The sequence below is a fragment of the Amblyomma maculatum genome, chromosome 5 (assembly GCF_055883805.1).
Source record: "Amblyomma maculatum isolate TAMU_Amacu chromosome 5, ASM5588380v1, whole genome shotgun sequence".
Taxonomy (NCBI): Eukaryota; Metazoa; Arthropoda; class Arachnida; order Ixodida; family Ixodidae; genus Amblyomma; species Amblyomma maculatum.
The window spans coordinates 138,100,701-138,171,323 of NC_139348.1; the positions used below are offsets into that span (position 1 = coordinate 138,100,701).

The 70,623-nt window shown below is 42.3% G+C and overlaps 1 protein-coding gene and 1 long non-coding RNA gene across 4 annotated transcripts; one reads left to right on the top strand and one right to left on the bottom strand.

Annotated features, from left to right (window-relative positions):
- The first annotated feature begins 11,612 nt into the window (after positions 1-11,612).
- Positions 11,613-51,793, top strand: LOC146189712 (uncharacterized). Of its 3 annotated transcripts, XR_014707681.1 has the most exons (4): positions 11,946-12,161; positions 29,695-29,763; positions 44,545-44,732; positions 51,463-51,793. It is a non-coding gene; the product is annotated as an uncharacterized LOC146189712 (long non-coding RNA). The 3 variants fall into 3 exon arrangements; XR_014707680.1 differs by lacking the exons at positions 11,946-12,161; positions 44,545-44,732 and adding an exon at positions 11,613-11,691; XR_014707682.1 differs by lacking the exons at positions 44,545-44,732; positions 51,463-51,793 and adding an exon at positions 32,967-33,141 and having other exon boundaries at positions 11,917-12,161.
- LOC146189713 (uncharacterized) lies at positions 14,219-26,285 on the bottom strand. The gene is made up of 6 exons (XM_084603421.1): positions 26,238-26,285; positions 25,692-25,760; positions 22,968-23,059; positions 18,100-18,141; positions 16,615-16,723; positions 14,219-14,378 (listed from the first exon to the last, which is right to left on the bottom strand). Exons 1-6 carry the CDS (start codon positions 26,283-26,285, stop codon positions 14,373-14,375), a joined length of 366 nt encoding a protein of 121 aa, XP_084459547.1. The 3' UTR covers positions 14,219-14,372.
- Positions 51,794-70,623: the final 18,830 nt, after the last annotated feature.

Sequence of the window (70,623 nt, forward strand, 5' to 3'; positions counted from 1 at the left end):
TTCCTCTTCTTAAAGCATCTAGACATGCCCATCATCATGCCATGAAATCATCATCATCGGTTAACTTCCTCGTCTACGATCGGGACGATCGCTCGGTGGCCCCGGGTCATGTTACGGACGAAGGAGGAAGAAGAGGGCAGTGGCATGGGCAGGAGCGCACGCGCTAGACCCGCTCACAGATTCATTAAACGTCATCTCACGACCATCGAGCATCTCCTCTCTGTCCTCTGTTCTCCTGCTGTCATCGCTTGCCGCCACGTAACAATATGAACAGCAATTTATTCAATACTCGTTTTTGAGCAAAAAAGGAAGTGCTTGCGCAAAATAATAAGCGACAAATTCATGACATCTCTCTTGCCTGGATGGAAGTTTAAGGATGAATCTGCTCCTGCAAAGTCTACAATATTCCGATTATTTTTCTTTGTTTTAATTGGTAGGAACATTCTTATGTTCTTGTCGTCATCTACTTCTTGTATATATACTCTAATTGCAAAAACTAGTTGCAGATTACGTAGATTTCGTTCATTTATGTCCATAACGCTTTAATTGTACGATGTACATATTGACCTATACACCACCTTTTCTTGCAGGTGTGAGTACCACCCTACTATCAAGTGCAAAAACATAGCGACGGAAAATATCCGAATTGTTGTCCAAACCTCCCACTATGTGCAGCGTAGGCACAGGGTGCCAAAAATTCTAGCCTGTCTTCACTCGAACAAGCCAAAAATTCTAGCCTGTCTTCACTCGAACAAGATTAAATGCGGTCATTTGAAGGCAGCTTTCTTGTCCGTGGGTTGTATTCATTTTACTTTCTGAAGAGAAAATTCACGTTGCACCCGGCCATTTCGTCTGTGTGATCTGAGAATAAAAGCTTCAAAACGAAAAGAGTATTATCAAAAAGAAAGATTTGATTACTGAGCCTAGGGTTGAATTTCAGGACACTGCAAGGACAGCATATCCTTCGCATTCTACAGATATTCTCCTCTTCCGCGGTTTCTTGGAATCACACACGATTTCTTTCTGTACAATATTTTCCTCTTTGCGCGTCACATGTTTTTTATGTCTACAACTGAATTCCCCATTCTGTTTTCATTAGCACCTAGTTTCTGTCCCTCGCTTTGTTGTTTACTCTTGCTATCTACTAAACTGACTTCAGTTTTGGGTTCCCATGCCTTGACATGATGAATTAGTAATTAGTAATTAGTCAAATTGATGTTTGTGTTATATTCCTTCTCATTGATTAAACTGTACTGATGGTTCATTTCTACATTTATTCTTCGCTTCTTGTTTTCGCAATTGCTTTGTTACAAGAGCGAGTGATCTTTTTACCCATTTTGTTCTTGCAGCTGGCAGGCTGCATTGGTAATGTGTACACTCAATTTGGTCCTTTTTTCTTACGTCTGCTAATGTAATTACTCTGTACTTTGTATGCCCCTCCTGCCTGGGCCGCAACGAGGCCTGCAGTATTGTATAAATAATAATAATAAATAAAATAACACCGCAGTCCTCAAATGGAGGACTACACGTATCAAGTCCCCGTTACAGCTCTTATTGCATAAAACGAATGAGACATAAGAACGTATACTTCCAAAAATGGCAGCTATATACGATGGTCTGGGGTTTTGTATTACACTCAAGAAGATAGTAAAAATTACGATGGACACTCAAGCTCCGCCTTTCAAAGGCATGATGGAAGAGCGTAAGCTACCAGCCAACATGTAAAGCCCCGCTTTAACCGAACCGTATGAACGTGCCTGCGTGGTCTAAGGATAACCCGAATGCAAGGGTTTTGGCAGGCTGATTGTGATACCACCCTCCCAAATGAAAGGTGACGTCCGAGCTAACATAAGGTCAGCCAATCCTACGGCCACTCAGTGTGCTGCCATGCCAGTTGCTCTGCTAACGTTGTGCTCGTGATGTTTTGCTCGCAAAGTCATCGCCGTCACCAGATTTTTGGCGAACGGGGCCTTTAACGTTATCGAGTTAATAAGCGTTACACGTCGTTTCATAAAAAGTCCTGTTAAGCAAGTATTTGCGTTGACAAAAAAAAAAAAAAAAAAAAAAAAAACTCTCGTCTCTATTAACAAAAGCTATAATGGGAAAAACAAGAATTCTAGTTACTCAGAAAAGTTGGATCAACTTTCTTGATGTCTTCACGTTTCCTACATAGGTGGATCCCCTTAAAGATTGTAACAGAAATACCTGGGAGTATACATAAACTGAAGCTTGAAAAACGTATATACATAATGGTACATGGTGCACAGTGTTACATGCATACATGCATGCTTATAACAATAAAAAAACTTGTTTCATAAATTGATTACGTGATTACGGAAAGTAACATCTAATACAAAATGCATATTACAAGAGTAATCGCAGTTACAGAATCAGAAACGGAATCTGTATTAAAGTTCTAATTAACAGTCAAGCTAAAATAAATGTTATAAAAATAGAAGAACAAAACTTCACTGCAATGAATTTAACTGAAATCAAGCCACGAACAGATGAGAAAAAAATAACATAAGTGTTACGTTTATTGGAGACACACTGAGAAGATACGCATGGCTTGTTAACAGGAGAGGAGGCCTGGCTCTCGGCGCATGCGCTGCTGCACGGAGCTTTGGTGGGCTCGTGGTTTGCCGAAACTGAAAATCGCGCACACCATTTTTGGACTCCTCTCCATCATTGCTGTGGGAAGAGGCAGGGATAGAGAGCAAAGCCTATCTCCTGTGCTACTGGCCAAGGTCCGCAACTTTCTATCACTACGAAACGTTCTACGGCTAATGGCATTCACTTTGCGCTGATTATTGAGCTAAGCCGACAAGCTTCGCACTGCCATTTCTTTTTAAATATGCGGCTATGTTCAGACATGCGCCCTCCAGGTGGTGCATGAAAAAGACTCTGGTGCGTGACGCTCTGGTTTGAGCAATAATGGAGTCGAACGATGAGCTAGTTGATCACACATCTCTTGGAAGAAGGCAGCAGAGTAGGTAACAACACAAAGCGCAAGGGGCACACACATGCACACAAGGACAACGCGGCATCAAGAAGAATGTCTTGGCGGATGAGTTGATGGCCCTCTTCGGAATGATGTCACCTTCTCGGGGCAATGGACGGAAGGTGATGAAGATTTTATGCTCAGAATTATGGAGACAGATTTGCCTGTTGAACGAATTTCTGAAGGTGAGAGCCGCGGACGACTTATCATATAGAAGATATTATTATTCCACACGATTTTGCACTGAGAATATGTGGAATGTGTGGTTTCTTCCTCTGGTAAGGAATTGCACCAAAAAGCAGCAGTCCGTTCCAGTGCGAAAAAATCCTGTAGTTACTGTAGGTAACGTACAGTTATCTGCCAATGCAACGGAAGTGTTAGAACATGGGCCTAAGTTTGCTCTTCCCCCTAAGATTGATGCCGCAGGGAAGCTTGCCATTGTAAGACATGTCGCAGAAAAAGCTGATGAAGAAGAGGCCAGCCGAATTGTAGCTGAAGGGATTGACCTTTTGAACCGCACAAAAGGACGCAGAAGATGCAAGTTGCGATTTGAAACAGTAATTGAAGAATTGAAGAGCAAGGAATTCAAGCTGTGCCTTTCGGATAAAGAAGGTGGTTTTGTTGTATTGGATTCTATCAATTACGGAGTAAAGGCTCTGGCGGCCATGAATAAGAACTTTCGAAAAGTACAACCTAAGGAATTAAAAGCTGCTAAGAGGTAGGTTGTACGGATTCTCGCGGAAACTGAACTGAGGCAGCTTTGCCGCAAGGTTAAGAACACTAGACATGATACCTTGTCGGTATTCTTCAGTGCAAAAACACACAAACCTGACATACCTTTCCGCGCAATATTGTCAGAGGCACACACGTGAGCAGCGTTGTCCTTGTGTGCGTGTGTGTGCCTCTTGCGCTTTGTGTTGTTGTTACCTGCTCTGCTGCCTTCTTCCAAGAGCTCTGGCTTGTTTTACGAAGTTCTCCTTTTGCTCCCCCATTGTTGGCTACCATGCATTTCTATCAAGGTTATGCGCCGCCTGCCTCTACTTAAACCAATGCTCGTTCAGACTGCCGGAGGCTTAGCTTGACACGACTGGACACAAAGAGCGAAAAGCTTCTTCGAAACGTTCCAGTGAAAAGCGACAAAGAACTCCTGCGACGGCATGGCTCATTAGACGCATTCTGATATGGGCTCATCACCATCAACAACAACATCATCATCATCATCATCATCATCATAATCATCATCATCAGCCTGACTATACCCACTGCAGGGCGAAGGCCTCTCTCATATTTCTCCACTTAACCCGGTTCTGTGCTAGCTGCATCCACTTGACCCCTGCGAACTTCTTAATCTCATCCGCCCACCTAACTTTCTGCCGCCCCCTGCTACGCTTTCCTTCCCTTGGAATCCAGTTTGTTACCCTCCAGTTTGTTGTTTGATATGGGCTACTGCACGATAGATCGAGCTTGGCTAGATTGATCCGTGTGTCATCGTATTCGCGTATAGCCAGCTTTTCAGCTTTATCTTCCCCAAAGTGCCCTACAAGGTTCAGAAGAAAAAGCCAGCGAAGACTACTGGTGTGTGTGTCTCCTACTGGTCCTGCATCTTCTAGTTGGTTTTTTCTTTTGAACATGTACCAACTCACCCTGCATTTAACGCTTCTGCCCTACAAGGTACTTGGGGATCTTTGCGTAAAGTGTTGAGTGCCTGTCATTCTTGAAGCTTTTACCCTTATGCTGAAGCTGCCCTCAAGTACCTATTTATGTTGGCAGCTTCTGCTAAACATAACATCAGGCAATCTTACATCCAGTCTGTTCGCGGCCATGTTGGCTGTCAGGTATTTCTTGCAAGCGCCATGCTTGTGATTTTTAGCTCACAAAGCCAATGCCGGCGGACGATCGCAGTCACCGGATTTTCGATGAATGGGATGTTTAACACTATCGCATTAAAATGCACTACCCCGACGACTGACGTGGTCGGGTAATGATAGGTTAGCGGATTGTGGGTCATCATGAGACTGGATGACATGCCAGGCGCTACCACTCTGAGGTTCACCATAGAATTAAAAGATGAAAGTCGAACCTTCGAGGCGTAAGACACTATGGTTGTCAGCGATATAGGGACGTCCGCACGGCTCAGTTAAAGCGAATGTTTGTGGCATATCTGTTAGAAACTGTTTGATCATATTTGTACCTGATTGATTTCTTCTAATTATTTACATTTTAGAGTAATTTGTAATACCGTGGTTAATTGTTACAAACAGGAGTTCTTCGAGTAATTCAAGTATTTTTTCAGTAATTGATTACCAGTTAGGAATTACTTCTGTGCAGAAAAAGCTATACAAAGAAGCGTCTGCGATGATATGACTGCGTCAAATGTTTTGGGTGGCACGATAGTTAGGATGGCTGCCTGGAATGTTGCGCTCTCCGCGATTTTTGTGCTTGGTGTAGCTTCGGCTGGCATCTGTTAAAACAACTCGATTTAAGACCAAATTGGTGCCTAGAAAAGGATGCCGTCAGAAGCGCCAGCATCGTTTGGTCGACGAATTCAACCGGATTTTGTTCGTTTCTATACGAGAAGCCGCCTCAGTTGTTCCAAACAAGACACCTACGCGATGTTTTCACTTTTTTATCGACCTTACCTACAGTGATTCTTTCACAGCGCCAACAACTAGTCGTGGCGCTTCATAGAGATTTTCTGGTTTGTAGGGTTTGACACCCAATTCAACTTAGGCGACGAAAGGCATCGAAGTGGAGGGCTCCGAAAATTTTGGCCTCCTTTGATTTTTATGGTGCATTGATATTGCACAGTACACGTACGCCTTGGGTTTCACCTCCATCGAAAAGGGAAAATTGCTGTGGCTGCGATTCAACCCCGCTTCCTTAGGTTCAGTATTCGAGCGCTCTAACTAACCACTGAGCCACTGCTGCGGGTCATAGAGGACGTAAAGACTGTCATTGAAACACTTCCCACCTACGATGGAGTATGCATTGGGTTCTAACGGTATAACACCACTCTGCTATTTAGGGCTTATGGCAGATTAGTGCTCAGTGTAGCGTCTTCACAATGAAACGTTGCGAAGCCAGTGACAACAGCATTGAAAACCAACTGCTGTTGAAAATTGACAGAGTGTAAACGGACTTCGAAAAAGCCGCTCTAGGTTTATCCCAGTTTTAGGGAAGGAGTGTGTATTATGACAGTAACATTGGTTGAATAGTAACACAATTGTAATTGAATTGTGTTCTGTAATTATCAGTTTCTTTTCTAGAGGGTACATGAGCGCAGTAGTCAGTTGCATTTTGAGTTGGAGCATTATATTGGAATTGGTTACGTATTTTCTGTAACGTTCACACTCTACTCTGATATGATGACAGCCAAGATTAGCTTTAGGAAGGTGTTAACGTAGAACCGATCATTAGAAATACTCACTTCACGACAAGTACACAGGCGACATCATTTCAGAAAGAATACATAATCTTTCTATATTCTGGGAAAATGCACAACCTCACGCTTTATTCGTGAATTACGAAACCTCTCAACGTTGACAGTTACCATGATGACGAAAACCACAATTTGAATAAAAAGACTACATGAAGAAAGCCAACTTGCCTGTAGATTTTATCAGTACACTTCGAGAAGTCACGGCCTGTGGAATTGTCGAAGGGTTCGACTTTGGGGTTTTTGGCGGTTGGCGCGGCCGCAAAGTGTCATTTTCGGTAGTGGACTAATGGTCCTGTGGGGTCCGCTGCGAACAGGTGACCTTACCCGCGTTCCAAAAACCCTGTGTTTGAGTCCCATTGCGATAGCTCCAGTATAGCCCAAATTTGAATTGTCCTTGCTCTCTATAATATATTCTGTGTCTGAGGAACCAGATTACCCGTCCGATAACAAATGAGCCTTGCAGTTAGCCCAATAAAGAGGCTGGTGCTGCTAAATCTGACGCAAAATTAGCGCGCAAAGATCTACAAATTCAAAAAACGAAAATGCTGAATTTCATCCACAAAAAAAGCCTCACGCGACAAGTAAAAGCAGCCTCCTGCAACACAATATAGTTGGCGAAGCATAGCGTTATAAGACAGCTCTGGCCATCCTGTGGTGAAGAAATTAGTAGAAGTGGCGGGTCGAGTTGCGCTCACGGACACGGTCACCTGATTGTGGCAGGGGTACGCCGGGGGGGGGGGGGGGGGGGTCGCTACTGGTGAGTGATGGGTCCATGAGCTTTACAAACCGCTGCAATGAACAATTGGCTTCGACCTGAGATGGGAGTGACATTTTTTACCTGCCGCAGCGTGGTTTTATTGATTCCAGCAAACACACGTGCATATATTTGTCGCCTTTTGATTACCTCTTGAATGCTCAAGAGCAGGCCGCGCGCATAGCTAAAGGTAACCTAAAGCGACTGAGTATGGGAGCGAACGCTGCTCCACCAGCGGTGCGCCTCGTCGGCTGCCACTACAGACTACCCTAGTCGAGCTGAGACAAGCTGTCGTCAGGGTCATCATCATCATAATCAGCATCATCAGCCTGACTATACCCATTGCAGAGCGAAGGCCTCTCCCATATTTCTCCACTTAACCCGGTTCTGTGCAAGCTGCATCCACTTGACCCCTGCGAACTTCTTAACCTCATCCGCCCACCTAACCGTCAGGGTACTGTCTCTAGATTACCGCGCAAGTGTCTCGGCCGATCTGACCCCGAGGATATCTAAATCGCATACGGAATGCAAATAAATGCTGTGGCTGCTCAGACGACTAACACGCCATAGACAAAGATAGCAGTCGAGGCTGTTTAACAAAGTAAATAAAGCGCTGACAGGACAATCGACTGCTAGGAAATGGCAATTACTACGGCGATATGTTTGCCGACTTGAACCAGCAACAAGGAATGAATTCAAAAGCCAGCCTCCCAACCTTTTCCGCTTCTGGCTGCAAGGTCGTCCTGCTTACTCGAGACAACCTCAAATGTGGAAAACAACAAACCCACCACGGCTCGCGGGAACTCGTCTAGTCGCCATGCCTCACAACAACGAAACTTCATTTGCGCTGCAAATCTGTGCCGGTGACAACTTGCTGTGCCAAGCACGCGGAGTGAAGATCAAATGGAACGCATCCAACGGAACACGCTGCTACAGCTAGGCGGGAGCATTATCAAGTGCTACGAGTGAGGACGCCTCCGACATGTCGCTCAAGAGAGTCATCACCGGAAGCGAAAGCGGAAAAAAGACGGACGAAATGGTGAACAGTCCACGCTCCTTGCACGCAACCGTACATTGCGATGGCGTGCTTGGAATGTGGACAATCGCTTTCTTTATCTTCGGTGGACTGGAAGTTCTCAAACGATATATTTCTATGATTGATAACTTTTTGGGGGTATTACCGGGAGCTGTAATAGACAGTCTCGGTATAACAAAGCGGAAGGGGGGGGGGGGGGGCAAACTGCGGGTCATTTGAAGCTGAGGACATGACCATTCACTGGAGGGCCACCAAGAGCTCCCATGATGTGTGCTATGTGGTGACGCAAATCCGCCAGATTGCCCCAGCTGCCCGTACGGGCTCCGCAAAATGTACAACCACTCAACCTCTTGCAAAACTCTAAAGTACCATTGACCCCAATACCATCGCATATACCAACGACTAACAGGGGCAACCTCAGGGTCAAATAGTACAGACAGCAGGGCGGTCACCACAGAATTAGGCGGACTGCATCGGAGGTGAGCGCAGGGACCTCAGTCACCGGGTACCGGAATGCACCACAGACGAACTTGGTAGATCGGCACTTCTTCTATCGTACCCAAAACCAACGCATTCCGGAAACGCAAAGCAGGTCCCCCCCCCCCCCCCCCCCCCAATGTCGACCAGTTTTCGAGTAGAGTAGGTTCAGATAACTGACGACATAGACCATACTTTCGGGCAAGAGACGACTTTAGCAAATGAATTGATCACAATCGGAAAAGGTCTAAGAACAGTTTGAGGGGACTATTTTCTTAGGATTCGACTAAGTTAATGAGTCCCATTAATTTTGCGGGCTGCCATTACTTTCCTTTCTTTGTACATGTACAGTCTTTGCATATATCCATTGTTTGTACATTCCTTTGTGTACACGCAGTTCTCAACTTGGTTAATCACTATACATTTGTTCGTGTATCTGTTGTCCAACACATACTCATTACCATACAGTTGTAAGCTGCCACAACATGTGCAGCGCCACCCGGCATACATATTAAGTCCCGATTCAATCAAGCCTCAGGAACGTGGCTTAGAAGCAGTGAGTCTGTAGTCATACAAAGGTGTAGACCGGTTACATTTACATCTCACTCTCTCCTCTCTCTCTCTGAACAGAAGTCCGAGTCGGTATGTTAATGCGTCCACGGACATGCTGACAGATCTCTACCCGGCCACATCGCCAGAAAAACTCCATCCCCTAGAATCATGCTGGCTATTTTTCGCCAGGAACGCAGACGCCGGTGCAAAAAAACCTGGCGCCAAGTTCTGAAAAATGGGGAATTTAACACCATCACGTTAAGAAACACACCTACGATGGAATGTTCGGTGATGCAAGATTTCAGTGAAGGTCCCTAATTCGCCGAAACCCTGGTCTTTCATCGTCAGGGGTGGAAACGAGAATTATGCATCCGTTCTGTTAAAAATAATTTCCTACAGTGCGCTTTGATTGATAGATAATTATTAAGAAAATATTTTTATTGTGATGTTTAGAATTGTAATCTAGCTATTATTAACACGTGTTTTCAGAATTATAAGATTAACTTTTCCAAATGTAAACCTGCGCTCTTGATTTTTTCCACCAGTAGTCTGGTCGCTGCTGACAATGTTTCACAATGTGATTTTTAGCATGTCATGACTGTCACGAAGCTCCAATGTTTATAGAATATCCGCATTGACATCGTCCTTTAAGGGTTGAAATGCCGTGCATTGGGTAATAACACGTTCAGTCGTTTTCTGCTTTGCATGCTGCAGACAAAAATGTCATCCGCATTGTGAAATGTCTGCACGCACCCTTTAATCTGCACGAACCAAGCTCTAGCCTTTAAAACTAAACCACAACCTTTTGAATTGCAAAATAATGATTCTTTGAATTCAGAGTTTAGACGCCCTATAATGCCGGACCGTCCATTTCTACAGCATTCACTTTTGGCAAGGAGTATTTTCTGACGATCGTACATTCAAAGTGTTTTTTATATCATTTTCTTCCCTCCAATCATGTTATCTATTGTAAGCTTTCAATTTATTTTCCTCCATGATGCATTAGTACTGCTCTGATTTAAGGGCCTTACTGTGACTGCCAGCCAGTGTTTCTAGTTCATTTGCTTGAACTGTTTTTTCTACTGCCCCTTGACGTTCGTGTAACGCGCTTTCAACATCAACCACTCCACATTAACTTAGTCTGTCTCAGTAGTATTGTCTCCAAGTGCCCCAAACCAAGTGTACTGACTGTCCTTATTGTTGATTTAAGTGCCTAAATTGTGGAAGACAAGCACAGCACAGTTTGCAAACGTAAAGCCTAGCCATTTTTAGGCAATAGAACATCATCTTTTTTATTTATGAAAGCTGCATTTATTTTTCGTTTCTTCATAATGTCCCCCATATGCCCCTGAAAGTAGCCTTTACCATCATTTATACAAGTACCAATGTGCAAGTACGCTTTACCTAAACATAACTCAGTTTTAAAGTGATTAGTTCAGACTCGGCAAAACTTAGCGATCATTACAGAAACTACTTTGGGAAAATGCGAAAGTATTTACGCCGTTGCGACGTTTTTGACAAAGACCTTGATATAAAAAGTTGCACCGATGGGTCAGTGGTTCGTTGGGCCATCGGACAGCCTAAGTCGACCTCGTGTGGCAGAACAACATATGTGGGGCCTTTTCTCATTCCCAAGTATTTCACCCCAGAAGAGAGGAGCAACAGGCCGGCGGAAAAATTGTGACCACTAAAAAACAGGCTGGTGCCCGCCAGCACCAGGAATGGAACCATGTACCTTCCGAATGCAGGCGGATGCTCTACAACAAGGCTGGTGCATTTGAAATTTAGAGTGTACGCGACAATTTAGTTCAGAGCTCGAACCATTTTTGCACGCGGAATTAAGAGTTTGAAACTGGTTTTGCCGCGAAGGGTCGGAGGTGGTTTGGCAGAGCCTCTTCCAAGGGCACATCCCTATAAGAGCCAGGAGCCGGGCCGGGTGACTCTTGTACTCATTTTACTGGTGGGCATCCGATGGTAGACTTCGAACCAACAACTTCCCGCAGCTGAGACGGGCGCCGAAACCACTAGGCCACGACTGCCATCGGACTAGGGCATCGGACAACCTAAGTCCGCCTAGTGGGGCATACGGTCTTTTTTTATTTCTTGAATGGTTTACCCAGCATGCACCAAGAATAGCCGATCATCACGTCGGCGGAAATCTTGTACCTATTGAAAACCGGCGGGTACCCGGCGGCACCGGAGATCGAACCTAGTATGTCCCGAATGCGAAGCGGATGCTCTAACGCAAGGTAACCAATTTGGTGTTCATCCGCATGGCAACTATGTAAGGAAGACGAGGACCACGCAGCGCCATTGCATTTCTCTTTTTTATTTTTTCCAAATTCGAGTTAAACATTCATATTTATTCGAATACTGCAGTCCTTGAACATATATATTTACAATCTACAATGCACCCTGGCCAATCCTCCGCCGTGGGTATGTGCCATTTTGTCTGAGGTCATCATCATCATCACCACCACCATCATCATCATCATCATCATCATCATCATCATCATCATCATCATCATCACCGCCATCGCTTGTCTCCAGTGCCATGCTATTTTTTCGTTATTGCCTGGCTTTGACCCATCACATTTCACCAAAACGAAATCAACAAAAAAAAAAAATCACACAAAACGCGATTTACATACGCTATTTACATATGACACTTCGTGATCAGGCAGCATGGAATGGGCTTCATCACACTAAAATTCACGCATACGCAACAAAAGCTGTAGTCTTGAGAGCCACTCGGGAGGTTCCACAGCAGCTTTCTGAATTGCCAAAAACCTGTTCACGCTTTCCCGACACGCCGTTCTACCTCGCTTTGAAGTTGCGGCGTGCGGCTGGTGATTCTACCCTGCGTCATCTGATGTACTGCCAACGTTAGCCGTCGCACCAAGTGAGTAAATCATCTCGTAACTAAGAAAACACACAAATGCACAAAATTAACGAAAGAAAACAGGGAGAAAAAGTAAAACTACGTTGCCAAGTCCTATCGAAGTTTTTCAGGGCTAATATTGAAAATAAGTGCTAAATTAATCGTTTCTGTCAGAACGGTTTTCCTGCTAGGGACCCCTCGAACACGCACACCGCAGCTTTAAGGGATACAGACGCAAGCAGGCCTTGGTGTATTGGTCTTAGTAGAAGATCACGTGACTCCTCGATGAGACTGCGTCGCGTGGCGCGGGGGACGACCTCAAGCAGGGATTCACGGAGGTAGATGGAGATATTATTTGACTACTATGTTTCTAAGAAAGCTGTTTAGTTTATTTTGCAGTGGTAGGGCTGCGCTTGCTTAAATGCTAAGGAGTGTAAGTACTCCCTTTACAACCATAAAAACCATACAAACATGCTCAATTATATAGGATTCTCATGACCATTACTCTAACGTCACATTCCATTCAGCATCCTGTATCAGATGCCATCTGGTAGCTACGTACGTTTCTGCTAAACTGTATAGGCATAGCGCTTTGAGATTCTCACTGGCACTCCAGCATGTTTATTTTTATTAGCGCGAGAGCAGTGATATGGACACCAGAAATAAGCAAGGATCTTCTCAACCATCCTTGTGCCTTAGGCCTGATTGGCTCACCAGACCTTGACGTAACAGTCCTGGCGTCTTGGCGCGCGTAATGAAAACGTACTTTTGTCCAATATAATCAGTCTCCGCAGGTCAAACCGCGGAAACACTTGGTATTACTGATTACCACTGTCTAACCGAACCTCGTTTTACTCAGTGGCACGGGCAGAGGCACATTATTTTTCTTTACTTTTGGCCTGCCTCACCATAGCATATGTTAAATCGAACCAATAATGTGGTTTGCATATGCCAAGCTCGGACGACAAAACATTAAGGCGACGCTGACCGCCGTTTACAGTGCTTGTACATTCCGCGAATTTCTTTTCTAATGACACAGCCGCTGACTAACATAAAGTTGAAAGGCAAAAGCCGTTTTGGCTCTTCTATGACACGGAACCCTTAACTCTGTCGCGTTAGAAACCTTCGCAACTGAGGTGATTCCAGCCCACACATTTCTTGTGGGAAGAAAGTACCGAACGTCATATGGACCATGCCGATCGCGCGCCTGCAGCGCACAACACACTGTCTCGATATTTTTTGCTCGTCGTGTCGTCTCTATTAATATACATCTGCGCGGAAAAGGTTGTCATTTTTCAAAAGCGATTTCGATTTTCTCTTATTCACTTTCTACGCCAATGCCCTCTCTCGTCAGATTGTTTCGCCCCAAAACTGGTGCGGTTGCATCCCTCCCTTCTTCACGGAGGCGAGAGACGGCCAGAATTTGACAAAGACTTCAGTGTGAAAGCAATCATCCGCTGCCAACCACTGACTCACCTTGTGCGATTTTGTTCGTGTCGTCCCTCTGAATGGCTAAGCTGTTTCGTGAGGTCACATTCAGATAGGTGGCCTCGCTCGGGTAACTCAATAAAGATTTATGGAGCCTATGATGAACAATCACTGACAATGAACGTTTGTTTTGCTTTAACACTAAACTCACAAAAAATTAGAACCGGCCGCATTCGAGGACGAATTATATCGGGTTCCGTAGCCGAGCTTCTTAACCGCTCAGCCACTGCGGCGTAACCTATCGCTTCATAAAGCCAGGTCTAAGTAGAGTAAAAATTACGCTTTTTGGCACTACAAACCCGCAGCTTCCATGATCAAGCGCGCCGTTGCTCAAGGGCTGATCTCCGAGGCCACAGTTAAAGCTCTGCCATATGACGAGGTGGATCCTAGATGCTGCCACATGCTCAGCTGAAACTGCAGCTTTCTGTGTATTCGCACTATAATCGCTTTAACTGAGATAACCCTTGCCAATATTTTTCTACCATGACCTCAACTACAACTGCCAGTTTCGTGGTATTACATATAAAATTCTAACTTTAAATCGCTTTTGTGAAGTTGAAAGTTTCAGTATTTTCCCCACGCATGCAACATCTGTTTCAATACTTTATTATGAGAGATCATCTTATATAGTTCTCTTATTTGGTTAAAAATGCCTCCTAACCGCTCTTTTCTATATTGCATTGGGGCAGCTCTGAGCAACATCTTGGGAAACGTCCTTGAGTACCGTTCCGGCATTTCGCATGCTTACACCTGCAAAACAGATATTTTCAAATGAGTCTTCATATCATCAAAAGTTTTTGACTATGAAGTCTTATTTGTCATACATTGAGGAAGTGCCTTTCGTTGTGCTATTTATTCGCAAAGAGCAAAATGCAACCACAAATAACCGCAGAAAATTCTTGGTTTTGTTTCAGAACGCGTACTGTAACGATTGTAATTTTGGCATCGTCTCTTTTTGTATGCCGTCCAGCACTGCACGTGTAGGAAATTTATTATGACCATAGCTGTTACGCATATCGATGGGAATACGCACAGATTACATACAATCCCCGCTCTTTCCGGCAACAACAAAATCATTGAGGGCATCGTCGAGATCTGCATCACAGAAATGCGAAAGCATACGCTTTGGCTGCTCTTGACTTGTTCCTAGAGTGTCATGACTGAGCACTTTTGAGGGTCATGATTACAAACTAGTCTTGGTCATTTATGAATTTGACTTACACAAATCAAGGGCTCTATAGTCATGCCCATTGAATCTCTGATCTGACTGACGCATCACAAGTGGCTGTTACTCACGACTCAACTCTAATGACTCACATGACATGACATTTATATACCACTTGTCAATATATACACATTCATGACTGCCAGTTTCATCTTAATGTGACATCATATCGCAGGTTACATTTTGCGTTCCCCTTTTGCTTCCATGTTTCGTGGACACGTTTTCACAAACATAGCCAAGTAAGGGTTTCGCCTTAATAAGCGAAAGAATTGGACAAGGCAAACAGTGGAAGCCTGTGGCTGAGCAGCACCACCTCTCTGCTACAACAGCTGTCAAAACATGTCCTTTTCAGGGGACGCCACCCACGCGTCGTATTTACTTGCCGCCGCTGAAACAAGAACTCTGAACAAGGACTCGCCATTTTCCTCGGTGGCAGCACACACCTTACGTGACGTTGCACAATCTGCGGCTACCTGTGAGGTCATCCGCTGTCCAACGACACGAGTTTTGACAATTTTTTCGACTGCTACTTGCAACTGGAACTCTTCGACTAGGGCCCGCAGTACGTCACCTGGCTTAATGGCACTGCTTGGCACCTGCCCCATCACCGGTGATTCGTGGCAGTCCTAAGTGGCGGTGATAGATTATTACCTGGGATATTCAGAAAACATAGTCTAGGAGGAGGCGGGTACAGCCAGAAATTGGTTTATTGGGGAATATGTTCGTCTTCCTCATCGCTATCATTCTGACCCTGCCTTACAGCTTCGATATTTTCTATAAATTAACGAAGCCATTTGACGATTTCACTTGCCTGATTGCTGCGCTCAACCACTCACCTAATTTCCTGCGGTTTCCTGCTGCCATCGCCACCCCTTATAATCCAGAGACCACTGAATATCTTGCCTTCGCATTACATACACCGAACATTCTCATCTCGTTTTGATTTTCAGTATATATTCATGAATGCCAGTTTGTTCGTGCACATTTTCCTCCTTCCTTCTTCTCTAATAAGTTTAGGCGCCCTTTTTTTCTTCCCGTTGCTTGATACACTCTCCTCAATATTAATCCAGATTTTTTCATAACCTGCATGCTTCTGCCTAGTAGGTAAGTACCGGTGAGATAGAGTAATTTTGCAATTTTCCGGTAGGAATACATATAGACTGCCATTCACGGTCTGAGAGCATATCAAAAAGCGTTGTATTTATTTCACTATCTTGGCATGCATCTGTTGCCGCCGCGTACCACAAGTGGGTATAAAGTATCTGCACTTCCAGCGCATCGCTCCTTATCACAAAATTCTGCTCCCTTTCGAAGCTTAAAACATCTTTCGAGTTATGCACCCCTCGATTAAGGCATTTGGTCATTTGAAGTCAAGGGAAATCTCTAAATGTCTTTGCGGTTATGTTGAGTTATGGTTACCTTGTTAGTTGAGTGACAATCACCTAAAGAAAGACCAGTTTTACTTTGTACGTTATGTTTGAGGTTATTAGTATTTGAGGCACGTGAGCACAGTTATATTCGTTAACATAACAAGGATGCCAGTATTGCTAATTCTACTAAATTTGGTAAGCCTGGTTTGATCAACACAAGGGGCACTGCCTCCATTGGCTTCTTGACTGATGTGAATGCCGCAGATGCTAGTTTTCCTGCAGGCTTCACTTTCTAGGACGCGTTGTAGAATATAAGTCAAGGTTCAATACTCACAGGCAATTGTGCCAACCTCAAAATCTATGTGAAAGCGGCTGTTATTTTATCACTCACGTGCGCGTTGCGATAGTTAAATTCCTTCTGCAGATCCATAGCTGACAAGGCTGCTGTGTCGGGCTTACTGTTCCAGCTTTTAATGGATATTTCCCAGCAATGAGGCACACTGAAATGACAAACGATGAATTGAGGCAAAACAGAGTGAGAACGAGGAAACTCATTGACGGAAAAGTAGAATTTGAGTATTGAATTTTCAGTTACGTTGACAAATTTACTGAACAAAAAAGTGTCTTGGCTCAACAACCCTTATTGGTAAAGCCTTCCGCCACAGTAGCATGCAGCGTTTGACACTAAGACCGTGGACAGGGCTTCATGAAGCTTATACACGTCGACCCTGTGCTCTGTATGACGTCACAGAACATTTAAGGCCAGTACGGCGACGCCCATATCTCTTGTCACAATGATGCGTTATTCGCATATTGAGTATTTTTTAGCAAACCTTATTTTGTATGTTTTTTTCATTCCTTGTATCAATATGCCAGCTTGTGTAGAGTTAATTGTCGCTTACTGGCAATATGTAGCTAACGTGCATAGCGACAACGAATATAGTCAGGTAACCAGCGTAACCAGACTAAAGCATTCATGTTTTAAGACGATTATAACCTGTGTTAGAGTTTCTACCATTTTTATTCTTTGCGACATTTTGCCTTGAGTAGTCTATCTGTTCTCCTTTTGAAGTCAGGTAAAAAATTTTTAGTCCGAATTTTATGCCGACTACGTAAATTCGCAAAGGTCTTCAGTCAATTTCACGAACTTCTCTTTTCGGAATTCCAATTGTTTTTTTCGGAAGTCGCATCGGTACTTAAAATTTGATTTGTTTTAATTAACACTCACTAGTAATCAGCAGCATCGTCAGTAACCGTCGTTTACGAGCGTCCGGAGCGCCGCCTATCGCGGACGTCATTAGTGACGTTGAAAATATGCTTTTTGTACACCCAGCGTTGTTGTCGGCTTTCCTCTTCATACTTGACGTCTCGGTAAGAAGCTTGCTAAGTTTCGCGAACAATTTCACTCTGCAATTTTATTTCAACATTCGCCAAGTTTCTCCCTCGACGCAGTGATGAAACAGCTAGTCTCTTTTAAACAAATCCACTCGCTTCACCTGCTCGAAGCTACTGATTGTCACGCCGTAAGCAGAAGTTTTCCCATTCCCTTTCTAATAAATAGGTTCTCAATAAAATGCACAAGCGCTCAAGGCCGCTACCTGCCTTGTTACTTTTAGTGCTAACTCTGGGGATATGCGTATCCTGGCCGGACATTTCAAGAGACGAATTGGTAGCATTTGTGATAGAGTTTATACGTGAAAACAATAGCTAACACTGGTGCTGAGTACCTTTTTTGCCACGCAAATAGTATTTTCTGAAGAAATGACTGTCGAATTATTTGCCATCTAAGAACCAAAGTGAAAATTTTCCGTCGATCTCCTGGCAGAGGCTAACGTAAAAACTGGCAGCTAACGCTTTGTAATAAGGACCCACGTACCTTGCCCCTTGCCTTCCGTGGCGGCAGTTCTCGTCAAAAGAGCTGCGAATAATTTAAAACGAGAATTAGATAATATGCGGAAACACAAAATATAAAATCTTTTAATGACATCTTTGTTCGGCTTGACACGGCCGTGGGTTTGATAACAACCAGAATTGGCACCATACTTTTATTTTCAATGAATATTTGACATAATAACCGAAAACCTATCACTATCGTACTTCTGTTCATCCGCTTTGAAAAAAAAAAAAAAAAAAAAAAAACTGACTGGTGTAAATGACGCTGATTCCTGCTGTACTAACGCTTCCTAGACATCTGGTTCATTCTGTCTGCTGTGTGCTACGGCGTTCGAGGAAGCGCCAAAAGAAAAGCGTCGCACGGACACTGGATCGGACGCCCGGTGGGGTCAGCTTCGTCTATGCATGGATCGCCTGGTGACGTCATGACCAGTCGTGGCGGTACATGGCGCGCTCCTTGTCGAACACAACCAGCATTCCACTGAACGCATCAAAATTAACCGGCGTTCTATAATTTGTTTATAGGAAATTAAAGGCGCAGTATTTGTCACTCGCAGAATCCCGCTATCATCCTTAAGGTAGACAAGGGGGATTACGATGAACGTTTCACGATCCGGGGCGTGGCGCAGTTGCTAAAGCGCTCGGCTGGGGATCCAAGGAACGGAGGAGGAGGAAGGAATTTTTTTATTTTGTATTTTCTTATCTTCCTGAGTGGAGCCCTCAGTCCAGGGCTCCATGTGCAGCCTCGATTCTGCAGGCCCGCCAGAACAGCTGTCGCTGGTCTCGCGGGTTGGTGCTAATGAAACGGTCTCAGGAAGGAATAAATGCGTGTCAGTCCATAATTCCATTGGCCACTGCAATTCTCTCGGCCCGCTCGATTAGCTGGCATTGTTTGGTCGGCTCCTTGCGGGACAAGACATCTTCCCTAGAGGAGAGGGTGATGTGAGTTACAGGTGGAACGCCGCCGGTTAGTTTTCGGCAGGCCAAACAGAATGATATACTGTAGGTCGATGTTGTTGACAGGTAAGGCATTGTTCTGAGTAGTGGGTGGGGAAGAACAAATGTTTGTGGTACATATTTTTATACGTGCGAGTCTGCAGTTGTCGCCATGCCACAGCTTTGGCCTTGGTGAGTGTTGGTCTCGGCGATGGCAGTGTTGTTTGTGTACCGTAATATGAGGTAATCTAATGTGGACTGAGGTTCGATTCCCGGTGGAGACAAAGTTTATTTACGTATTTTTAACTACCTCCCTCGCAAGTGTGACACGCTCTGCTGACAGCTCCAGCTGACAATGATGAAGCATTAAAGGCTTTTGCCTTATTACAAAAATTTCTCTATCAAACCTCATCAGTCATGCAGACATTGCAACACGGACTGTAAACCACATGTATAATTATTGGAATTATACTCTACAACGACCGTATCGCCTCCATGGTCATTCATGCAGAAAGCAAGGAATTACTAATAAGGGCGTTCGGCAGCTGCATGTTCTCTTCGATGCCGTTCACAGCATATTTATAGGAACGATTTGGCCAGCTAAGGATAAGTGCTGACGGCGAATTCCGCACTTATGCAAGCCGCTGCTACTCTAACCTTGCATAGTGACTGAGAATGCGGATTGCAAAGCTTGAAGAATAACCGAGACGGACAAAGAAGAACGGTGAGCATAACTTCTGCAGAAAGCAGAAGTAGTGGGTAACAATTCCAGAATGGAACTCTAGTTACAAGTAAGCAGCGAGGAGCACAAAGTATGAATGTAACAGATGAATATAGGGCAAGTAGAGATCGTAGATCAGGACCCGGAAAGAATGATCATTACAATTGAATAGGGTTGGGGTAGAATGAATGAGAGGTTCACTTAATTATAGGTTGAAACCTCGGCAGTCATAGAGGTATTGCGAAATAAGGGTGTAGACGAGCCGTATGTGAAAGTACTGAGAGGTGTATATAGGGGCTGCACAGCGACCGTAGTTCTACAGAGAGAAAGTAACAAAATTCTCATGAAGAAAGTGTTAGGCAAGCAGACATGATCTCCCTAGTACGATTCACAGCTTGCTTAAAGTAAGTATTCAGAGACTTGGAATGGGAGCAGTTAGGGATAAGGGTAGATGGAGAATACCTCAGTAATCTGCGAATCACTGATGGCATCGCCTTTCTTAGTAATTAAGTGAACGAAGTACAAAGAAGGACTGATGACTTAGGAATAGTAGAAAGGTAGTTCAGTTCAGTCGTTCAGTCATGTCCGACTCTTCGTGACCCTATGGACCATGTCACGCCAGCTTTCCGGTCTCTCACTATCTTCATAACATCACATAATTTCATCTGCAGTGCCTCGAGGATGCCATCTAACCATCGCGTTCGCTGCCTACCCCTTCTCCGGCGACCCTCAACCTTTCCCAACATCAAATCTTTCTCCAGCGACTCCTATCTTCTCATCAGATAACCAAAGTAGCTGAGCTTTAACTTTAGAATTTGACCCTCCAATGAGCAGTCAGGGTTTATGGTCGACAATATCGACTATGGCAATATGGACCCTGTGGCCAGTCACAATACCATTAAAGAAAGGTAGGCTTGACAATTAATATGCAGAAGACTAAGGTAACGTTCTACAGCCTTGGGAAGAAACAGCACTTCACAATATTTAGCGAAGCACTGGTAGTGGTATGCGAATATGTCTACTTATGACTGGTAATTACCGCAGATCCAGACCATGAAAGGGAAATAACTAGGAAAATAAGATTGGGATGGAGCACAATTGGCAAGTAGTCGCAGATTATGACTAGCAGCTTACTGGTATCGCTCAAGAGGAAAGTGTACAACAGTTTCATCTTACCTGTACTCATTTATGGGGCTGAAATGTGGAGGCTAATGAGAAGGATTGTTTAGTTGAGGACAACGCAGAGAGCTATGGAACGAAAAGTGGTAGGGGTAACATTAAGAGATAGGAAGCGCGCAGAATGGGTAAGAGAAATAGCTCGCGGTAATGACATTCTAGTGGAATTCAAGAAGAAGAAATGGGCATGGGCAGAACATGTAGTGCGTAGAAAGGACAACTGATGGTCGCTTCGGATAACAAATTGGATTCCAACGGAGGGAAAGGGTAGCGGAGGGCGGGAAAGGTAGGTGGGCGGATGAGGTTAAGTTCACAGGGGTCAAATGAATGCAGCTAGCACAAGACCGGGTTAATTGGATGAGTATGGGAGATTCTTTAGCCCTGAAGTGGGTATATAGTGTGGCTGATGATGATGATATAACAAGTGCATTTTATCCCTATTCATGTGAAGTTCTTACTACGTAAACTCAGGTAGTGCAGTGAGCCATATCAATCTGAATGACGGCAATGACGTGTACAGGCAGGATGGTAGCAGTGTGAGACAAGGAGGCGACGGGAGCAAGTTATATTAGACTTGAAACCCAGAGGAAATACCCGTGGGCACGACATATAATGCGAAGGCAGTATAGGCACTTCATCGTTAAGGGCACATGAGCGGCTGTCAAGAAAAGACAACCGTAGCAGGGGCAGCAAATGTTAGTGGTCAGGTTCACGTTAGGATGTGTATGGGGATATAATGACATTCACGTCGCAGCATTAATTGCTGAGATATGAGAGACGCATTACCCTGTTGTGGGCGCCGTCAGATAGATTACTGTTTTGATCATGATGACGCGCGTGGAATGCTTCCTAGCTGCTGTAACCTTTTTTGTGTTGCAGCTGAGTAATATACTCTTTTGCAACATGTTATCTTTGAGCAGATGACTCGTATTTGTCAGCTTTGGTACTAGAGGGCCGTTCATGAAAATTCTTGAAACCACAAGTTAGATTTCATACTTTGGTGAAGCTGTAACGTAAATTCTGAAGAATGGCTATCAGCTCTGGTATTCTAACAGTTACAAAATGAACCAATATATTCGACATCTGGTATTTCGAATAAATGAAGTTATTTCAGCTGTACCCTTTATTCTGGTATTGACTCCATGCAATGGTTCTTATAACGGCTAAGAAACGACTTGTGAGGTCAGGTATAATATACTCGCTTCATATAAGGTATAAAAATACTGAGACTTAATGCCACGTAGAGGCCCTTAAAATCCGGCATATAATTTAATACATTTGCAAAACGTCGAGCTTTTAAGCTGTGCGGCTATCTCTCGTTCTTAGATTTTGGCCAGAATCATCCCACACGGCATCTTATAGTGCACGTATCGCCGTTACTTCTGGGTTATTATTGGTTCCCCGCCGCTATTATCGGAAGATTTCGTTAATCAAGTTAACAAATTTCTATCGATAGTTCGCCGTCGTCGACGTTTTCAACGTATTCAACGCCATGCTTTCAGAACACCTGTTCTTCAAAGCTTTAAGCCGATCTTGTGCATATTTACACAAGACGCTTTTCATGTTCTGGATAAGCGAGGCAACGAAGACTGCTAATCGTGTGGGCATAGAAAAAATGTTGTAGGCGGGAATGTAAACGAAGTTTGGGTAGCGAGGAAGTAAGCGAGCGCGATATAGATCATTTCGCAAATATGCAGGTTTATATCTGTGTGAATGGATCTTCGACCCAACTTGTATTTTCATAAATTTATGGCAACAATTTATAAAATTATTTTAAAGAGAAATGGATAAAAGTGTTATTGATTTCTTGATAGATTAGGTTTTGGACAAACTAGTCCGAAATATTTGGATGAAATGATAATGGAGTGTGCACTCTTACCCTACTCATCGATTTCTGGTTCCCTTTAAAATAGGACGTCTGACGTCGGCATATTCAGGTTTTTCTTTCCTTGTGCGTGCACCGCTGCAGTTCTAGCATTTCTGAACTAGTGCTTTAAGCTTCATTTATTGAATCTTACCTGCATCTATATAGCACATAGCCACCATAATGACTACCACGAACAATAATGTCCTTTTCATAGCTGATATATCCTTGACTTCGCTGCTTTACCTGAAATGAGATTAAAACATTTGATGTGAAATAACAAAAACACTACAAACTACCAGAGAGCTCACTTGCGCAGTGCACTGCTGGCACAAGCACATGCACGCAGTGGTGTATTATAAATAAGCCTCCAAGCTTTGTGCACGCTTATCCTCCCCACCCTACTGCACGAAGCTTTATAATGCCTTAATTTATGGACTTAGTCATTTTAAATCCAAGAAATTCACAAAGAGGGGAAGTGGCGCAGACGGAGGGACAACGTCATGTAGGCGGATGAGATTAGCAAGCTTGCTTAGTTAATAGGAACGCAGCTTGTAGAAATGGTATGTAGGAAACGTATAGAAGACATATTCGTCCTGCATAAGACGTGATAGGCAACTCGCAGCTTCTTTGGCATTTAACAGATTTAAATAATAACCAAATAATTCAACAAATATCGCTTTCTACTTTTACTCCAGTTGTGCTTCCTATTCATAGCTCACATTAATATTTCTGTCGCGTCACTTTAAGAAACTCTCTTGTACACGGTATAAGCAATATGTAACCGATTACTAATACAATTACTGCATTTAAAACTGGACTGATTACAGTATCAACTCCACACAGCCCCAGAAAAGACATTTAATGTTTACTGAATAGTAATCGAGCATATGTCGTTAATTTCCTTCAACCTTTATTACAATAAAAAAAAAAAAAACACACGTTCGGCTTGCCGTAAGTATTGCGGCTCTACTCGAATTTTCGCACGTTAATTTTCACATGCGTTGTTTTTCAAAGTTCGATCGCCACTGATTTTGCAACGTTTCCTCATAAGGACATCAGCGTCTACACTAAACAGTGTCAGTGTAAGCGCTGGTGCGTAGGGTGGTGTAGGGTTTAGGGTGTGTACAGCCGCTCGTATTTGCGCAATGCTTCGAAGCCAGTTTCTACTTCCTCTGTGAAGTGCAGCGTTTCCTTACGGGCATTGTGAAACGGCACTGGAGGTGGGACTACTGTAAAGCTGAAAACCGTGTCTGTAGGCGCTTTTTATAGATGTCAGATGTGGCTTCTGGTGCAGAACCGTAACAAGGCCGCTTCACTTCTTTGATCAAAATCTGGCAAAGCTGCCATGAAGTCAGGCCGCCATGCAAAGTCTTCACATTGTCACACACTCTTCATCTTGGCAGATTTTTTTTTTTAAAAGGAAGCAACTGATTTCTAGTAAATAATTACTCAAATGTATTTAAATCACAGAAAACTTTACGCCTTCAATAAGTAATCATCTCATTATAAATTACAAAAAGTGCAAATAATTACAAATCGCCACTCAGTACAACTGGGGACAACAAACGCAAAAATAAAATGAACAAAAGGACAGACTGGACGGCACTTCAATTCTATGTTAGTGAATTCCTTATCCTCAATCGCAGAAAATTTAGACACGTGTTCTGTGTTGCATTTTGAATCCTTAAATGACAGCAAAGAAGGCTTCTTCATTTGGCAGTTTCTCATTGCATCGCAGTTTTAGGCGCTACAGTCAGTTAGATAAAATGTTTTCACTATACCAAATAAAGCTTTTTCGAAGAACAACAAGACAGACAGCGAAATTTTGTTCGAACAAAATTATGCCTTGTTGGCAGTCCACGCAGCCAATGGCGTTACGGATGCCTTGGTAACAGGCACCTCCGGCATGGTAATTGCCTGACCTGGCAAATATAACACTCAGCTTGAGTCATTGTGCCTTTTAAATCGCACGGAAGAAGCAAATAAATTTCTCCTTCAACAAAAGCAGAGCAAATAATAAGGTGCAGGTAAACTGTGAGATGAAGTACGAAACAGTGCCTGCAGAAGTCATGCCTTTTTGGTCAAGAAATGAAAAACTCTATAATATTTTCAACTTCAAGAAACCACCGGGCAGCTTCGGAGTTTGCCATAAGAGAGAGTACGCGGAAAGTACTATAAAAATTTAAGGCATATATCTGAACGTAGAAATGCTAGTTATTCTTAAAGGGACTCATATAGCTCAGAAATGGCAACGAAGTTAAGTGTTTTGGGTGAAAATGTGAGGGGCATGTAGTCAAGAAGTGCTTCGCGAAGGCGCGTGATGTTCTAAGACAGAGTACCGGATTTCTATATTCGTACACTTGGCGACACAAAAATGAAGCTTTCTCATTATAATCAATGTAATACCTCCACCTTTGCACACTCTGTGAAAAATAACACAGGTGGCTAGATTGCTGTAATTAATGGCTGCATGCTTCAAACACAGTATCTTTTATATCTGTCTAAGTAGCACTTGTGGTCAGGTTGCATGTAATATACCGACCATGTTCTTAGACTAAAGCGTTAAAACAATGAAAGGCCTTAAGCCCAGTGAGCCAATGTGTTCTTATCTATCAAATGGTGTCTGATGATCTAAGAAAATTAATATTATATGAATCACAATCAAACAAATATGCGACAATAACAGTATTAGGCAAAATGCGGGTTGAAGATAACGTTCAGAGAAGGACTGCATAATAAGCACACCGTACAACAAAGTGATTCCCTAAATGCAGAAATATCAAACGTGTCCCTTACAAAACAAGAACTTCGCGATTCTCTGGTCCGCATTTTAAAAATGTTTCTATGGAGAAAAAATAGTACAAAATGAACTCACCGATAAAGGTGGCGTACTTTCGCTATGGAGCGTTGAACTGTACCGTGGGCTCTCAGGAAGTGGACACTGCTTTTATAATAAAACGAGAGCCTCTCAGTCAATTATAACTAACTCAATTAGGGCCTTGAATATGCTACGAAAATAGAAAACACAAATCTTCTTAGCAATAATAACTTAAAAGAAAACATTCTAAAGTAACGGGAGGCATTACTGATTAAAAGGTCGTTGTCAAGTCACAACGCAAAGAATGAGTGCCGTGGACCAGAAAAGGGAAATATAGAAATAACAAAATGCGTAGTTTTCTTTGTCTTGTGTTGACCTTTTTGCATGTGGTAGTAGCTCCAGCTTTCGATGGATTCAAACTGTATTTCTCGGAATGAGAGTTGAGCCTTTCGTTCTCCATCAGAAACGGGCGCTGAGAATTGACACAGTGTTATCCACAGCTTCTTAGCAAATATTTCATCCGGCGTACACGACCAGTTACGTTTCGAGTTACCCGCCAGATTGGGAATAGCTACAGATGATCATCAATTACGTACTGCGTACGCTGCCAATATCGATTTCACCATCAAAATCAGCATTAACAGAGAACATTGTATGCACACACGAAACCTTCAAAGCATTCCAAGTAAATATCAGACAGAGAATTTCTAACTGTCACGTTTCAGAAGAGGGGAAACCTTACGTGAAAGGACAAATACAGTTAATGGGGAAGCTACTGCTGAGAGAATTCTCGCCAAAGCAGGAAAACTGTATGAAAGGTGTGAAGTCATACATTATTCTAGCTTTATCGCCAAATTCTCAATCCAATTATTCCAGGTAACTATCTTCTGCATTACCTGTACAATAAAAGGTTGCATACTTTCTTATTTCCAAGAATAACGCTGTAGTATCTTTTTCAACGGGCCGGCACAGCCTCTAGGCGGCCATAAAAATGTATATCTTTGTCCATGTCCCACCTCGGTTATAGAAAAGGGTTTGTTAAAAATTATACGACTATTCCAACTTGTTTTCAATCAAAATCAATATTCGATGCAATATAATTGGCGTCTCAATCTCTGTTGGCGTTCTATAAACAGTTAAAGAGCAAAGTATGTTGACGAATTGTTTCATGGCATAGATACTGTTCTTTTGTACTATTTCACGGTACTGTAAAATAATTAAATCTTCCACAAATAAGATGTAAAGGCACGCATGGGGCAAAGAATACTTGGAACTGCAAGGTACAAGATTTTCGACAATAGCTATTATAAATCCTCACTTTGTTTAAAATATTTTGGTATGTATGACTACATATGCTTAAAAGATACTCTTATAAAGCTCGTTAATATACAACCCGATCTTGTCACTAACATGTTTTCAAGGAATGGACATAATCCGCGAAATGTTGGTATGTTTCTTTCAAAACATCATTGAAGCACCTAAGGTCCCACACAAATTTGATGCTGCGTGAATGATTTACTTCTAGTTAAGTTTAGAATCTATAACTGATTCCAATTTAAAACATAGGGATATGCTGCATTGAAGCTTATTTTCATGTTTTGTTTATTTCATATATATTGTTTTATTTTGTGACATATTTCTGCAATTATCTATTACATCTTTTTTGTGCGAAAATATTTTGAATTTGTTATAAGCGAACATATCTTTATTCACGTTGCAGTTTGAAAATAAATTTCCCGTGCTTAAACTTCACAACTATTCAATGCTGGGTATGAGTGCTGAAAAACTTTCTTAACTCCGCGGCCTATTAGGGTACCAATTCACGCCTATTGATTGGAAATTTCCTATATATCCCGAAGTCTCACAAACGACTTTTCCGATTCGTTTAAGGCACTAAAATTGTTTGCAGCTCTAAAATAAATATTTATTCTCGCGTCATTCATATGATTTGCCACAGCTGTGGACACGAAATCCAGATCATACCGAAGGCAGCTACAGCATTGTTTTCGTTCAGAAAGTCAAGGAGGATGATCGTTCAACCACTTAACATTGGCGACCTGGCATAAGCACGAAAATGATACATTGTGGAGTTTGTGTGAAGTTTGAGGACACATGGGCAGTTAAGTTGGTTGGTTGGTTTGTGGGGTTTAACGTCCCAATGCGACTCAGGCTATGAGAGACGCCGTAGTGGAGGACTCCGGAAATTTCGACCACCTGGGGTTCTTTAACGTGCACTGACATCGCACAGCACACGGGCGCCTTGCTTTTCACCTCCATCGAAAAGCTGCCGCCGAGGCCGGGATTCGATCCCGCGTCCTTGGGAACAGTAGTCGAGCGCCGTAACCACTGCGCCACCCCGGCGGGGTACATGGGCAGTTAAGTGGATCCTATCCACAACGTAAGGTTTTATATAGGTGCCCCGTGGGAGGAAGAAAAAATTGTTTATAAAACAGAATTACTTTTTAGATTGTGTGAATCTTTTAGCAACTATCATAAATATAGTCAAAAGAATTTTAGCCTAGGTGTAAGATACATTTGAATGGAATGTGCGCCTTGCTTTTCACCTCCATCGAAAAGCTGCCGCCGAGGCCGGGATTCGATCCCGCGTCCTTGGGAACAGTAGTCGAGCGCCGTAACCACTGCGCCACCCCGGCGGGGTACATGGGCAGTTAAGTGGATCCTATCCACAACGTAAGGTTTTATATAGGTGCCCCGTGGGAGGAAGAAAAAATTGTTTATAAAACAGAATTACTTTTTAGATTGTGTGAATCTTTTAGCAACTATCATAAATATAGTCAAAAGAATTTTAGCCTAGGTGTAAGATACATTTGAATGGAATGTGCTGATTGAAAATCTGAGATGTAATACAGTGTTCATCATAATATTGTGTAAAGCATTTTCGACGAATTTTTGATCTTTTTTATGAACCTACAATCGAGCTTGCGGTCTTTTATTTTTTTTTTTCAACCTATAAATTGCATGGTGGTCTGTGTAGGTTTGGAATAATACTGCGTGTAAGATGGATGTGTCCAGTGCTAAACCTGCCATTCACCTGCTACTCGATTTGCTAGGAGTCACGTAATATGCATTCTAGTATTTCATTGTAAGGTCATATTGTCCGAGGGAGGGCTCAGAATCCAGAAAACATCAAACAGCGTTCGAGCTCAGTCTTGTAGCTAGCGCGCTTCTTCTTTCTCCTACACTGCTGTGTGTCTTCGTCGCCACATAGTTATAGTTATTATATTATAATATAAGTTATGTTTGAAGCACAAAGGGGGTGGTTTATTACGGCAGTTGACTAGGAAAAACAATTGGAGGACGTTTATAAGCTTCGCCTTAACGGTTGACGTGATATAGCGCGTTCGTTTCCTTCACCTTGTTTTTAGTTGCGACGGACTGAGATCACCGCAATGACTCAGCACATTCAGTAGAATGGACTCCAATACAATGACTGATCGTCTTCAATTCTTTTTAATTATAACGAACTAAGACACGATGATTACCATTCATTCTTTAGTTGGGACGGGCTATGCAGCAATTAATCAGGCCTTTTTATTTCCTGCTCTCGATAACTTTATTTTAAATTCTTTTCTGTATTCGAATTTCTTTGTGAATTATTAAATATTTTGTATTATTGAAGTTTATCAATTATTGAAGGATATAGTATTAGGCACCAATCACCCATCACACTAACCATCCATTACCTTGCACACAACGAGCAACTACAGGCCTCCGTTTTTCATGCAACGTTCCGACCACTTCCGACAACTCTCGAAAACACCCGAGCCAGAACTGAGATTCGGCGACTGCGTTTGGACTGAATGAGCTTTACATTCTTTGCGCATTGCAGGTGGGGTTTATTCGGGAAGAACAAAAGTTGAATTAATCGGCGAATCATGAACAGTTTCTCAACAAACGAAAAAAAAAAAAAAAAAAAAAACTGGAGGTGGACATGAAATGGTACAAATAAGAACACTAAAGTGAAATGGATTGTATTGTGCATGATGTAGAAGTAATCAGAACAACAACTTTCTTTCTGTCTTTATTTAATTCTAAAAAGACATGCGAGGTTACGGAAGCGTACTCAAGGATCTTTACCCAGAGGCTAGTCGTGGATCCCGAATACAAGGTGAGTATCTCTACTGACAATTCACAGCAGTGAGAAAAAAATACAGTTCAACGATGCGGACAGAAAATCTGCAATGCATAACAACATTGTACAAACTGGGATACCAACATAGGTAAACAATATACGCAAGCAAAAAGTCATTTCGCATTATTATTGCACTGTTCCCCAGAATAACATAAAATGTTGTGTCACACCCCAGGTAGAGATGCAAGCAAAGTCGGTGAGTTAAGACACCTCAATACCTACAAAAATTTCTGCATTGCTCTAAATGCTTTAGGCGAACATTTACTGATGTAGGGATATAATTCTGTGCCTTAACCCTAAAAAACCAAAGCTGCCAATGGCTATAAGGATTGTTAGATGTTAGAATTAAGTACACTCCATGCATATAGAATGAATAGGCGGTGTCATTGGAAATTATATTGGTTATATAAATTTTTGTTAGTATTTTAGATTATATAGTGGCATAACGCCGATTTGTATCGATAAATGCCGCAATGAAGTCGTAAATGCTTCAAAATATATCTGTCTAAAAGCACTTTTTTTGCAAACTTACAAGAGAACGAACGCACAAAAGGTATGTAAAGCCCCAGGCGTGAACGTAGTATGTAAAATTTGAACGTCGACGCCGTATTTGTTTGGCCAACGCGACTTCGCACTATCATGACAAAAAAAAAAAAAAAAAAAAAAAATAGACAGCGAGTGGTTCTTGATGTTAGGTGAAAAAAAAACCGCTTATCATGAAAAGTTTGGTCATCACGAATAAATAAATTAATCGTGTAGGCTACAAAGCTGAAGTAGAAACCAATCGAAAAAATCTGCATTGACATTTGTTCCAGAGAGGTTAATAACCCTTAAACTCTAATTATTGCTGTTTTTCTATATTTTTAAATTCGGCGCCTGGTCACTGTCCGTGTCGTCAAATTTAAACTAAATATACTGCTATTTTGTGCTTCAATTAAAATTCGAAAAGAAAAATGAAACTTGGCACCATAAAATCTTCGGAGGTTGTGGAGTCACCAGAGGTTGAGAAGAGGTTCCTGAACAAAACCTCAGTAGTTAGTCTGATACATTCCTGTCCAAGATTTATCAGAAAGGTCGTTCCGTTAAAGGTTAATACGAGGACATACAAGCAGCTGTGGGTGGCGGGGAATCTAGCAACATAAATATCGAAAGGAGCGGGGTGAAGTCTGAGTAGAAACGGATCAATGTAGAGATTACAGTCGGGTTTGAGTATGGGAAGGTCAATTAAAACGTGAAAAGTCAAAGAATTTGAAGCACAAACGATAAGTCAGTGACAGCTTAGGACAATGAATGCCGCATTCCACAAGGAAATCATTGACATTTTCGGTATATTAGTAATTGTAGAATATTCAATACCATGTCTACAGTTTCGTTCCGCTCACACGATAATCATTGGTAATGTCTGTTAATAGCTACATGTCTTCGCTTCCTCTCTCTGTTGCCTGCCGTTAGGGCAATTCGAACATATTGTTACAAAGCGGCAAGCCGATGAAGAAAGGAAACAGACCATGGCCGACGGCGATGATAGGTGACGTTTAATGAATGCTGGCGGGACTAGCGCGAGCATGCCTGCCCATGCCAGTGCCCACTTCTTACTCGTCCGTAATAATATTGTCACATTAGGCGGTGCATACGCATAACGAAAGAAGAAGAAGACTCTCGTGAGTTTGAGAGAAGACGACGTTCAACAGCGTCGGCTGGTGCCTGCAGAGAACGTCTGTTTGAAAGCCTTGTCTTCGGTGTCCGCCCTCTGCTACAAGCTGAACTACCCCGTAGCTACCCCGTAATAAACGGCACTTGGGAGAACCTTGCTTAATAAAGCCACCAAACGTTCTTTTAACTCGCGCGCTTGAGCATTTTGCCTTTTAATAGGGCCTATTTATCAAAACGGCTTGGCGAGTCAAGCGACTCGCATCGCATTAAATATTTCACAACTTTCTTTTCAATTATGCATCATGATCTGAACGCTCCGTGGAGCTCTATATTTCTTTAACGTAAACGACGAGGTACGCACTAGGAACCTTAATCTGAAGTGAAGGAGCCATTGCAATCTTTCTTCCCTCTTGACGGTTGCGAACACCTCAAACAACCTCTTGAAAAGCCTTCCATGTCTTTAGGACAAATTCATTGTTTTCATTACAGGTACGAATGGCCCCATGCAATGGCCTCATGTTATTTTTCCAATTCCTATCCTCTATTCCTTTCTCCAACATAACCTTCTGTTTCGGAATAATCCTCGTAAATCTATCTAGTTAGTGTTTTTTGTGGTAGATATTTGTGTTTTACGGTTCCTCGCGTAGTTAGTTCTTTCGATGTGAACTTGAGCCAGAGAGTTATGGAGGAGGGCAGGAAACTGTAGCATGGAGGCGGTTAGTTGCGGCGTTCAGCAACATCGAGTGTTTAGTTCATTATGCCGAGTCGGTGAATAATATATTCAACCTGCAAGAGGAGGGGTTTGTTCGCTTGATGCGAGCTGGTGATTAATATTCAGGAGAGAGAAGTTGTAACAACTGGACAGCAACGATGTTTTATTTCTGATCTTATTCTTAAGAAATATGCACAGTTCAGTGAAGTTCATCTGTCCTCTAGTGAAGGTTCATTTGCTTTCGCATAAACGCTTGATACAGGGCTTACACGAGAAACGTGTACCAACGATACGTACATATTTTCACGTATGGTGGCCACGCTGTGCTATAGAAAAAACATCGTCAACCTAGAGAAGAGCTTACCAGCGAGTAATAATGTCTAAAAGTCATGTTCTATTTAATCTCCAATGTTTCCGTAAAGGAATCCTGAATATATTAAGGCGAAAGCCCTTCTAGGCTCATGGTGAATATCTTGCACCTGCGAGATTTGTCAGCGAGACGCCGCAATAGGTTCTGGCGTCAACATAGTTTCCCTAGTAAGGACGTCGCAATACGTTCTGACGATGAAGCCAAAGAAAATAAATTAATGAAAGTATAATGAGTACACAAACACGCAAGATAGAGGAAGAAAAGGTAGACAGAAGAGGAAGAAGAAAAGGAGGAAAGGCTTTTGCCATTAGGCTCTTAAGTGAAGCTAAGTGCAATCATGTATTTTTTTTTAGGATGGAGGTGCCCTAGTTCCTTTTGCTTATGAGGCAGTAACGTGAAACGTTTATCGATACGTAAACTAAACATTTGTGCTCCTGTTTACAGGCAACGTACCTTTACTCAAACAGATGGTTCATTCAGCTGCGAAGCTGGCGCTTTGTATTAATGCATTAAGAAGATGACTGCCTTCGGCTCCCTCTAGACGTCCAAAGCCTTTCATCTGCTATATAAGCACTGCAAAGTTACCAGTGAAACATTGGATAATAAATGCCAAACTCATTGCAGAAATAATGCATATGTTTTAGATCCAGGCGAGGATACCTTTTCTCTGCAAAGTTATCAACCAGATCCTCTCACTGAACGTCAACACCCTTACCAAGTTCTTTTTCCACATGTACCGTGTGCGTTTATCGCATCAGCCATCGGTTATCTTGCCTTCGCATATCAAGCATGCCCCTGCTCCTTTCTTCTAAGTTTCACCAGTGATATCGTCTGCGGTGAAGGCCTCCCAGGCACTGCTCCGCTTTATGAGAACCACAGGCCTAATCGAAAGACTATGAGTTTGCTGTTATGTTAAGTGATATGACTATGACGTGATGTGATGTGGCGTGTTTGTTATGTGACTGTACTAACTTCAACTATCCCTCTCTCACAACTTTTATATCCACTCATCCCCTTCCCCCAGTGCAGGGTAGCAAACCGGTTGCTTTTACTGGTTAACCTCCCTGCCTTTCCTCCTCATCTTCCTCTTCCTTCCTTCACCAGTGATGGCGTTAACCACGATTTTCTCCCTGGCTCGTTTTGTTGTCCTCAGGCATCATCAACCTAAGCTCATCATTCGCCTTTTAGGCTCGCTGCATTCTCGGACACTTTTGTTTATTTATTTGTTTATTCTTACCTCCCAGGACTGTACACGTATATCACAGGGGAGTGGGCAGAAAGAAATACAGAATAAACAATGTAAAAAGCGGGCAAAAAATCCTATACAGAGGGCACAAGTTAATTTTAGCCAAAGGCTCCAAAATAAAACATTCGCTGTGGGCCAGGGAAACCGCTTTAATACAGCTGTCAATCGTATTGTGCACCACAGGCAATTTTTTTGCAATTAAGTTTTACCTAAGATAATATTCCTAAATTTCTAAATATTGACTTTAGACAATAAATGTGATTTGAAAAGTTGGAGAGCACCGTCAGAAACCCCCATTCCATTTACCTGCGGTAAATAAAGCCTCACGGGTATCTTTTTCTCGAGCTCCAAAGAAAGCCCGCGAAATAAAAAAACTATCACGTGACGAGCGCATTTGTGAGCCACGATTGTGGTGCTCTCAATCGATATTGTGGTTCACTCAATCGATTGTGGTTCACTCAATCGATGAGTGAACGATATTATCTGCGGCCGTGCTGCCCTGTTCCAGCTGTATATAGAGTTAATACAACCAAGACTAGACGAAATCAGCTGTGGAACTCCCATATAAACCCTCTACGCTCCTTTGCTAATATTATTCGCAGCCATCATTGTCCCTTTGCGCATGGTAGCCAGCACTTTCTACGCGACTTTTGGACGAAATCTAGCGAAAGTTACGGCGTACCACGCTGGAAGCATTGCAGGCCGCGTGCGTCGCAGATCCCAATATTTGCAGTGCGGTGCGTGGCACGGTGCTGCGGCGCAATGTAATATTGCTAGCTGAATATCTCCTAGTTAGTTTGTCAAGCTTAGGCGACTGTGTGATTTAGACGGTTAGTCAAGGTGGTAGCGAGCCCTGGCGAGCGAGATATGAGAATCTGTAAAAATACAGCCGTGGCAGGGGGGGAGGTATGCCGATTTGAAGTGGGCCAAAAAAAAAAAAAGTGTTTAGACATAAAACGAGAACTAATAGGACGTTGGGATGCCATGTAAGCCTGTCCTTTCTGAATTTCCGTAAATTATCATTGGGAGGGCAGTTGTAGACGTAAGGAGTGACGTGCATGCTTTCATACAGCTCTGTGTACGTGCAAGAATTTGGTGGGCGGTTCTGGGTAACCCAGGGTGAAAAAGATCGCATATTTTGATTCACCAGTATCTAAGGACAATATATCTTCTGCCTACGAATCTAGTGACGTTAAACCTTTGAAAAAGCGTTATTATAAATTCACGAAACAGATTTGTCATTTCGAAAAAAATCTGTAGAATGCAAATAGAGCTTACTTCTCCTCCGTGGCCACTCGCCACTCCCCGCTAGCAGTCGTTGCCCTCATTTTATTACACAGTTGGCGTTGAAATATTGTATGTGATTAATCGACTCGGCACCTATGAAAATGATTGTGATTCATGGCAAACTCGGTCATTTCTACGAGCCCTTTCTTTAGGTGGACGCGCTTGCAGTGTCAGAGGATTGCTTTCATTACTGATTACCCAGACGTTAATATATGTTGCCTAAATCCGACATTCAGAATCTTTGTCCAAATAATTTTAAATGGCGAGCTTTGAAGCGGATGTTGGGCACATGACGCCGTGTTACTTTCGAGGTAATGTAATGTTTGCAGTGGTGAAAAACGAATTATCGTAGTGAGCAGGTTATGAGCCACGCTAATGTTACGTCTCCGGTGAAAACGTACCAGCATTTCGCTGGCGTCCGGACGGACTACCGCCCAATATATTCCGCGTTTATTCTCGGACCAATACGGTTGTCTGTGGTTGGTTTTGTTGCATCAGTACTGCGCAAATAAGCTTGTTCGGACGCTGGCAATTGCACTTTGCGCACATCTGTGGAATAAAATGTTATTGTGCAGTGTAATGTTACTTTAACAATTCATTTAAACGTTTTTTCATCAGTATTACGGTTCTTAACTCTTTTGCTGGCTCTCATCATTTGTATTAATTTTCACGTGGTAATATGAGAGAGAATCGAACAATGGTTGATGGGGACCCTCAGGTCCTAAGCTAACATTCTACAAGGGGCCTGTATTCGTCTGGGCAGCGAGATCATCACTGTCAGGGTGTATATAGGTTTTTGTTTCCGAAGAATAAAAGTTAGGAAGTAGAGAGGGGCGCAGAATTAGTAGTGCGAGAAGTTGATTTTTTCGGGGATAGAACTATCTCGACTTGGGTCCGATGAAAATGTGACCCGAAAAAGATAACAAAACGTCAACGGGAGGGAAAAGTAAAAGGTGGTGTGGATGATGAGTCAGCACAAGGGGCAGGTTCGATGATGGCAGATTTTTCTAGGAAGAGGCCATGCATTCAAGGGAACCTGATAAGCAACATAGCTGCCGCAGAATACTTGTCAAGAGCTTTCCGGAAGTGCTGGAATACCAGTATAGACCAAAAATGTCAGACTAAAGAAAAAAAAAAAAAAAGGAGGAGGGAGATGGGAAGAAGACAAGGACAATTGAAAAAATAATTAGCGACTCATTCCTGGAGATGTTCAATTGAAAGCATGCCATTTAGAAAGAGAAAAATGATAATTTTGATACTTGAATTCAGTCTTTGAAAATTTCATAAGGTCACAATTAAAGAGGAATATACTTTAGAGTTGTATTGATAAAAGTCTACTTTTTTATTGCTATCAGGACAACCTTTCATGATGCTTTTTTGCCAACTAATCTTCTGAAGAACAATCTGCATAGAGTCGACGTTATATTTCTTGGTCGTTTCCAGATAATACTATGAGAAAAACAAATTTTTGAGGAGTAGCACTTCATTCCATACTTACAGAAGGCTGATGCTCTGAATAATAATAATGTTAAATACTTTGCTATCAAAAGCCTCCCTTATATCGTGGGACCTTTAAATTCTCTATATAAGGCAACGTCACCTCCTTGACGTGGAGACACACTGTTGGGCATATTTTGCTGGAAGCAAGTAAATCTTAGCTGTAAGTTGATTCTACCTATGTAATATTGTACCTTAATCATGCTACATAGGCTTCATGCTATACTTCAGGCCTTCATGAAAGTATCCGCTAATGCATGGGAGCCATGATTTTGGTGGCGAGACATCATTGTCCAAAATATAACACATACCTTTCTTAGTAAGCAACTTATCATCTCTGAATAGTTGCTATAAGCTGCAATGTTTGTTATTCAACATTAATAAATACACTTATTAAGCTTTTCTAATCTTTCACTATACAATATGTTGGTTACATATACCATTTCTCATCCACTCCTGTACTAAAGACGTTTATCAGATGGCCAAACAATATTTAAAAGTAGAATAGTTCTATTTCTTGCAGCCACAATTGCTTTTCGGTCCGGGGACAATCGTTCGTACACTGCATTTATTAAAGCAAAATCCAGTATCGAAATTGTGCTGATAGCGCCTGTGCCGCGTCTGAAACAGTGTCTGTCCGTGACGTCACTGGTCACATGTGTGCTTGCTATATAAGATGCTGTTCGCGTGAAATAAAGGGTTGTTATCGTGCCGGGATCGGGCAAGTCTCAGTTCCTTCCTGCCCGCTGCCCGGCCGCGCTCGGCGTCCGGCCAGGGAGCGAACGCGACAGAAATATGGTTTATTCAGTATATGTACACACACAGACGAGTTCACATTACTATTAATTCACCTTACCTACTTCACACAAAGCACATAAATCTATGGTATCAAATATAATGTCTGGATTAATTATTCAAATTAAGTGTTCTCTGCAAGGAAAAATAACAGCAGGGCTAGGGCTGTCGGTTCGAAATTCGGGCACTTAGATATGGTAGGTAAATTAGTTGTTAGGTCAATTTGTCTTAAGGTGGACCGACCAGAACGGATAATTCACACAAATAAAAACCGCTAATCTGCTGTGAAATGTGCCTGTACGTAATGGCGATACATCTGTGAGGACTTAGAGAGGAGTATAGGTTGTTCTCGGTACACGCGCAACTTTAAAGGAAGCATTTGCTTAACAGAGTGAGGTAGACTGCCAGAAGACTGCATTTGCTTTCACGGTGTCACAAACCCCCGCCTTTACGGTCAAAAGAGGTGCGGGATCCCCTTCACGATTACCCGTCGTTCCTCTATGAGGGTTGTGAACACATTTAAAAGTTAGGCCGATCAACCCGTGAAGCACGTGTGTCGGTGTGTGATTGAGGAATAAGTACAAATAGGTCACTTTCTTTTACAAACAATTCAAGGTTTATAAATAGCAGACCAAAATTACACTGATAATAATAGAGTACAATGAAAGAGAATACAACGCCACGACAAGATATTGATAAAGACGAAGAAATAAATGATAAGAGAAAAAAAAATAACCCGACAATGAACAAAACACTGTGATAAAAAATATGAAGATTATAAAGATAATAAAGCAGGTATTTCAGATATTATAAGTATGAGCAAAAGTTACATAAGAACACAGAGTAAAATACTACTAAGTCAGGTCAAAAGTTAACAAAGCGAAAATAATGTTCGATTGAACAACAGTCCGTGGCGAATGAAATTCTCACGTCTTTCTTGTTTGCTGAGGCGTCGAAGGCTGTGTTGCTCGGTAGCGGCGGCCGTACAGGTGCAGAGGACGATGCGTCGATCGCGGGCCCGAAGAAAACACAATACGCTTTCGGAGCACCGCGGAGTGGCCGGAAGTTTGAATCTTCCCAAACGCACTGGTGAGGGCGTGCTGCTGTCGGTTATTTTATACCCTCGGCCGACTATGCAGCAGCCGCGTCAAGGACAGGCGGTCGCTGCCCCATCGGCTTGTCGAATCTTGTCCAGAGGAGCGACGGAGTCCCGTGAATTTCGCTCTATATTCCAGCCATAAGCTCCCGCATCTTCCGCTGTATAATAGGTGAAGCAGCTTGTGACACACGGTGAGGTAGACTGCCAGAAGTGCTCTGGTGTGGTGTTACCAGTCATTTAGGATAGCATGTGAAATCTGTACCAGGACATCCTGATACATGGGCTCGATATCCTACCATACGATGAGGATACAATCCGAGATTCCATGTGTTGCGTAAGACGAGCGGGTAATACATGCTCAGTTTGCCCAGACATAAAGTCAGGAAGATGGGACTGATATTTTGGATATTAATGGGCTTGTTGGGTTTAGGGATGAATATTATTTTACCATGCTTCCATTCAGCTGGTAGCTTCCTCGCTTCCCAGTACTTGTTAAAATATTCAATGAGCAGATAAATAGAACGGTAATCTAGGTTTCTGAGTATGGCATTGGTGATTTGCCCTCTTGAGGTGTTTATATGCGGAGTTTAAGGAGGGCTGCCCTAATTTAAGCCTCCATAATGGGAGCATCTACGGAGGGTTGACCGGGGCCTATGTAGTCGGGATAGGATATTGCTTGGCCGACAGTAGCGCAAGTGAATTTCAGTTGGCTTAAGAGCAGTTGTGGATTACATCAATGATGGGTAAGACTTTTGAGTGTAAGACGGGTTTCCTTTTTTGTCTGAGTAGGCTCTATCCTATGTAGAAAAATATGCCAGGCCCTGGAAGAGCAGAGATCAGCTCGCAGTCCATCGCATATTTGGTGCCAGGTAAATCTAGAGGCCAGCGCTGTGCTCTTCTGTCTTGGTACATGTCGTGCGTTTCAAGAAGTGTGCGGCCCACTAGGTTCAACCGAACCTAGACCGCAGCCAATGTTTTTCGCTCCCGCGCGAGTCAATCGAGGCAGACTACACGATGTTTTGTAGCTGTAAAAACGTAGAACATCATTCGCCAGTGAAAATGCAGTAGAAATAATTTGCAGCTGATAAAAATGCGGTTAACTTAGCGATGGCTCAAATATAGTGATACGCACCAAAGCTCTTTCCATGGTTGTGTTCAACAATGGTCATGAGCAAAGTTTGAATGAGGGGACGGTCAAGTTTTGCATCAAGAGTAGGCGCAATAGCTCCTTTAGCAACGCCTTTGCGTTCCGCGATTTTCTTTTATATTTTTGTTTCAGTAAGCTTTAGGAAAAGGGGGAAAGAGGACACACTATCTGTCTCACGTTTGAGCGGACCCCTACAATTAATTAGGTAAGATCATAACCTCTTCGTTTCGCCTCCATCGAAACGCAGCTGACCTCCAGCGGTTGCGTTTCGAAGGAAGGGAAACGAAGAGGCATCCATGGGCTGTACAATCTCAGTCCACGTTGAAGGTCCCCAGGTGATCGAAATTACTCCGCATCCCTCTATTGAAGCACTTATTTCACGCCTTCCACTTTCTACCTCATATTCGTGTCTCCCCAACGACACCTTGGACGCCGACATAGCAGATGCCGAGATCTGGTTTGCTCTGGGTCAGCTCCGTACCACCATCGCGGCGGGACGAGACGGAATGTTGAACAAAACGCTCTTGAAACCTAGATCTCACGTCTGTCGTGGCCCTGTTGTTGTTGTGATTGTAGGAAGAAGGAAAAGAAAATGCATAGGCCTGCTACTGGCTCTGTAGCTGAGCCACCTCCGCTGCTTCAAGCGGACAGAAGAGAAAAAGTAATAAGCGAGTAATTACTCATTGGCATTCACCCAAGCGTAGCTATACGGCTACAAAGGAAAGCTGTACAGCTTCCTCAGAAACTTCGTAGTTGAAGAAAAACTCCTCCCGATCCGGGAATCTAATACATTATGTACGTATACCATTGAGTATGCACAGAACGCAAGATCGTGGGTTAGGGAAATGTTGAGGCTACTAATAATATCTTACTGGTTTTCGGGGGAGAAGCAGGGAACGTTAAATGTAGGGATGCGTAAATGTTAAATGTAAAGGGATAAAGAGAATTCCCCAGGATCAAGCACTCTGCTGTTTGACAAGAGTTGAATACCAAAATTAAAGAAAGTTTGTATATGCTAGAAAATAGTCCCTGGGTTAGAAAACGTGAAAACTATGTTCAGAACGCTCATACATCATTACTCCTTACCAAATGTTGCTCCACCGTATTGAGCACTCTCCAACATGTACGAATCGTCCTGGCCCTTATGCTAATTTAGAACGCTGCCTTTTCTCGTGCTTCTTTGAAATCTACTCCCTTCGATTTCCGAATCCAGTTCTCCTTTTCGGGTATACTTCTACGGGCGCCAGTTTGATGTCGTTACGGACCACGTATCGCTCAAGAGCAAAGTATACAACAGTTGCATCTTACCTGTACTCACCTATGGGGCTGAAACGTGGAGGCTAACCAAGAGAGTTCTACTTAAGTTGAGGACAACCCAGAGGGCTATGGAACGAAAAATGGTAGGGGTAACATTAAGAGATATGAAGCGCGCAGAGTGGGTCAGAGAAATAACTCAAGTTACCGATATTCTAGTGGAAATCAAGACGAAGAAATGGGCTCGGGTAGGACATGTAGTGCGAAGAGAGGATAACCGATGGTCGCTTATGGTAACAAACTGGATTCCAAAGGCAGGAAAGCGTAGCAGGTGTGGCAGAAAGTTAGGTGGACTGATGAGGTTAAGAAGTTCGCCGGGGTAAAGTGGATGCAGCTAGTACAGAGCCGGGTTAATTGGAGAAATATAGGAGAGGCCTTCGCCCTGCAGTGGGTATAGTCAGGCTGATGATGATAATGAAATAGCACCTTGATTTTTTTTTACTCTGTATGTGTATCTGTAGGTATGTGAATGCCAGATGGCATCTGCATATCAGTGGGAAAGGCCGCAGAAGCAGCGTAAACATTTTTCTAAAAGACACTTCTGTCATCTGCAGTTGCTGCTCTTGGGCATTGGCAGGAACGAAGTAGCGGTGGAAATGACAACGCAGCAGCACGACCTTGTTTCCAGCCATTGAACTATAGCAGGCAACGAACATATTTATCTTTTATGGGGTCTTCTAAATAAAGGTTAATAGTTTTGAACTGCCTGCAACAGGAAATGATATATCGAAAAACAAAAGAACATCCGAAACAAAATAGTTGTCTTACTCTCACTAAAGGTTTCAGGCTTAATCAACACATTTAAATGATAATAAATAAGAAAAGTGGAAATATTAACATAGTAAACCGGACACTTGGTAATATTCACCGTAAAATTAAAGCTTGCAGCTTATCAGGAGCTGGTAAAGCTGCACTTTGAGTATGCTAGTGCCGTACGGGATCCCCACCAACACTATTTAGGTATATAAAGCGGGGCAACCAAGTTCTCGTCGAAACAATAATAAAAAGAGGTCACTGACATGAAAAATGCAATTGGATGAGGACAATTGGTGTAAAATGAAAACAAAAATTTTAGGCTGAAGCTGATGCACTCCTTATATTATAATAAGAAAAAAAATCGAGAGACAGAAATTTATTTCACCGACACACTGCCTGTCAGCCCGACTGGATCACGAAAAAAGGTTCGCGAAATTAAGTGCAAGATTAGAACATGAAATTATTAAAAAAAAAGAACACTGAATGGAATGCACTTGCAGCAGATGTGGCGGGCGTCAGCATTAATGCTTTTGTTTCTTTACTGAGGGAGATTTAGTTCCAATAAACTAGTTTCTGTTTCTCTTCGCAAGATCTGTTTGCACCATTTATTAGATCATAAATGCTATTCTTATGTTACAGGCTCCTCCCCATATATAACGCTTGTTATAGCTTGCCTGATACTTTTTATAATAAAAAGTACATCTGTATTACCTGCCTTTACCACAGCTATCCAATGCAAAAATAAAAGTCGTGCTGCAAACTCTTGCACGAAATCGCAGCGTCAATTAGAGTATTATTATTGGGCGTGAAACAACTGTGTTTTCGGTTTCATGGTGGTAGTGGTTTGATAATATAACTGAAACGAGAAATAATATTATGTTGGAAGCCACAGAAATTCGTATATATTGTCTGCAGCTCCCGAGCTGTCGTCAGAGGAAGCAAAAGGGACAGGGAGAGGATAGCGAGAAGCACAGAGGGACGCGATAACAAGAGATGACAGGATTAAATTTTTACGATATTTGAAAAATATTGTTACGAAGCGGCAAGCCGATGAAGACAGGAGACAGAACATGACCGATGACGATGGTAGATGACGTTTAATGAATGTCCACGGGCCTAGCGCGAGCGCTCCTGCCCGCGCCACTGCCCGCTTCTTCTTCCTTGTCGTCCGTAACATGACCCGGGGCCACCGAGCGATCGTCCCGATCGTGGACGAGGAAGTTTAGCGATGTTAATGATTTTATGGTGTGATTATGGGCGTGTCTGGATGCTTGAAGAAGAAGAGGAAGAAGGAAGAATAGAACGGCTTGCCGGTACGATGTCTGATGCGTGGGTGATCCACCTCCCTTGGAGCTGTCAACCATCCGTCACCAGAGTCCATGGGACCGATGCCTCGAGGTCACGTCGGGCAGCTTGGGCGAGGGTTGCGTGTTCGTGTCCATCGGTTCCTTCGGGTCATTCGGGTCTTTCGGGTCCTTCATCTCGGTTCTGATCGGTATGTCTGTTCTTGTCTTCAGGTCCGGGCTGGGGGCTGGGCGGTGGTAGTTGTTCAGGTCCGGGCTTGAAGGGCTGGGGCGAAGCTGCTAGGCGATGTCCCTGGGCCCTCGGGGATGGTCCCGGCTTGAAGATGGCGTCGATGCTCTAAGGTTAGGATGGGGATGCCGTACCCCGCACCTCCAACCAAATGTTACGAAGCGGCAAGCCGATGAAGACAGGAGACAGAACATGACCGATGGCGATGGCAGATGACGTTTTAATGAATGTTCGCGGGCCTAGCGCGAGCGCTCCTGCCCGCGCCACTGCCCGCTTCTTCTTCCTTGTCGTCCGTAACAATATTATGCAAACAATGCATTGTTGTTTTCAGCGTTTTAATATAAACTACTGAGTATTTCTAAAACAAATTTTTCTTCGCGAAACACGCCTCTTGAGCTCATGTGATTGCATGACTAATTTAAAATATCGAAAAAAAAAGATACGTTGTTAACCTTTTGCGAGAAAGAGCCACATATGTAACCACGTTAGCAATATCTTCAGGAGCTGTCGATGTTTGATTGTCCGGTTGTATATTCCTTGTGAACGACTGTCGATGTTAACATGCAGGTCATGCCATTCGGAACATTAAAGTGAACAATCTTTAACTAGCTCTTTCCCTTTCTCATATATTTTCATGTGTTGCATTTATAACCGAAATATTTCATGGTGCCTGCGAGCTTTGCAATGTAAGCGCTTTTTCTATTGAGATGCCGGTCACATTACGTAGTTTAATTACATTTCCGACTAAGCGCTGTCCATAGGCTTCTGCGCATCACTGTGAATATGCTTTAGCAACAATATTTTTGTTACTGATTGTTCACGCTAAATACTTGTTGTTTGGCTACTAAAATTTCGTAACGCAAAATGTTCTTCAATTCGTTCCTTTTGATAGCCCAGAGTCCTGAGTTTTTTTGAACATCGCTAAAATATTAATTTACAAATTAGCATTACCATTCGCCCCCCCCGCCCCACGTGTAACTTCAGAAATAACTATTATTCTGAAGAAGCTACCAGGGCTTTATTGCAGATGAACAGTACATATAGCATACATGCATGTCTAAAACTTCAAGGGAAGTTGCTGATAACAAGCAAAAAGATTGAATACAATTTAGTTCATTTCTCCAGATGCAAAGTGTGCAAATGTTTATGCAAAATCTACTGGATATAACGCGATATATTTCTAGGTCCCGTTACTCAGATAACAAAGCCGGTCCGTTGAAGCAGAGTCGACCTTCATGCCGATTTGAAGCGTGAGCGCCACGTGATCTTCAGCCATGACCAGTGTGGCCAAGCAGTCGTTGTTGAAGTGGCTTCAACCTGGATCTCCGTGAAAACTTCTGTATTACAGAAGCGCCAATAAACGTCAGAAAGGCAGCGAGGTGCTGCCAATAACAGGCGTGAATGTAGCGGTTGGGTTGCGAAAATTAAAGCCGATGGGGGACCAGAAACCAGGAAGAATAGAAGGGCCTGGACTGAATCCGCCTGAGACGAGTGAACATGTATCGAAACAGCCGTGGATTTGAGGGCCCGACGTCAGTAAGTCCGAGTGTTTTGGCTTCTATTTTCAGAGCACCTACTATCCCAAAAATTTCCTGCTAACTTGCTTTGCTTTATTTACAGTAATATGACTAAACAATTAGAGACAATAGACCCAAATTACGGGGGACCCTTAAAAATGTGCCATCAATCCTTTGCGGAGTGGACTTAGGCTGTCTTTCAGCGCTTTCCATGAGCATTATATTTAAGGTAAATTTATAGCCCGGCCGCCAGGACACTGCAAATATATTACTACCCCGACAAATAGAAATTCCATATCTGCATATTAGGACACCAAGGCAGGAAAAAAGCCAGTGCATCCATACCGCTGACCGAGCTCTCCTGCTCTTGGTTCCGATTACTCGGGATTCCACCCCGTCCTCCTCGACAACATAGTGACGTACGCGGCGAGGCTATAGCACTGCAAACACTCGCAGAAGTTATCCGCCCGGGGTACGGGGCTCCACAAAGCCTTGATGGCGATGCCTAAGAAAGGAATATACAACTAACCCGCCCATTTGTTATTAATATAAACCGCGCACTCCGACCCCAAATACCACCTCTGGGAAGAGAAGGTAGGCCTTCCCAAAAAAGTGTTGATTTGTCCTTTAAATCCAAACATAGTGGGTGGTAGAAACATTTTATTGCGATTGGAACCAATAGTGGGGGCGAAGCCCCCTGCATGATAATTGGGAGATCTCTTACTAGATGGGAGACAACATTATAAGGCAAAAGAAAGTCCTTGAAGAGTGCGGGGCCCTGCGCCACATATCTGTTAGGCCCGTGGCGCGCCGCGCATTCGAAGGCCGCGCCACTTCCCAATGCTCCCTGCGCGGTGCCTGTTTCCCTCTCCCCGCTCGCTCGGGGATAACCGGTCCCGCGCGAGGTGGCTATAAAGGCAGGCACGCGCCGCCGTCTCGCTCTCTCTTCGACCCTGCTCTTCGTTCCTGCTTCGCTCCTGGCGCTTCTCCACGGAAGACGACCCGCAGGCTCCAGCCCCCCGGACGACGACCCCGCACCGCCTTGGACGACCCCCTGTGAGATTAACGATGTTTGTTACACGGCCCGCTGTGTATTTGTCGTGCGCATCCCTCGGGAAGAGTAATCGTCCACATGGGTGCTAATTCAGCCCCACGTTGGGCGCCAGTTGTGCCACCTCCGAAGCATGCTCGCCCCTCGCCAAAGGCCGCAGTGGTGGTCAAAACTGTGCCTAATCATAGGATATTTCCAATATTATCTCTAGCATTTCTTTAATGATATGCGTGCTGTTTTCGTTTTTAGTATTTCCGGTTTTCTTTTCACTGGTAATATCCCTAAGAGTTTGCTTAATATTTTATTTTGTTCCTCTGTCACTGAACAGTCCTCTAGATAACGATCAAAAATTGCAGGTATTTTGTCACAAGAACATCGGGTATTATTGCTTATATTAAATCTAGCCTGTTAATGCTTGGGATTGGTAGTGATCAGTTGGAAACTGTCCCGGAATATGTTTGACATTTCGTATGTATATGTATCTTTTCCCTCTTTGTTCCATACGATATTTCACTTTTCTAGCATCTTTTTTAAGTTGTTTTTTGATGAATTGTTTCGTGATGGGAACAGCTATTTTCTTACCATCATCCCAAGCGTCTTTTACTAATTCATCTGCTTTGTCGTTACCTTCATTGTCACTATGGCCTGTTATGTATGTCAATATTATTTTCGAAGTTTTGTTTTTTAGTAATTGTTGCTTTATTTCTTGAACGAATGGATTGTTACTTTTAGGGTTATTGAGCGACTTCAGAGTACTGAGATTGTGTTATTATTTAGTATGCTTTTCCGTCATCTTTTTGTTTGATATATTCTTCTGCTGTTTTGATTGCTACTGTCTCTGCTACAGAGTTGTTGCTGTAACTGGGAAGCTTATATTGTTTATACTCTATTATTATTCATGAATAATAAAATACTACGAATGCTGTGACAATTTTCATTTACATCACGTTTCCTGTCGCGCCTTTCTTTTGTGTTTGAGATCCGTCTGTAAAATGTTTGATATCTGTTTCAGTAATTTCTTCTTGAAATTCAAATTTTGGTCTCTCTGATGGATGATATTCCCATATATTGCGTCTATCTTTTATTTGTTCACTTTCTATTTCCACGGTTTCCCATTTGAAAAGTTTTTCCTTCTGCATGATTGAATATCGTTCGTTTTCTTGTTCTATATTTAATGTAACCGGAGGAATTCCTACCAGTATATTGAGAGCTACGTTCGGAGTAGTTCGATAGGCTTTTGTTATTAAAATTAACGGAATTCTTTGGATGACTCCCAGCTTCTTTTTCTTGTACACTCTCCCGTCATACCACACTGGGGATGCGTATACTATTTGTCTCTCAATTGCTTGTACGTAAATTTCTCGTAATATTTCTTTTTTGATGCCCTTTCTCCCTCCTGTGAATCTACTTAACTTTTTTGTTAAAGTTTGAACTTTATCTTGTATATATTTTAGGTTATGGTAAAAAGGACATTTTTCTATCAAATATTATACCAAGTATTTTGAGTTCAGTTACTACTTTGAGTTTCATACTGTTCATTTTTATGCTTGGTGGATGTGTGTCATAATCTTTACCGATTGTGAGCATTTTTGTTTTTTCAGGATTAAATTTTCGGTTAAGCATTATTTCATACTAATCTATTTTGTCTAAGATATCGTTTTCTTTTATTTCCAAGTTCCTTTTTAATGTGTATATAATGACATTGTGACGTCTGGGATGGAGGGCAAATTTATTATTTATGGTGATGATAGTAGCATTATTTTATCTGGCCCAGAAGAAAACAGTTTTGCAACACAATATAACGACTGCTCAAAAGATTGGTTTTCAGCTCAACGAATAACCGATTGAAAATTAATCCGGCAAAAACAAAAGTAAAAATTTTGCGGCCGAGAAATAAAATTGTCAACTTGGCGATCACTCTTCTCTGTGATGGAGAAAAAATTTCAGTTGTAAATGAACGTAAGATTCTAGGAGTGACGTTTTCCGATTCATTAACATGGGACTCGCACATCACCAACATCTGCGCAAAGCTCAGTAAAACAACCGAGGCCTTATCTCGCTGCCGCTCTATTACTTCCAGTGCATACTAAACTTCACATATATCAGGCGCTGTTCTTCTCATAGATTAACTATTGCAATTTGGTGTGGTTGACAGGCAACATTAAGAAGGTTTACATGTTGCAAATGAAGATTGCGCGCATTATTGATTACTACTTTTCAACTGAACATTATTTTCCTGAATACAATATAGTCCCTATACAAAACATTTATGAATTTCATATGCTGCACTCTTTTTATTTATTATCACCGCTTTCAGGAAGTTAATTACGCCTATCGCATCCTTACAACATTATCAAAGTAATGCCTCTACACGCAGCACTGATTTGTGGCTGATTTCATGTTTCCGCACCAATTACAAACTACAGTCTTTGAAACATAATCATCCACAAATTCTCAATAAGTATGATGAATTTAGCAGCCCCAACCACAACCAATTACGGCAGTATTTTTTATCCCATTGGATTTTAGGGGTTGAAATTTCCTGTTGTCCTGATTCTCAGAAGCCTTTAATATGAAAATGTACTCGTTTCCTGTATGTTTCCTACTAAAAGTACTATTTGTATTGCATCTTGAGATTTTTAGCAATGAAACTAAGCTCCAACGCCTTGCGAGCTCTGAAAAATCGAAGCTTCATACGTCAAGAAATTTTAAAAATCACCACGTTACCGTCTAGTGGATATTTAAGGCGAGAAACTTAACACGCAGGAAAAGAGGAGTACTGTCGGTTTAAAAACCTCCGAACGGGAACAAAATAACCCTTGCACACACATTAAGGAACTATTCAGCTTTTCTTGAAAACTGTCAGTACCCTACCGTATCACATAAATTGAAAATTGTGCCACCAGAAAGTTGCACTATACTTCCCTTAGTTACTTGAGACTTCTGCGCACATTTGTGACAAGTCTCTGTATTTACGTTTAGAACCTATTCCTAAAAATTTCAAGGCGTCGCATGAGCGGTATATAACAAGTACAGCAAAATAAAGTAATAGAAAACTGCAACGTACCTCTCTTGTTACATAATATTCAAGAAAAAGTAACGAATTTATTGTTGCGGACACGATGAGGACAGTGTGGGTTGTGCAAATCAAGCTGTTTCTGAAATGAATACTGCGTAGCCCATAAGGCAGGCCCAAAAAATTTGGAGAACGCTTAAGCTTCGCCTTCAAGAGTGGAACGGGATAGCGTTATTCATACTCAACACCTTTAAGTGCACTGTACAACTTTTTTCTAATTATTTGTTCAAACAAGTGCTTCTCACAATCTACATTATCGCACTGTGTTGTGCACACTACAACGTTTCTTGCTCCCGTGTTCCTTTAGCGTTCACACGCACTGAGTATGTCGGTCAGTCAGCACACACATACACACACACCAAACTGGCATTTTCACTCATCGTAGTGTAAGTCATTTTGGACACCTTCAAATCGCTCTTCTGGCATGACACACCTGGATGAATGTCGTTCGTTGTCTTCAAGAGCACTGTCATCACGCTATGATTGCGGTAGTGTGAACAGCACCCGTATCAGCATCATCCGCATTGGCATCCCCTCTGACTTCGTCAATTGGTGCCTCCTGTGGTCTGCGTTCTATTCCTTGTTCTATTCCCTGCGTTCTATTCCCAAGGACGCGGGATCGAATCCCGGCCTCGGCGGCCGCTTTTCGATGGAGGCGAAAAGCAAGGCGCCCGTGTGCTGTGCGATGTCAGTGCACGTTAAAGAATCCCAGGTGGTCTAAATTTCCGGAGTCCTCCGCTACGGCGTCTCTCATAGCCTGAGTCGCTTTGGGACGTTAAACCCCACAAACCAACCAACCAACCAACAGGCAATGACACAAGTACCTTTCCTGTCTCCTATTCGGCGTATGACTGTTCTCTCCAAGCATGAAGGGTGATTCCTATTGGGGACCGTTATGTGTATTATATCGGCTGCCCCAGCGCACTTGCCCATATGGGCACAGGGCAGTGCGTATTGTGTGCTACTTGGGAAGACTCACCTGAGCCTAATGTGCGAATTCTGCGAGGTTATCGTCTTTCAGAAAAAGTATTTCCGGCAGGTTTTTCTTACATACCACACATAAATGAGTTGTCTTTCATCCCATATCTCCTTGTTTAATGACAGTTTGCCACAATCAAGTCAGATATTGAAACTATACGTTCCGTATCCTACACACTTGCAATCGGCGTCTCACTTAGAACGGATCATGCAGTGCTGATTTTGCTGGGCCCTTCTTTTTGTAGAAAGCTTTAATATCCTCGGTATGTTTTCCCTGCATAGTAGGATGGGCTCAATTTTCTTTTACCTCATATCTCCTTGTTTTACGAGGGTTCGTAGCAATGAAGTGAGATATAGAGACTCGACTTTTCGGATCCTACACAATACCAGCTGACTTCTCTTGTACATGCATTGCTCATTTCGCTACGTTCTTCTCATTCCGCAAATAAGTTAGTATTCTCGGCATGTTTGACGTGGACAACACACTGGTGTCAATGAGAAACTCAGACTGACATCTTAACGGAAAGCCAGCTGCAGTAATAGTTTATTTTTAACAGAACATACCACGATAGAATCCAAAACACCGCTAAATGACATGAAGCTGTCGGAAACTGTATGAATTATTCTCAATGATACTGCGGCTGGTAGGTGTAATATGCTGTTTATGGGTCGAGACAGAGCAGCTTTTGGCTTCCGCATATTTATCGTTACCCCATAAACAGTACACCATTCATGCAACGCACTAAGACTACGATTACTTTCTTTATGAGTTTGTCAATGGAGCAGTCGCTCGGAGAAATTCTATATAACTAGGGTAACCATATATTTTATTTGAGCATAATACAAAAATTGGGCAGAAAAATCACAATAAGATTAACTTGAAGAACACTAAAATGAGGAATCTTTTCAGCAGAGTTAGTGTCATCAGGAAAAGTCTGCGTCTGCGGGGTTAAATAAAAAGGAAGCAGCCCAAGGCGTGAACGTCGAACACCATATGCTTGTCATTTGTATAGTACAATATTATGATTAAATAGGTCAGATGCCTGATTGAAATCTATGAAGTTTCCTAGCTTTAGTTATTTTTTTCGATTATATGTCAAATTATGTATATAAGATTAATTCAGGCTCAGTATGTTTCCCCTCATAAATATATAACAGGAATATATAATATCAATGCATGTTGATATCGTATGTGATTTATGGCTTTTTCACATTACTATCTCTCTTACGCTTCAAATCTATAAGCTGAAAACCGGCAAATATTAGTGCCAAATAAAATAACTTTTCCTTTAGATGGCGAAATGTGGTTTCCACGCCCGCAAACGGAAATTATTTATGTATATTACAGGCTTGCATCATAAGATGTCTGTAGGAACAATTTTAAACATATATCTTTCAAAGGTGCTGATAACAGAGTGAAGGATTGCCCTCTTTCTTAAGGAGAGAAGGTCATCACTGCCTCTGCGTGCCGCAGTTATGCATCTGTGATGTTAACGCAGATCAAAGCGCCCGTGCACATGCGCTCTCAGTACATTTTATTCGTAGATTTATAAGTAGTAGCACTCGTTGGGAACATTTCTACGTGTTAATTGCCTGCACGTTGTGCTGATAGACCGCCTTCCCGGCTTATATGCGACCATGCAGCGCTGGGGAGCCGTGCCTGGGGCCAAATCCCTTCTTCGACCCAAGGAGCAGCTGAATGTGCAGTGCATAACAAAGAAAACCTGCTTGCTGGAGAAACCAATATCCAGCAGCGTTTCTGTCAAGTTCATCCAGCCAGGGCTTTGTCGCTGAGCCCTCAAGAAAGACAGGTAGGCAATCCTTGAACTTAGGACGCCGTCAAGGAGCACCTTATCCGTGAACTTGCTCTCGTCGAGTCTGTTCTCTCGCCAGGTGCCATTCTGCGCAGTGTTTGATCACAAAAGAAAGATATGAACAAGAATTGACCCGAATGTATTCCTCAGCGCCCTAAAACTCATTTCGTACAAACAATACACCTGCTGTCTTCAATATGTCGCTACCATTACGGTGCAGGAAAAAGGGAAATTGAAACATTCATGTTTGGAATATATCATGAAAAGCTGATTTTCGCTGTTCATTCACGAAGCCGTACCTGCCAAGTCACTTTTAATTCATCGTGTTTTTTATAGCCGCTACTTTTTTAGGGGAGGTATGTATACATAAGGTGACTACTTAAAAATTATTACTCTTACATTACACAACATGGCAGCTTCAATGTCGCATCACGTTTTTCCTTACTTGCCCGAAGCATCTATCTGAGGTTTGGAGACAAGCATGGTGCCTAGCTTCGCAAATTTTAGAGCATGCATACAAGTAGGCTTCCAAGCCATATGTCACCTCTGTGCACTTGAAGAGGGAGCTGATATTACCGGCAAGTAATAATAGCTTTTATTTGACCATCATGTCGTACTTAAAACCCAAATGTTAAATGAAAGCTATCCATAAAAATAAATCTACTTTCGACCCTTCAGCATTAGCAGAGTCTGAAGAGAGTTACCTTAATATTTTTATACTTATTATAAAAGAAACGGGCAATGTTTTGAACCGTAAAAAAGAGCAGCGAATCCATACTAAAGTCATATTTCAAAGAGATAGTATTTCTAAAACATTTGAACAGCAAAAATGGTAGAATAAGACGTTTTTAAAACTCGTTAAAATAAACACATAAAATTGAGAAACGTCCTGAACATGACGAACAAAGCTTTATAAAATAATATGAAATCTCTATTAGGTTATAACATTTGCCTAAGCGTTACAGAAGTTTACAGGGCAGCGAATTTTGTCACGCATACAGGGATAACTCGATTTCATTTTTCATGGCATAAAGCCTCCGGGTCCGGTAGAACCAGAACTCCGAGTTTCAAACTGAAGTGCCTTTTCACCTTTGCTCAAAAACCAATTTCGCGAGTCGCGTATGCGTAAATTTAGTAAATTATGTGAATATTTGTTCAAGGTAAGGCCTACAGTGTCTTTGTGCTCCAAGCGTTCTCACGAAACCGAAGAAGGCCGTTTCGTTCTTAGGGCGGCATTTTCTGGCATTTTGTTAACACTTGTGCCAATGATTGTCGTCGACTTCTGAAACGAGCACACAAAACACTGCATCCGACGCAGCAGTGCCACAACAAAGTACAGCTTCTTGGTATATCGCGAATGGAAGCCCCATCGCTTGTCGAGGCCTGACTGACAGGACTCATGAAAGTTATATTCACGCGATATGTGAAATACCTAGTTCTGTCATTTCCTCCGGGCAACCAAGATGGTGCAGTCGCCGCAGCGGTTGAGAACGTGTTCGTTGTGACCGGGAACCTCCGCACGCAATAAGGATATCCCATTCATTCTAGCCTAATTAAACGTCAGTCTGGCCTTAACTATTTCAAAAGCAAAAACACTTTCAAATATACCTTGTGCGTGATATTGGGAGCGAGCAGGTAGGCGGAATTGATCAAAGGCCATTTGTTCTGTTTTTACTTTCCTTTCGAGCACATCAGCAAGCAGTACAGAAACAGTAAACATCACTTAGCTAGGCTTAGTGTGCGAATATGTCAGCCGAAACCAGAAGCAAACCTTAGTAATTTCGGAGAGCAGACAATAGACGCTGTTGCGGTCGACGGTGGTCAATCCCGCCCAGAAATCTCGCCACCGTTTACCGACGGATGGGTCTCTGTGTCGTCGTTCCGCCAGCTCGTGCGCCATGGCCTTACTGATCACCTGCTTTGCATCAACGTAATATAATAAAATGCAAATTAGAGTAGCAAAACTATGTTCACGTATATGCTTAAACAAGGAGAATTGTGCAAGTGATTTTTCTAGGTCTTCCAGCTTAGAGAAGACAACGGCAAAGGTCTGGACACTCCATAGCGAGACCTTAGGCTTAGTTGCTGAACAATACATCGAAGTCCCTCCCAGGTCATAAAATCAAGAACGGAATTAAAGACGAGCCGACAGCAGTCAAACAAGGTTTTCTATATAAGCGAAGAAAAAAAAAGTGCACCGTGGTACAAGCAGCCACAGTGAACGCTTCGGATAGACGTGCCCCAAACTGGAATCAGCAGCATTAAGTGTGCGAAAACGTTATCAGCGGTAAATGCTGGGCGATTACTAAACGCATTATCTTCAACAGGGAAACCTTTGCTCTTAAATTTAGGCAGATAATTAGAGCACTAGAGGTTAAAAGCCCAGTGAACGCGCAGAGAAGAATTAGCTGTTTAACCACTCCAAACATTGTTCTGAAATAAAAGCCTCTCTCTATACCTTCCTGAATTGTACATTAGAATGTTGAAATCAAATTAATAGTGTTGCTGCAGGCTACACGCCCAAATGCGCGTTCATTAAACTTGTTGCTTTTGCTTCCTGCAGAACGGTAACGAACACGATTCCACTATGCTTAGGTGCTAGCTGTATAGAAGCTCCCTCTGCATTTAAATAAAATACCGCAGCCTGTTCGCCTTCAACCACTCGCTCTTCAGCCACTTGACATTATCAACAATCTCTCCCTAATGGCAGTAGCAACGAGTTTTCTCTATGTCTCAACAGTAAGTTTAAGCATTTGGTGTGAATGGCTTGTGATATTATCTTTAGCACTGCAATCATTGATGCACTCGCAACTAGCGTATCAGCCGTAGTGATTAATTAAAAGTGCACTTGGCTCAGCTGTCTTCAAGAAGTCATCATATTGTATTCTGGGCGTGAAAACGAGCCGTCAAGAACGAATGAGCCGGTAATTACTAGGAACATCGAGTGGAACCTTTCGTCCTCGTACCTGACCCAAAGTGGAAAAGGTGTACTCAGGCGGAGCGTTGGCGTCGTAGTAAGGAGGCCGGAAGAAGGCCTCTGGAGTGTCCTCGTGAGCTGCAGAAGCCATCCGAGGAAGCAAGATCTGCACTAGCGGTGGCATGGCGTACCACGCTCGAAGGTGACGCAGCCAGCGGAAGACAAAGCTGCGCCTCGATGTTGCGGGATTATGCCAGATGCTCTGCGTGTAGCGGTCGCGCCGCCTTATTCACTTTTGTTCTCCTCAGCTGAGTAGAATGAACGCAAAGAATAACATCGCAGTTCTTAGACTAGGAGTAGACAAAGTACCAAAGGCGACACCATGCTTTAAAGTGCAGTTAGGCTATCTAGATCTACTTGCTCCACCCACTCAACCTTTCGATACACAGACAGCCTCTTAGTACTTCTATTCTCTACCCCTCACTCTAGGGATGGGAAGCCGATCTGGCTGGCTGAGCGCTCATTGGAAAAGGGGGACTTATTTGTCGATCCAAGATGCTAACCGCGCCAGAAGGGTCATGAACTAAGGACCCGAATAATGTCATCAAAGCCCAAGTAAATGCATTACCAGTCAAGTCTATTTTCCTTTTCAACGCCGTCATTGAAGTTTTTGCGGCTACTGTTGCCTTTTTTCAGCCTCCAACTATTCCTTCGCATGTCGTGCACGTCATAGAAATAAAGGCCCTGTGCAGCATGTTAAAATAGGCATTTCTCGCCAGCAATTATATTTTACTCTTCTGCAGTTACCTTATGACGAGCGATGGTCATAACAATCAGCGAATGTTGTTCAACTAGCTTTTTCAAAAAAAGGAGGCAGTAACAAATGCAATCACATTGACGCCGGACACTAGAAAAACTTTGCTTTTTTTCAGTGAGCGAGCTTTGGTATTGTAATGTCGAAACAAATTTACGGCAGTTACGGCGTTAGCGGCGTCGGCGATGTCGAGAGTTTGATGCTCCGCAGCCGTGAAAATTCACAAGCAATATTCTGGCAGATGGCATGGCTGGGCACTCATTGGCCGGAGGGTCATGCCACGTCACGCCACCATATGAAAAGGCTTCTTTCCATACGACAGAGTTAGACGCGAATCTCACTCGCAGGGACCATTAACCCCCGAATCCAGGTCCGAAACGCTACTCCTAGTCCACATAGCTACGCTCCCACGTCTTGGCTAAACGGGCCTTGCAGTCGATGTCGAAGGCGTTCACGCATTGTTGTATATGAAGCGCAGGTTGCTATAGCCGCCTTGGCACTGCAAAGCAAAGTTTGCTCCATAGGAGAATAAATGTTTTAGAAATAGTTATTAAAACCTTCCGCATTTCTTTCAACGACATACCACAACCATGTAGCATGCTTTCAAAAACCAAATGTAATGCTTATACGCCTTCAAATCGCATTTAGTTCTTTTACTGCCATGTGCGAATTTCGGTCTGTAGAAATGTGGATTACTTTGAAAAGATATTTGATCAGTAAAAACAAGACAATGTAGAGAAAAGAAGCATATAAAAAGGGAGCTCAAAACCTCATTTTCACCATCCAGAGCATCGAACAGGCTAACGGAGTCGGCACGGCGTCCAGCAGTACTGGGAAACAGTGCCACTTTCGATGTCTTGGATGAAGCTGGTTCGGAAGCCGTGGTGTTGCCATTCTTGACGAGTTCGCTCCTGTTCTCTGTCACGCTCCTGAACACGGAGGCCAGTGAATCCTGGAACTTCCCCATAAACCGGGCCACGTCCACGATGGCCGCGGTGGGCACAGCGCCATTTCCTGAGCGTCCAAATAGTGTTCTGTTAACATTGCGCCTATCAACTGACACCTACTGGAACTACCACTTTATTACTATGTCAATTTTCGAAATTCCATTGTTGATTTGATCAAAGAATGCCTTTTTGAAATGAAGTAAAACAGCACCAGCGTACTGTTTCTGCGCTTGCAGTTGCCGGAGTTGTGTATGAGGCAGCAAAAATTAGTTTTGAAAGAAGTTTAGTGCTAAAAAACTGCTTCCTTTGTACCTATATATGGCCTTAAGAATAGCTTTAGCGCAACTTGCAATACGCACTCACCTTTCACCACCATAACAGAACTGTTTTTATAGTGTAAATTCTTTGTTGACGCAGAAAGCAGCAATATATGCAGATGGGGCTGACAGACCCCGGAATTAGGACACCTGCTGTACTCCTATAGGCCTTTAAATACCGCTCAAAAATTGTATAGCTGACCCTGTCGAGTGAAGGCGAACTTTTTGTTTCATACTTACGTAATTTTTTGTAGATATTTACTTCATTTTAGTCCGCCTCGGCGTGCCAAAATTTACCTATCAATTTAGGAACCAGGTGGCAATAAAACGATCCGCTAGAAATAGACGCCAGTCACACATTTTCTTTGAGCAACTCGTTAAAATAAACGATAGAGCATGACTGTAGCATTATGTGTTTGACCCGCAAAAGCCGGTAGGTGAGTATAATAGTTTATCCATGATTTACCACGGTCTTTTCTGAAAGCTTATGAATAGCTCTCACCACTGCTACCAAAGTATTAACGTTTGGTCCGAAGTTCAATAATCATCTCAAATTAAAAGGCACAATGATATTGCAATAATTTTAAAATAATTCTCTAATTCCCGAAACAGCGGCTGAGAGCCATCCTTTCCCTTCCAATGAAGGCTTCATTTATTCATTCATTCTTTCATTACAATTCTGTTTTAATCTTTCAACCAAAACTGCAATAAATATCACGCAGGAACAGCACTGCAGAATGGCGAAACCTTATACCTTTGTTTCCTATACTCTACTCGCTCCAGGTGTGAGAAGTACAGATTGACTAATTGAACATATCAAAGATGATTTCTCTCAGGCTCATCTCTCCCTGTCGTTTTTAGTGCCTATGTTACGGTGTTAGCGCCAAATGTTTAGAATATGTAATTTTTTTTTTTCTGGAATTTAAACGCAACAGTTTCAAAACAACTTGTTCTGCTGATAAAACGTCAACGTCTTTGAAGAATCACAGATATTCCTCTGGATTGAGGTAGTTGGCTGGCAGGGGATATGGACGGGTACAGTTTTGTCATATCACTTGTGACAGTGTGTGACGTCGAACGATCACAGGACATGGTCGAGTGGGCAGCAGCTGCCAACTTGGGCAGTTTCTTTGAGATGGGAAGATGAGAGCAAACGAAACCCACCCAGAGCTTAGGATCCTGAGTCAAACACAGAGCCGCTAAACCAACTGGCAAGTTCGTAAGGCTGGTTAAAGCTGCCTTGTCTTTCTAAATGGAAAGATCTTTCCCATCATAATGTATTATACGGCTATAATTGATGACTGTATGTGGCTCAACACAGAAACAAAAAAGAAAAGCTTTCCGAGATCACTGCAGAATCTGCACTGTAGAGATGCGTACGCCTAAGCCTTGCTGTGTTGTCCGTGAGATGTGCCAGCGCGATTCCGCGAGTGACTGATACCGCGGTTTTCCTTTCCTGTAAACCTATTCTCTAACGCCGGTGAACGTTGATGCGTTGAAAGAAACGCTTGTTGTGTTCGACAAGGGGTGCACTATATGTACTGTATGCAGCAGCAACATTCAGGCTTTCGTATTTCTGCACTGAGACACGGGATAGAACCTGAGAAATGAAACAGGAATTACTAACGGCCATCTTGGCTGAAAAATAAACACCTAATTGGCCCTAATTAAATATCTAATTAACCAACATCAACTAGTTTGTCACACACCTTCTCTTGACTCTCTACCTGATGGGGCCAAACTCTTTTCGACATACTAACAAGTTCCCCTCTTACAGCTCCGACAGTGTCACACCCACGCCCAACCCGTCTGGATTGCCATACAGTGCTTACACATTAATAAAGCAATCAGTGGTTCGCTGAGTAGACATGTGCACAAAAAAGGATCTACAATGACAGCCTCAGGCAAGAACAACTACCACTGTCCCGTAATATTCTTAATTGCGGAGCCTTAGTTCACCTAATTATCGCTTCCTACAGTTTAATTTTGCCTACGTTAGTGTGTTTGACAACTGTGAATGCAATGTTTTCTGCTTTGTTTTGTTTGATATTTTACTTTTATTGGACTTGAACGCTTGACATTTACTACGCTCTTTCTGAATCTTGCGACGGAATTTCTTCTGCTATATATTTTTTTGAAATATGGTCATTTAGGCCCACTTTACGCACTTATTCATCGCCCCCTTCCCGCTTTTTGTGATGGTCCTATCCTGCCATTTGAGGGAATAGTAAAAACATGACCGTTATAATGACAATGAAGATGACGGGTTGAGATTTTAAGATATCTCTTCCTTCTGTGCTGTTCCAGACAATTCTTAAAGCAACCATACGCCTCCCGTGCACTGCTTCGAGAGCCAGTTACATATACAATACCTGTCTCACAGCATTAACTGTATCATAGCATGTAGTGTTCCCACAGGCACCAGGCAGTAGAAGGTACAGCCACCTTGTCTACGCGTGCTTTTCATCAGCTCCTCGAAGAGCCCGTGCCGCCTTTCAGTCTGCAAACATGCCTATTAAACAAAAAAATGGTGCAAATATGTGCTAAGTACTGCTTACCTTCCCACAAGGAGAGAGCGGTGAACGGCACACCTTTCAGTCTCGCCAACATAGTTGTGCACTTTGTTTCTGGATGTCTGGGCTGAAAACAATTAGATGAAGAATATGTTAAGGGTGGTACCAAAGCCCATCTAGTGGTGTTTCATCAAAACTCTGTTCAAGACATCCGTTTGCTGAATTGTGTTTATTCTTGTCTCCGCTACCCCGTTAAAGTGTTCGACACTTAGCAGCGAATATTCGCTTTGACCGATGAGTCGTCCCGCAACCGGACGCAATTTTCATCCTCTGAAATCCTGAGTTCTTGTACTCATATGTTGAAGTGAAGCCCTCTTCTCTCTACTTCATTTATCAGTTCCGGCTAAAAGCTCCATGAAGAATACAAAAAAAAAAAAAACAAGTGTAGGAACCTCTAAATTGATCAGCATTTACACGATTCAGGCCAAAAAATTCCAAATCTAGCCCTGTTTGGCAAACAGCCTCCTAATGAAAAGATACAGTACAGGGAATGCAATGAGAGACACGGACGACTGCTGGCTTCCACCTGGGTATTTAATAATGAATTCGCGGGTAGGAAAGAACTGCGGAAAAGAATGCAAATGCACAGTTTGTGAAAAGAAAATAGCAAAAAAGACAACAAACTAAACAAAAAGTTTGGAGCGAAATTTTACAGTATTGGTACGCCTCCTCACAATACCTTCCCTAAAAAGGTTGCCTTTTTAATGCACTCTAGTTGAATATCGAGAGTGCGGAAGATTGCGGCAATCCTAGAGATCTGCGTCCCTTTCTCTCTTTCTCTGCCTTGTTCATTCAGCTATAGTCTCTCCGAAACTCTATTTTTGCGAAACATTTAAAAAAGATTGCGAGAATCTGTTTTTCATGTGTATGTTGGCTGCACAGCATGCATGCTTTAACCTCATACTTTACTCCCGCGTAAAAATCAGAGTACCAATTCGTATTACAATTCCAACTTCAAAGAGGGCAATCTGGTAGCGGAAATGAGGCCGGGTCATAAATGTAGCAATAGAGAAATATTACTCACGAGCCTCTTTGGTGAAAGTAATCATGGATTGCCACAACTAGTAAAACTTGGTAACATGTTTCGGGTGTGATGTGAGCCATCCTGGACTCCCACGTGTCTTTATATATCGGGCGACCCCTTCAAATTCTTCGTTGCACCATACGAAGGCACATCGTGAAAGCCTTTTCTCGGGAGACTGGCACTGCCAACTTATTCAAAGGATCTGTGGCCAATGTGTACCGGTAGACTCTGAGATGAAATCCCACAAAACTTCGGTGTGTATTTAGCATGAATGGCATTTTTGTTTATCTTGGGAGGAGACATGGCACAAGACTCCGTGAGGCTGTCAAATGCAGCTCTTACTGCAGGCAATACAGGTACAGCTAAATGCGGTGCACAGACCGTTCTTTAAAATTGTGCTAGAAAAAAGAGAGCTGAGAGGTGTGTGTTAGGCTGTCGCATGACAACCTCTTGCTAAAGGCACCGGTGGTCCTGTTTCTGTTTCCAAGATGATATCCCTGTCACAAAATAGCAATATACGGAATGTTTCTGAGTTCACGTATTTCTGAAATCAGTTGTTAGCAGTATTATCTGCTTCAAATTCCAGATTAATTATGAGCCCTTAAGCAAATCACGTCATCTTACATCAAATAATGAGACATGACATCGCCTTCCAATGTATCCATTCCCATCCATTCACAACTATTCAAATCTTTTACCCGATTCCACGAACATCTCTACAACTGATGCTATGCCGGCGCTAGAGAACAGTGTTTTGCTTGTTTGCTTTTTGCTTCGTGTAAACACAGGCTCAAATAAAACGATCTTAATGCAGCTCTCAATAGCTGTAGATAATTCGACGCTAGCCCTTATACAAAACTCACCTGGAATAGAGAGTGAAAGGGGAGCCCTTCATCTTGTGCCTTAGTTGATGCCATCCGGATGTCCGTCGTGGGGCTCATCATATAACGTAGCACGTGCCAAGCCAGCATTCGTCTCATGGCAATCCTCTCAAGTGGCCGCGACAAATAAGCCACGAAACTCAGCGCCTGCTCTTCCGCAATCACCTCTTCGAACACGGCTTCAGAGGAACGGCCGAACGACACCAGGAGCTGTTTCCACTGATCTTTATAACAAGGTTCCAGTGTAGGTAGATTTCAGAGCGTGGGGCGGAGTGAAAAAGGGAAACTTTCTAGAAGCTGCAAAGCTCATACAGTGATGCACAAAAACTATTGTTGCTTGAGATTCCTAGAGTGTTGAGTCTGAACCGTTTGTATTTGACTGATTGTTGCATTAGAGTGAACATGAATCACCATTACTAGGAAAGGGTCTTAGCAAAAAAAAAAAATAATGGAGAGAAGGCTTCCCTTTCGCGGCCGGAATGATTCCTCAGGATTTGTTCCAGACGAAATATGTTTTAGTGACCACCATCACAGATCGAAAGAAGCGGTGCCTTGACATCTTGCTCAAGGAATCCTTAAAGTTTGTTCACAATATAAAGAGGATAATTGTTTGAGAGTATCAAAATAATTTTTTTTTGTGAAACAATCCAACAATGAAGAACTGAGTTTACTTTGTGTCATCATTGACAAGTTAACATTATGCTTTTTGATGTAGTAAAGTATGACTGGAAGCCAATATGTCCACATGATCGATGTTTATTATAGCCTTACACAAGAGGTCGGATGCCCTTCACCGTAAATTGAGAGGTTTTAAGGAAACGAGGAGTTCTTTCTCTTTCATTATACGTGGTGATTAATCTAATAACCAGCACATTGTTTAACTTTTGAGTCATGGGTACATTACATGAAGGCTACATGTAAATATTTCAGTTGATTAAGTTTTGAAACATTTATCTCAAGAGGGATACCGTAGAGGAGGTACCAGCTTTAAATGTAAAATTTGGCGTCTCGCACAGCTTCTATCTGATAGCATACCAACCTTTTGCACGTGAGAAACATGCGAACGAAGATGTCATTTACATACTCATTAGAAAGATGCAAAGCGTTCGCGCTCCCTTTTGGATCATCGTTAATATTCAAGTGCAAATAGAGACACATTAATTAAATTTGTAGATACAGTGTCACTTGCGGCTACCTGCCTTTCCTCACCTGTTGTGACTCCTGTTGCCTCGGCCAGGTGTGGGATTTGTATTGTAGATAGCATACTAGAGGCTCCTGTCTTGTTTAGAAAATCTGAAACTGCGTGCCAACGAGAAATGGTTTGAGCAAGTGGCACACCTCAAGCAAGTGACGTCTCAGCCTACCGTTATTTTAAAGTCGTCATGATCACTTTAACAACCAAAAGGCCTCCTTCATATAGTGCAGGAAAATATTCGTCTATTTTCTATGTTGCAATATTCTTGACCTTTAATCGCTAGTAGCGTCTCAATCAAGCTCTACTGTTCCATGAATAAATGTAGTCTAGGCTATTCGCAATCGTGTCGTCATCTCCTATTTTAAATGTTTTATGTTCGACCTCTTGGAATTTACTTCGACTTTTTCAGCATGTTTCCGCCAAAAGTTGGTCTGGAAGGAAAAATAAGTTTTGTCTTAAAAAGTTTTTATGAATTAGCATAAAGAATAGTGTAGTTTGCGCACCAGTAAACTTAAGTTGGCAGTATCTTTGTAAACAATACCTAATTCATCTTCATCATTTCATCGCTACTAAGCAGCAGCAGATCACGAATGTTGAGCTTTCAGGCTTTAATTCATAAGGCTTCCCTAGGAGTAGCGGAGAAATATTCCCCATCAAAATAAAGACATACAAAGAACTTCTAAAAATGAATTTAAAACGGAGATGCAGAAAACATTACAGATTTGCTCATCCCTTTGCTCTAGTAGTAGAAGGCACGGTTACAACTTTGCCCTACCGGCTTGTTTATTTTCTTTTTATCAAACATACAAATAGAAAAACGTTAAACACACTTCTTAAACCTTTCTTTAACAATCGTCTACCTTAATAAAGAAGCGCGCAGCCATATTCTAATGAACCCATTGTTATTAAGTAATTCTGTTATTGGAATTTATGTAAGAAACCAACAGTGTAGACGTTCCCAAACTCACGTTCGTCGTCGGCGTTGACAAGCTGCTCCGCCAGCAAATAGTCCTTTAGACGAGCGTAGGTCTTCAGGAAAAACTGGTAAAATGATAGAATATCGTCTTCTTCCAACGACCGGAAAGAGTTGAAGAAATCTTTCACTTCTGGGTTGAGTGTTATCTGCGGTAAGTGAAGCAACTTCCTGTATAGCAGTTTTAAAACAAAGGTGCTTGGTCGTATTAAGCAATTGGTCGAATCTCGCATCACGAACCAAATTAAACTGGGAAGTAGGATTTCAATTTCTACTGCTCTCTTTTCCGACAACTAAAATTTCATTAAATAGGCAACAGTGCAATGTGGGGCCAGTGTGAAATTGCACATTTTTCCCTATTTGACATGTAGACTTCGGAATGCACGGACTGTCCGCCTGCTTACATGTGTTCGGGTGCTTTAGGAATGCGTAAACATGTTAATGATGAAGTCAGTGTTGAGCACATATTGTCGAATGTCCTTCTCTTGCACAGAATAAGATGTATTGAAAAGCAGACATATATTGCTGACGAATGTGATACTTTCCTGGTTATCCCTGGGTTGTTGAGGGCAGGCACGGATGAATCGCTTGGACTAATTATACTTTTTTTTGGACTTGAATACGCGCAAGCCCGGATGCTTCAGTACGGTGGCAAAATGTTCGAGCTATTGAGTTTTTTTTTAGCATATGTGCAACAGACTTGTAAAACGGAGTCTCACATGATGTTCCGAAAATATACAATTAAAATATGTACGGGTGCAACCCTGGTTACACCTAAGATGAAGCATTACCTCGACGGTGTAATATGTTTACGGATTCCACTTATCTTAACCATGTCAACAATAAATATCATTAGGCTTTATTGAAAAGCTGAATTTCTAAACCCAGATGACTAATTGACGATAGTTGTTTAAGACTTTATTACGTGTAGTACTATCGCACACGATATGAGCTATCTAATGATGTACAATTTATGCTATAGCGTGAAGTTCCATTTTCTTTTACACAAGAAACCAAATAACAACATTTGTTTCAGACCAACTATTTCATTGTAATTATACCCAATATAAGTCATACGATCTTACATCACTTGATGATGTACCACAAAGTTTTATTTTTATCCGCAAATAAATAAATGGAAATTATCAGAAGGCATATTTAAAGTGATCAGTGATCCAAGTCGTCAAAAACGGTCATTAAGTCATGTGCTCATGCACCAATTGAGCACACCACATATAACTAGCGAGACTTGTAGCAGGCTTGCTATGTCCGAGTTTCAACTTGGCTGAACTTCAAGGCCACCAGGAGGCGCCGAAGCGGTCCATAATTTTCCAAAATGAGTATGATAGCTACTGCTACCACCCCGTTTCAAAGGGGACGCTCCTATATTCCATCCATCCATCCATTTTGTGCATAGGTTAGTAAAGCTCATACATGGCAAAATTACTTCTGAAAAGGAATTAAATTACATTACTAATTATTTTGCTGAAAATTGCAGAAAAGTAATTAAATTACGTTACTCATTACTTCTCCCAAAAGGAATAAAATTAGATTCCAATTACTTTTACTGAGTAATTCAATTACTTTTAAATTACTTTCTAGTTTCCATCCATGCAAAAACTAAGTAAACCTAGTAAAAAAAAAACAACTTGTTCTCCAGACGCGAAGCACACACATTCTTTCCGCCAAATTCTGTCCCAGAGAGCTATTCCTTCCCTCTTTCCTATAGCACTTGCCATTACAAAAACAAGACCAGAGCAAAAACCGGAACAGACCAGACGCACTTTAGTAAAAGTAATTTCGAAAGGAATTAATTACTTTGATGCGAAATTACTACCAAAATAATTCATTACATTACTAAATTACAAAACGGAAAACGTAATTAATTACATTACAAATTACCAAAACATGTAAATCAATTACAGTAATTTCAACACTGTAATTCAATTACTGCCATGTCTGGTAAAGCTCACGATAAATAAGTGCAGGCTAATGATTACGGAGACAAAGCTGTCCCGTGTTTATCGTTTGCTACTACCTGTGCATCATGAACAGCCTGCAACTCATTCAAGACTCCCTTCTGTTGAAATATATTTGTAGTAAAGCTATAAATAAAGGTTCGAAGAAAACTTTGAACTTTGCGCACATATATGAAAAGAATGCCAGCTTTCAAACACGTGAAGAAAAACACACAAGTAAAGCCATTGCAGGGGGTAAGTGTCTTAAGAACCCAGGTCGTCCATAAAGCTGTCGAGTTCTACAAAAATGTTTCAGCTATAAAAGGTTCATAAAGATCTGCATTGCTCATTTGTGTTATAAAATATGTAGGACTGCGCAGTCACTGTTTATTTTCATGTGGCCGACATTTCACTGCTTAACGTCTGTTTTAGAGGGGGCTAATGCCATTTTCATTTCTTGTCCATATGTGTTCGCTGTTTACTAACCCGAAAATTAGGAGGAAGCTATAAAATTTCACATTTCAATTGGTTGGTTATCATCATGTCTACAATTTATTCCAACAGCTCACGAAAATCCTCCAAGAAAGACTGTGAGTAAAGAATTTGGACTGCACGAGCCTGTTCAAACGAAAGAAGAGCAATATTCAAGAACTATTGTATAGCGCCTTATACCTAAAGAAATTCAAATATAAAATATTGCAACATTAATGCATATTTCTCAAACTGCCCGCTCAGCAGCTTCTTCATACTTTTCATACACTGACAAACTCAGCCTTTTTCTGACGACAGTTTTAAGAAAAACAATGTTTAACTTAGATGCAAATGGACCTAATCTTTTCCATAATGTTAACATAAGTAATCCGAGTCCGGAACGCTTCCGGCAAACACATCATTTCCGTAGCAACATAAGTCTCAAATATCACGGTCATGACAAATATCACGGACAAATAACAAATATCATGGCGGCCTGAAAAAATGTATCGAAAAAGCATTTCCCGCCGAATGTTATTAGTGGCGATTTGAATGTTCTCAAAAGACAACTATCCACATACAGCCCACCTTGATCACGTATGGCGCCGAAGCATCTCTAGTCACGTCGTACTGCCGGACGAAAGACACGGGAGCGTCCACACCATAGTCAAGAGACAGCTCCATCATGCGGGCGAGCGGATCCTCTGCCTGATCATCCACCATGTCACGCAGGTCGAGGTTCAGGTGCGACATGAACAGCAGAAGATCATCCAGACTTGCGTTCGGCTCGCGGGTATACTCAAGGCATGAATGTAAGAGATTTGCGCTCTCCTGGACGTTAGAGGCGTAATGCTGACTGTCAGTAGTGTGGGCATCCCTCGGCTTGGACCTCACCAACCGCTGCGGCTGCGAGAGAACATAATAAAGGAAGGTTCTTTCGCGGTCACGCAAAAAGCAATGCCGACATGAAATCATGCGCAAACGTTATTTTACAATACAGAAAGATTGCAAACCTCAGTAATACCGTCATTAAAGGTACGATCTTTACTTTAACGAGGCAAACAGACTGGGGAGAAGCATGGCTGGACGTGGCAGTGAGTAGAGGAAAAATATAGATAATATTGAGTGTATAGTATTTTCAAAAGACCTCTCCAATGTTAATTAATCAGCAGAGGAGATCTGCTTGTATCCTACCTTGGCGAGTGGCGACTTGAATCCCGGTAGAGGGAGTGCCGGGTCGCACACGAAAGTGTTGCGCTCTTTACAAGGGTCAGCCTGCCTGCCCACCGTCTTCTGGAACCACTGCTTGAGGCTTTGGCATAAGGGAGTGTTACACTTTTCTCCGTTATCGCCACTTTCCTTAAGACTTGGTGCGCGAAGCTTTTCGTCTTCATATTCTACTTCCTCGATGGGCTCCACGTCGGGATATGACGGTGAATGCCATTGGTCTTGAGCTGACTGCGCCTTTGGTCCGCCGTTTGGACCAGTGATGTCGGCGCCTTCCTGGTTCATCGGATTATCTAGGTCCTCCGTGACCTGCAGAGGCTAGCGGATAAGGCAGTTCTCTAAGTTAACCTTTTAAGAGGGCTAATATGTTATCACCATCAGCTTCAATACCACCAATAGTCGCCAGGTGACATCACATGAATATGGACGTTTAATGCTTCTTCAATTACGACTACGGCTTTCCGCCATGCGCGGTACCAGCAGCTAACAAATTGGTTTATCTTGAATCCCAGCCAGGAGACTTTCCTCACTGACCACACTGTTACTTCGCTGAACGTAGCTGTCTTACAGCTGTCTTCCTTGTATAGATCACGTCCTCCATTTATTAAAATGGCTCTCTCTTTTTTTCTACCTCAAAATAAATTTAGCTATCTCATCTCTAGGTTAAAACTTTGACGAAACCCCTTGTTTAGGCAGTTGGTTCCTCGGTATCAGCCTTCCGAAGCAGTACAGTAATATGAGTGGCAATGCAATCATTCGGATCTCACCCAACAGTAGGGCTTTCGAATGTCCCTCGTACAAATTTTAATAATTTTGCATTGTAAAAAATATTCTACTTTGCCTACTAGTCCCCACCCATTTTGGAGCAATATTCGCCATGACAACCTCTGTTAACATTCTCATATACAATATTTTACTCTCTTGTTTATTAAGTCACGCGTTTCTGGTTTGGTCAACAACAGCGAGAAACATTAGCAAACTTGCTGTCTTACAAAAAAGATTTTTACGCCTAGCGTGTAAAGTTCCATATCTTTTTCACATTGCAGGTTTATTTAAGAAGCACAACATAATTCCTGTTTCATCAATGTATGATTGCAAGCTATACCGCATGTGTAAACTTGGTGTATTAAAAAATAATGATGCCATAACAAGCTTCGCACGGCTAACATAAAACTTGCCTGCTTATAATGTACGCCACCCGAAAGGTGGCATGTAGCCAAATGTAGAACAAATTATGGGCATCAGGTGTTGAAATTATAATTACCCACATTTCTAAATCGAATAATTCAAGAAACGGACACTGACATCTATCGTATATCGCCAAGAGAACTGTGCTCAATATTTGTACAACGATGTAGCATAGCGACTTCATTTTCTTTGCTTTATAATGTTCCTTTTTTAAACGATATTCCATAAATCCTGCATGTTTTCGTCATATTATACTGTTTTCCCTGAGCCGCACGCTCCTCTGATGCCCGTGTGGTTGGGGGTCAGGGCTCCTTAAGCTGTTTTGACAGATTTTTTCCTAACCTCCATGCAAACTTTTGTTTGCAGAATAAAATTTGAATTTGAATTATTAATTGCTATATCAGGAACACCGCCATACTCCTCATCTGCTTTACTGGTTTATGGTGAAATGAAACCATGATGTAGGTGTTGTTTGCCGTTATCGCAACATTAAATAAATTTTGTGATTAATTACAGTCGATTCTTTGGCTGTTGAACAAAGGTAGCCAAATTTTGCCGATGACGCAATTCAAGCAAAGGATAATATTAGCACAGCTGAATTTCTGCTTTGCATAATATTTAAAATTGAAAAGGTACGATGACCTTGAAATTATTGCGCATTTCTGTTAAGAAAGGTGGAGAGTTCATGAAATGAACATAAGGTATATAAATTAGGAGAACGCTCAAGTTTGCCTGAAAATAAGATGCGATAGCGTCCACCACCTTTTCATTCCACGAATGTATTTAAAATTTGTTTTGTGCAAATTATTCAATGCGCTTGGAAATACTACTACAGAAAATTGATTATCCACCCCAGACAAAGACTATCTAGCAACTTGTGCGCACCACACATATGGGCGCCCCTCTAACACGCTTGGTACGAACGACCCTTCGTGGACCATATGTTGCGTATTCGCCTGCCATTCACAGAGCTTGGATTCAAACTGCAGTGGCAACAAATGTTTTATTGAATGACAAAGCTCCTTAAAATGCTACAGCTGCGAACGCCGCCAAATTATCTGCTAATCTGACTAGAGTATAAAATGGTATCATCAAATGTCACTGCAGCATCAGATGCTGTTTCTAAAATTAGGCTAGTAAAAAAAAACAGAAGAAAAACTTGTGATTGGGCATAACGTTCTTGCCGGTATTAAAAAAACCACTCACCTCATCCCCATTTCCAGCGGGTTTAAGTGTCTCCATCTTACGAAGTCCGAAAGGACCTCTTTGTCTGCTGCCTTTGTACGGCTTGTTTTCGGATGACTGAAGAGAAATAAAAAGCGTGGAAGCCTGGCGCCACAAGCTAACGTGACTACATATTGAAGCATTAGAAAGAATGTAGTGTAAAATGCTGCTACATGGGCACACCTAATGACCTGCCACCTTGTCAGGCGCATATAGGTCACCTACAACCTTGTCATATGAACATATACTCTTCTTGACAATTGAGGAGAACTTCCGGAAGCGACATTGATACACTGTAAAAACTGTTTGCTGAAAAATACAGAAATGTTCTGGCAGCTGTCCTGCCAAAATTTCTCTCCACTGCTATGTTTTCTGTTTTTTAATTTTTCTGTGATTTTAGATTTTTTTTTCTGTTTACAGCTGATAAAAACGTTTTATTGACAAAAAGTTTCGTGTATACGGCTTTTTTTGTTTTTTATTTTTCTTTTTTTTTTCTGCAGCAGGTAAAAAAAATGATGCAAATATATCTTTTTTTTTACTCGTCTTTCATTTCACAATTTTTCTGCCTGTAACAAGAATAAATTAGCGTTAAGCGTATATTTCTTCAATGAACGCCATTTTTGAGGCGATAGCCTTGGTAACTGGATCTCACGAGTATGTCCCGGTGCTAGCAATACTTGATGGCGCCCATAAAGTTGGCCGCACAACAGCCGTTGTCTAAGCATCGAAAAGAGGCAAGTGGAAAAATACATAATAGATACCACTGTAGGAGGGAACCAACCAACAACCGACTTCAATACGGCGCCACTAGTTATCTTCTTTCGAATCGAAATTGTCAAGCAGCCGATCGTCGGACAGGGCCTTCGGGGTTGTCATATCATTTCGCTTTCTATTCAGAATTTACTTACTATTCAAGTAAAAATAGTTTGCGGTAGAAAATCGAACAAACGACAAAAATATGTCGAATTACTTTTGCCTTCCAATCAAGGCTTTGGCTGGAAAACAGAAAATCGTTTTTTTTTTTTTAACGTATTTCGGTCATAGAAGGGGAACAGATATTCTCTGTACTGGGTCAGACAGTTTCTTTAAAAATAACTGTGATTTCAAACATATCTTTTACAGTGTACTTTCAGGGTATGCCCGTAGTTTAGTCTAACGTAGAAAACATCCCCGAGAGCCTGTTTCAAAGCATGAATGGCACCTATGTACAAAGAGACAGCACGGACGCATGTTTTAAGCATGAGCATATCTCATGCAGCTCGTTTTCTGTCCTCCCCATTCC

Excerpts from the sequence above, each read along its gene's own strand:
- LOC146189713 (XM_084603421.1), bottom strand. The coding sequence starts at position 26,285 with ATGTTCTCTGTTAATGCTGATTTTGATGGTGAAATCGATATTGGCAGC. Across the intron at positions 23,060-25,691 it reads AAAGTACGCCACCTTTATCG|GTAAAGCAGCGAAGTCAAGG; the intron begins GTGAGTTCATTT and ends ATCTCATTTCAG. Across the intron at positions 16,724-18,099 it reads CACGGAAGGCAAGGGGCAAG|TGTGCCTCATTGCTGGGAAA; the intron begins GTACGTGGGTCC and ends TTGTCATTTCAG.